Source organism: Emys orbicularis, chromosome 5 (genome assembly GCF_028017835.1).
Source record: "Emys orbicularis isolate rEmyOrb1 chromosome 5, rEmyOrb1.hap1, whole genome shotgun sequence".
Lineage (NCBI taxonomy): Eukaryota > Metazoa > Chordata > Testudines > Emydidae > Emys > Emys orbicularis.
Genome location: NC_088687.1, coordinates 118,916,782 through 118,974,626, shown reverse-complemented (window position 1 = coordinate 118,974,626; position 57,845 = coordinate 118,916,782). Strand labels below are relative to the sequence as shown.

Sequence of the window (57,845 nt, the reverse complement as noted above, 5' to 3'; positions counted from 1 at the left end):
CGCAGCAGGCTGGCCGCGGAGCTGAGCGCTCTCTGGGAGCGCTAACAGGTGCGGCCAAGTGACCCTGCCCGCTGTCCCGCTCCGCCTCCTCACTCTTACACCGCGAGTAGGGGGGTCCCTGCTGCGGGGGCTTGTCTGTCACCCCCGTTTCTTGCCCCCCCCCCGAGTCCCGCTGAGGACCTCGGTCACTCCCAGCAGGTCTCAGGGCTCTCGGCGGGTGGCCGCGATGGTGGAAGATAACGCAGACACCACCTCCAGCTCTGGGGAGAAGAGCCGCGGGGGATGCCCGGACCAGCTGCAGCCTTACCCAAGCAGCCGGCAGCCGGAGGAGTGGGAGATGGAGAAGTCGGCGCAGGGCCCCCCAGGGCAGCCCGGAGGCAGCCGCTTGGTGGGAGGCAGCTACCCGCAGAAAAACGCCGAGATCCTGAGCAGCCAGTACGGCATCAACTTGTTCCTAGCCGGGCTGCTGCTCATGTTCGCCTGGGCTGTGCATGCGGTGGGCATCAGGAAGCAGGATCCGCTCTCCTATCTCATCACCATCATGCTCATCCAGCTGCTCTGGATGCTGTGGTACATCTACAGGAGCTACACCCAGAGGAGGCTGATCCAAGAGAAAGACACCCACGCAGGAGCCCGCTGGTTAAAGTGTAAGTCGCGGGTCCCACTTCCATTTACTGGCAAAGCCAAGGCCGGGCTTTGGTTTCCCCTGCGAGGCTAGCCAAAAAAACCCAGCAACCTCCAGGGGGCTCAGTGCGTCTTAGGGCCAAATCCATGGTCTGTGTACTTGCCCTACCCTTGGCCATATAGTAGTGAAGGTCCCTATACTCAAGCAGAATGGAAATTTCTAGTCGATTAATTCCATGCAACCTGCAACTTGTCAGTCAGGTTACTGTGAAAAGAGAAATTTCACTCCCAGAGGGTTCCTCTGAAATCCCCTAATTTCTACCTTTCCTACCAGAGCCAGAGAGATGCTTGACACCAGTATATTTGAAGTTCCTTTTTGTTATGTTATTCTTCTGTTCTTCATAATGATCATTTTCTTATTTTCTGTACAAAAACAATAAAAACCAACCAACCAAAAAAAATTCCACTACATAGTTATATCTAGATATAGAAATAGATGTAGATATAGATTATATGGATACCAATCATACAGGTGAACATACTAAAGATTGAAACCCCCACCTCCCACTCTACTTATTTAAAACCTAGATACCAGGATGGCAGGCACATTGAAAATAGGATAGTTAGGTTAGATCAGGCAATTATGTAGGTGAGAGTCTATTTGTCTAGAGGAATTTGGGACTTGGGAAGTGCACTCTTTTCAAGCAATGCAATATTATTTATTTTATTGCAGAATGCATCACAGGTGTCAAAGTCTGTCTATACAAATAAGCAATTATTATTTATTACCTGTATTATCTGTAGGAAAGGGATAGGTAAGAGAGTGAGTAAATATTATAATGCCACTGTATAAATCCATGATACATCCATACCTTGAATACTGCATGCAGTTCTGGTTGCCCCATTTCAAAAAAGATACATTAGAATGGGAAGAAGTACAGAGAAGGGCAACAAAATGATTGGGGGTATGGAAAACCTTGAGGAGATATTAAAAAGACTGGGACTGTTCAGCTTGAAAAAGAGATGACTAAGAGGAGGTTATGTCAGAGTTCTATAAAATCATGAATGGTTTGGAGAAAGTGAATAAGGAAGTGTTATTTATCCCTTCACATAACACAATAACCAGGAGTCACCCAATTAAATTAATAGGCAGCAGGTTTAAAACAAACATGAGGAAGTACTTCTTCACAGGGCACACAGTCAACATGTGAAACTCATTGCCAGGGGATGTTATGAAGGCCAAAACTATACTGTGGTCCAAAAAAGAATTAGATAAGTTCATGAAGAATAGGTCATCAAGGGCTATTAGCCAAGATGGTCAGGGTTGCAACCCCATGCTCTGGTTGTACTTAAGCCTTTGACTGCCAGAAGCTGGGGATAGAGCACTCAATAATTGCCCTGTTTTGTTCATTTCATCTGAAGCATCTGGCACCAGCCATTGTTGGAAAAGAGGATACTGGGTTAGATGGACCATTGGTCTGACCCAACATGGCCATTCTTATGTTCTTAAGGTGCCATGAGCATTTATGGTGCTTTTCAGACAGACAAGAAGACAAGGACCCTTCCCCCAAGGAGCTTGCAGTTTAGGATATGAAGTATGTGTACCATTCAGGTAGCACCTGTAGGCAAAAAAGGGAATTTCTGGGAAGTTTTGCAAGGCTTTTGCAGTAACAATTATTTGCACCGTCATGTGCATATGGGATATAGGCCCTCAATGGTTTTATTTAATTGTGTATTGAATAGTGTGACAAAGTCACATTAACTTAAAAGAATGTAGTGTTTCAGGTTGTAGGAAAAAAGCAGGGTCCTTTGCAGTAACCATTGAGCTGTAGTTTGGAATTCCAGCTGGCAAGGCTGTTTTTATCAACAGTCTTTTTTTCTGCCTGTAGCACTGTAAATGGTAGGCTGGAAACACGGGTGAGTTAAATGCAATACAGAGGTTGCATAAACCACTGGGGCCAGAGAAATTTTAAAAAACAATATCTCGTGGCTTTGATGCAAATAGAGAAAATTCTCTGTGCAGCAGCTAGTGACTATCACTTAGATGAAAAACACTAGGAAATCTAAAATGTGATCAATCAAAACAATAAATAGTTGCTATTAAACTTCATTCTCTCTCAGCCGTACTGTTGTGCCTTCTTTAGTCTTATTGTCAGTAGTAACAGTACTTGCAATTTGTATTGTTTTATTAAAACCGAAAGTTATACATCCGTTTTCTGCATAATCACTTTGCTAAAAATTTATACTATTAACATGGCATCACATGAATAGTTACTGCTTATTATTTACTATTTCCCATAATAATATGCCATTCTTAGCCATAACTTGGTAGTTAAACAGTTTTACTTTAGTAGGATAGGTGGGTCAAATTCTTCTTGGGTGTCATTTGAATTATACCAGGGTTGAATTTGGCTTTATTTTGGGCCAAGTTCTGCTACCTTTACTCACATTAAGTAGCACTTTACTCCTTGAGTAGTTCCATTAATTGAGGAATAACATACTACTCAACATGAGTAAGGGTGGCAAAATCTGGCCCTTTATCTTTGTGGCACATTTTTTCACTTGCCCTGGAGGATATAATGAATCATAGAAGCTCAGAAATAAAATATGCAAAAGAACTGTTAGGTCATCTTATCCATTTCCTCCACCAATGCAGGATTGCTCTTTACAGTCTTCCACAATTTCCATTGGATGACTATTTCACAGTCTAATAAATTTCACTGTTGGAAAAAATTTTCTGATATTCAGACTACATTTTCCTATGCTTAGTTATTGCTTGGACAATTCTAGACAATTCCTTTAACCAATGTTAGAAGAAAACATACCTGGATTTATTAACAAATGTCCAATCCTGCATTACTTACTCTGGCAAGACTAACATTACCTTCCTTTTCCAGAGTTAGAACTCCATACTGATCTCTTAAAAAGTATCAATAATTGCGTAATAAAAATGATTAGCTAGTAGAACTGTTTACAAGTTTGAAAAAAAAAATGTTTTGTCATTGATTTATTGACTCCAAGACCAGAAGGGATCACTGTGACCATCTAGTCTGATCTCCTGTATAACACAGGCCATAGAACTTCCCCCAAATAATTCCTAGAGCAGATCTTTTAGAAAAATATCCAATCTTGATTTTAAAACGGTCAGTGATGGAAAATCCATCAGAGCCTTTGGTAAATTGTTATACTGGTTAATCACTCTCACCATTAATTACTGTTACCATTTTCATGATAATTTTCACACGTTTTCCTCATTTTTTTGGCCAGCTCTATTAGCTAGTTTTTTAGAATGTGCCTCTTTGTTCTCATTGCATAAAGAAAATGTGCATGAATTAACTGGTAAGACTAGAAAAAAGACTGGTTAGACTAGAAAATTTTAATATTTATCTAGATTACTTAGTTGGATTTAATTGTCTAGCATTTTGATACCCAATAAATGACATATTTTATGTATTTTCTTTAGTCAGTGAATACCATGGTGAAAAGCTGTAACTATGTTACCACTTATGGCTTGCATTTTACCAGCATAAATGTTGGATGAGAATTACTGAACAAAAACATCTTTTTATATAGTTATGTATCTTTTTATATCCATTTCTAACCAGATCCTTTTGTGACTAGATATTGGCAGTTTGAACCTTAGAGAAGTGTTCTTTCCCAATTTGTATGGTATACAAAGCACATCTCCTGAAGTCTTAATGTAGACAATGTTTCTATTGACTTCAGTGGCTGTTTTGCTTCCTTAGGATTATATGAGCATGCCCCAAGTAATCATTTCCTCAAAGATTTGAAGAAAGATGCATAAATGAAGTCCTTTGCCTGACTTACTCCAGTATGGCATTTTCCTGTCGTGATCCCATGGTTAAAAAAGAGCCATAGGCACTACACAAGAAAACAGTGAAGATCAATCAAATGAGGTGGACATCTTATGAAAAAAAGGGAGAAACAAACAAATTGCTCCCATGAACAAGTTTATTCTATTATTTTCTCCAACATCACAAGTTATACCTAAATTATGGCCAGCCTAGTTAACTTGGACTATGACCCTTAGCCTCAAATTTGAATGTTGGGCATTTTGTATATGTTGTTGGTGTATTGGGCTAAGACATTAGCTGTACTACTTGTTGTTTGAACCAGCCCAAACAAAATATTTTTAATTTATATGAGTCACAGAAGACTTCCTTGAAGTCAATGACACAATTCTCATTGACTTCAATGGGAGCAAGTTTGAACCCATAGCATATTTAGAGAGAACCAAAGGAAGCATGTGTGCAGAAATACTCATTATGACATAAATCATAATTACGCTGTGTGGGGGGAAAGTAAGTGTTTCTCCACTGACCATTTAGTGGTCAGTGAACCACTGACCACTAAACATGTGAAATCTAGAAACATGTGAAATCTAGAACCCTCATTAAAGGAAATCCATGACTATGTGTAATACAAAGTTACATGGAAAGGAGTTACAATAAATATACAACAGCTGATTCATGCAAAAACAAGATATGTGCGTAGTGGAGGGGTCTGATGAGGAATCTACGATATGATTATTTATGCTTTTGTGTGTTTAAGCCTGACTTTCTTTCTTCACCTTAGTAATGCCTTAAACTCAGTTGAACTCTTCTCATAAGTAATGAAAAAAAGCATGCAGAATCAGACCCTAGGACTGTGCATCCCTTTCACCAACTGCATTGCTTCACCATTTCACTCTGTTTTAAATTATAAATATATGTATACACCATTTTTTTCTCACTACCATTTTTTTCTCACTTTAGTACTTAACTAAAGTAAGAAAAAATGGTGTAAACATATATTTATAATATATAAAGATTATATATTAGGGTTTGAGCCTACACCACTGAACTCAATGGAAAATTTCCCACTGGGATCAGGATTAGGGTCTTAAATCATTTCCAATCACACACCAAGTCAGTCTATATATTAGAATTTATTAAACAAGAACCACATATGTTTTTCTCCAATGTAATATAAACTGTTGCTGCAGAAGGATCTTGTTTCCTGTTGATGAGATAATTATATTCAAAACGAAATAAATCCTCAAGACATGTTGAAACCATTAGAAAAAATATCCAAATAGACTGATTTTTAAAATTGCATTTTTTTGGTAGTAGTTTCCTTGGTATTTTTAGAAATTAGTCCTGCAAGTTATTTTAATGGAATTAACAATGCTAATTCCCTTTAGAACAATATTAGGTTTCCTTCTACAAGGAATTAAGTGACTGACTGCTAAAGCAGTCTAGAATCTACCACCTTACAGTACAATTTACTTGTGTACATAATGAAAAATTATACAGTACGTGTAGTTAAACCTAGGGCCCAATCCTGCAAACACTTCCATATGTGAGTAATGTCACTCACATAATAACTAGTCCAACTGAACTCAATGGGAATACTCACTTGAGTAAAATTACTCACACACACAGGTGTTTGCAGCGTGGGCCCTTAGTTTTTGAACTATAAAAGTGAAAAGTTGAGGCCAAATTCTGTGCTGGTGTAAGGTATATCCTTAGGGATTTTGGTCTTTGGTTTCTTTATATAGTGAGTATTTGTAAAATATGAAACTAAAAATACTAATGGAAATGAAATTCTTCAGGTTGCATTCTGTTTCCAAATCTGTTTTTGTATATTGACAAAGAGCTAATGAATTGAATAAACTGTGTTATTTTAAAAATGGCTGTAGCAAAGTGATTAATGTATTTTTTTTCTCCACTGCACCTGATTTGGAGCTTCTTGTATGCAGTGTTGTTGTAGCTGTGTCAGTCCCAGCATATTAGAGAAACAAGGTGGGTAAGGTAATACCTTTTATTGGACCAACTTCTGGTCCAATAAAAGGTACTACCTCACCCACGTTGGAGCTTCTTGTTCATTTGTAATGAACTGGTGAGTACACTGTAAATATGAATAATTCCCAACAGCAACAATTACACTATATTTTTAAATTTTTCATTCAAATAAATAGTTCATCTTCAGTAGGGTATTTAACATGTTATTATAAGAATGAAGGGTCTCCTTGGTTGACTTGTTAACTTTAATTTTAGGGAACAAAATATATATTGCCCCAAAACAATAATTTCAGTGGAACATCTCATGTTAATAAGGTGAGCAGAATTTGGCCCTTTAAGTATAATATAAATACTGAATAAAGTCAACTCTTGTGATATCATTTACCATCTTTATATCACAATTCTCTTTGAGCAATAAGAAACAGGGACAAAGACACAGTGATCTAAGTTCTGAGGGTCCTTAGCCAGTTTTTACCTGGTCTTTATTCAGCTAAAGTTAAGTTAAAGTCAATGGGAGTTTGTCTGAGTAAGGACTTAGGAAAAAACTTGAATAAAGGTCTCAGAGTCTGGCTCAGTAATTTTATCTCCCGTTGTGTCTTGTTGCTTAATTATGCTGGTACAATAAGGTTCAATAGCAACATAGCTGTATCTTATCATATAGCTTTCCAAAATGAGTTCCCATTTAGATCTTTGAAGTGAAAGACATTGGAGTTATACTAAAAAAAACAAAAAAACAAACAAAAAAAAAAACAGTAAAGGAAACATTTAAAAAACCCTTTAAAAACATTATATAAAAATTTAGACAAACGTTTGTTTGTTTATTTATGTATGTATGTATGTTAAAGTAATGGATCTCAAGATGAAGTCTGAAATATGAGTGCATTTGTAAAAAGAAAAGCATACAGTTTTTGGTCTCTGACTTATAGTGGTTCAGTATAACCTTCTGAACAATTGAGATGGCATACCAAGTGATTGTATTACTGCCCAGTGTAGGACTCTTGGGTCAGGAGACTGTAACATTATTGTTCAGCTCTGTGAGCGGTATAGTTTGCTGTGTAGCTATATAGTGCATTAATTCATTTGACTGTATAACTGGCTCTGTGCTACAGTTACTTGAGGCTCTGATTCAGCAAGGTGCTGAGCAGCTTCTACAAGATGCTGAATGCCCTCAACTCCCTGGGAACTGTAAGATTGGTCCCTACATACTGCATGAGCTATTCATGTATTGTGGTTACGCTTAAGTCCTAGATTGTGAAGGAGCTTTCATGAATTACAGAGCTTTATTGCATGGAGTAAACTGATCTTATGACCATTTACTTATTTTACTGATTAGTAGGGATAGCCTTTTCAAAACATGAATTTTCATTTATTAGTACAGATTCTCTGAAGATGGGTTAACTGTATATTAACATTTTCTAATATTTGTTTTGTCTTAGGTGGGATTACATTATTTGCAGTGATTACTTTAATTCTGGACTCTTTTAAAATTGGATACTTTATTGGATTTTCAAACTGTTTATCAGCAACTGAAGGCATTTTTCCTGTCACACATGCAGTGCATACGCTTTTACAGGTAAAAGTAACCAGTTTTAGCTTGTTGTTATGTCTGTTTTTCTCACCAAGCTTAATTTTTGTCTGTTCCTCTTGTTCTGTTTTTCCTAAATTAGTTTCTAAAAACATTAGGAGATAAGTTGTTAAAGGCTAAACTTTTTGTGTATGCATACTCCTTTCTGCATGCAAACTGGGATTTGAGCATGCAGATCAGGCAGTTGAGCAAGAAGTTTACCAATTTGTATCCAAAAATGCCTGTTTGTATCTGAAAATGAACTAGCTCCTTACACCTAGAGATGTATGTTTAAATGTTTCACATGGATAAAAAGGTCTCTTAAAAATTTGATCCCACATTTGGCACGACATACCTTTTTGTAGTTCAAGTTAGGCACATAGTCATCATAATTTTTTTTATATGAAATGAGACAAATACATTTCACTGTTGCTTCTGCACAGGAACTTGCCATACTGGTTCAGTCCATCGATCCATCTAGTCTGGTCTCCTGCGGCTGGCAGTAATGAATAACTGATTCTTCAAAGGAAGGCAAAACCCCTAAATAATGTACTTATTTAGTTATGCAATGCTTGTTCATCTGGGGAAATTCCTTCCTGAAACAAGTAAATGATGGGTTTTCACCCTGAAGCATGTTATTTGATTACGCACATCACTGTGTGCATAGCAGCAAACATAGCCAATAAGGAGTGTACAATTATCCAGTCGTATTCTAAGTCTAGCCATTTGTCATCATGTGGCAATGAATTCCACACTTGATTATATGTTGCATAAAGAAGTGTTTCCTTTTCTATTATTTTAAATTTACAGACAACCCCCTTGTTATTATCATGCAGGTGGCCAGGTGCAGTGTGTGGTTGGGGGAGGCCCAACTAGCTTCCATTCCCTTACACAACCAGCTGTGAAGCAGAATTCCAATTCCATGTGCAATGCAGAGCTGTACAGAGGAAGGGAAAAATAAAAAACATCGATAACTGATGCTAGTGAGGTCACTTAATGCACCTTCAGAAGGTGCATAGATAACATGGCGATGGGCGCAGTATAAGAACTGTGCCAGAAAATTTGGATTTGATTCAAAACTTTCATAAAGTTTGGAAGCCTTTTGATCCAATGTTTTGGTTTAGTCCCTTTTTAAATTTGGCAAATGTTTCACTGAACAGATGGGCAAATGTGGTAGGAATGTGATCTTCTGGTTAGGTGGCTGGAGATCAGAATTCTCAGTTTTGCCAATGAAATGCTGTGTAGACTTAGGCCCACATTTTCAAAAGTGTCCACTAATTTTGAGTTCCTTAAATCAAAGGTGCTGAACATGGACAATTCTAGCTGAAGTCAATGGGGACTGCAGAAAATCAGGCCCTGGATATCTCAAGTTTGGCACCAAAAATTGAGGTGCCCAGAATGAATGGACATTTGAACCTTAATTTACTGTTAATTAATGTGTTTTGGACATCTCAGAACTCCATTTCACTGGGACCATTATCAGACAGAGCAGACATGCAATGTTCTTTTCAAAGGTTCTGTGGAGAAGAAAGAACCATTTTTAGATAAGGGAAGGGCATTAGATCTAATATACTTGGACTTCAGTAAAGCATTTAACTTGATGCCACATGGGAACTTATTAGTGAAATTAGAGAAGATGAGGATCAGTACAAGGTGGTGAATTATAAGGTGGATAAAAGTGCGAAAACAATGGGTTATGCTGAAAGGTGAATTATTGGACTAGAGGTAGGTTACTAGTGGAGTTCCTCAAGGATAAGTCTCGGGACCAATCTAATTCAATAATTTTATTAGTGATTTTGGCACAAAAAGTAGGCATCTGCTAGTGGAATTTGCTGATGATATAAAGTTTTGAGGCATCGTCAATACAGAGGAGGATCGGAATATTATACAGGAAGATCTGGATGACTGACGACTGGAGTAATACAAATGGGATGAAATTCAAAGTACTAAGTGCAAAGTCATGCACTTAGTGTCTGACATTTTTTTGCCATAAGCTAGGGGCTCATCAGTTGGAAGAAACAGAGGAGGATAAAGTCCTGGTTGTGTTGGTCTATCACAAGATGGCTATGAATCATCAACATGATGTGACAGCAAAAAAGACAAATGTGATCCTAGGATATCAGGTGATGCATTTCCAGTCGAGATAGAGAAGTATTAATGCCATTGTACAAGGCACTGGTAAGATCTCCTTTGAAATACCGTGTACAGTTCTGGTCACCCATATTCAAGAAAGATAAATAAGAACTGGAAAAGGTGTAGAAAAGCACTACTATGAATTGCTGTGCTCTGTTCACTCTCTCTGAAGCATCTGGATATGGCCACTGTTGGAAAACAAAATACTGGTCTAGATGGATGATTGGTCTGACTCAGTATGACCATTTTTCTGTTCTTATGATGATGAGGGGAATGGAAGACCTATCTTATGAGAGGAGACTGGAAGATGTTGGTATTTTTAGCCTTGCAAAAAGAAGGCAGAGAGGGGTTATGACTGCTTTCTATAAATACATTGGTGGGTAAACACCAGGGAGGGTGAAGAGCTGTTTAAGCTAAAGGACAATATTGGTGCAAGAACAAATGGGTATGTACTGGTTAGGAACAAATTCAGGCTAGAAATTAGAAGAAGGTTTCTACCCAGCAGAGGAATGAGGTTCTGGAACAGCCTCCCAGTAGGACTTTTGGGGCCAAACAATTTAATTAGATTTAAGCGAGGGCTAGACAAATTTATGAGTGTGACTGTATGACAGGGTTACTTGTGATGGTAGGGGCAAGTCTTGGGACTCACTTCAAGTCTGATGTTCCTAAAATCTCATGCTTCAGGGTTTCAGCCAGCCATCTGCAGGGATCAGGAAGGGATTCTCCTCTTCCCACCTCAAGCCCCTCAATTATTCTGGGTTGTTTTGTTTGTTTTTTATCTCCTTGCTTACCACAGCTGGATATGGGATATTGGATGCAATGGGCCAGAGCTGTGAGGTGGCACTGAGCACTCTCTCACTCAGGTTCTTGGCTGGCTGGCACCAGCTCAGGGAGCTCACATGCTCAGGGTCCCCAACATCACATGATCACCAGCCATTTGTGGGGCCAGGAAGGAATTTTCTTCCAGGTCAGATTGTCAGTGACCTTGGGGGTATTTTGCTTTCCTCTGCAGCATGTGGATGCTGGTCACTTGCCAAGATTATCTGGGTATATCTCACTTAATCATGTCCCTGCCATTGCAGGGGCCTCAGGCACTGGTGCACCTCGGTCTCTCCTGTTCTCTGCCTGTGGCAAATAATAGTCTAGAGTCCTGTGGTCTGTAATACTGTGGTCTAATTTTGGTTGTTGGGTTGAGGGTGTGGGTGTTAGTTGCTTGCGATATGCAGATGGTCAGACTAGATGATCTGGTGTTCCCTTCTGGCCTTAAATTCTGATTCTATGCCTGACCCCTTTTCAAGCACTTCCCCTATTGTCAGACTTCAGTATTCTGGGAACCTAACTGTGATTGATGTCTCCAGATTCCATGCCAGCATCCCTTTGGAATCTGGTATATCATTCCACTATCACCTTGCGTTCCTCATTCATTCCACTAGGTTGCATCAATGGGGAACTAAATCCTGAAGTCTCACTCCATTATCCTTCCACGACCTCAGTATCATCTGATTCTTCTTTCCTCCCCCCCATTCCCACCTCTCAGATCCAGTCTCCAGTGATGTGCTCTGCCTCTTTAATATCCTCCAAAACTGACCTTTCTGCGCTCTCTTGGCTGCTACAACCTTTGTACCTGCTGTGGTTGTCTCTCAGATTGATTACTACCAACCTTCTCTCCTGCTTTCTGTATGTCACTGTCGTCAGATGCTATATCTCAGGGCCTCCTCTTACTACAGTCACTTCTCCTCCCTGCAGGCTATTCACAGAACCTCTCCACCTTGAATCCCTTCATTGACCTGTCTCTTACCTCATCATTCTCAACATTCTCAGCCTCACCAGGCCCTACATAAATCTCACTGCTGCCTACATCTCTGATCTCACTTCTTACTTTCACTTCCTACATTCCTCTCATTCTCCTTTCCATTTCCTTCTTTTGGCGTCTTGCCTTTGCTCATGCAGCCACTTTATTCATGGACCATGACTTGTCCACTTGGAGCCCTCACTGTGCTCTCCTTCATAGCTCTCCTAAAATCTCACATCTTCCAGGAATTCTTCCTACCTTGTTCCCCTCACCAATGATCTCTCATCTGAACTGTTATCTCATAATTTGTTTCATGTGTGTTATTGTTGTCTATTTTAGACTTTAAGTTCCTTGGGGCAGGGGATTCATCTCCCTTGATCATGCTGTAAAGCCCAATGTAAATGTACTGGCCTATACCTTTTAAATTAATAATACTGGTTGCTAATTGACAGGTGCTGCAAGATGAAAGCACTTTATTAATTAGAAACTTTGTTGGCAGCCTCAACCAAGAAACACTGATGTATGGGTTGGGAACCAGTACGAACCTCTTACCCATCAAAATGCTCCTCTCAGAGAAGGATAGACGCACATAGCAGCACTGCTACTGTTGCAGTTGCAATACCTGTCTTGTGGACAGAGAACTTTATATTTCTGTGCTGTCGGTCTGGTACTTTCCTTCGCATTTTTCACCACTACATGAAAAATAAAAGTCTTTCCAGCTACAGAAACTCAAAGTATGGGATATCTTTTGGATGAGACATGTTTAACGAAGTTTCTACTGTAATCTGTTCCACTGTCTTGTGTATATGAGCGATGTTAGGTTTCTGAGTGGCAGGCAAGTTCTGGGTGAATGGCACAGGGGGCCCAGGGTCATTTCAGATCCATTGAGCCTGATGGCAATGGATCTGCACCAATTTACACCAGCAGAGAATCTGGCCATCAGTGTTTTCCTGTATAACCATCTTCCTTGTTAATACTCACAAATATAGTGACATTTACCCAAATGAACTGATTGTATTTTATCTGTATTTCCATTTAGGTGTATTTTCTTTGGTGTCATGCCAAGGATATTATCCAGTCTTTCAAAACACTTGAAAGGTAAAATGAATATGATTTAGCTCTGGAACATTACTTCTAGTTTGTATGTATGTTGTTTTAACATGTATTGCATTATCATATAAAAATGCAAATAGTGAAAATTTTTGGAGTCTGATTCTACTTTTACTTATGTTTGTGTAAATTGGGTGCAATTCCATTTACAGGCGTAAGTGAGAGGGTGAATCATTATTTTTTAATTTATATTTTCAATTTAAACAGTGTTTATACTTTAACAAAAATAGTCAAAGAATATGCATAATTTTTCCACTAATTAAATCATGTGACATGACTGCTACAGCATAGTAACTTTTCATCTTTGGAGTTACACGTACCTTTCTCAGAGTAAGGAAATATCACCTGTATGTCTCATGTTTAATTTATTTAGCTGTCTGAAGGGTTATTGGCATCAGTCACTGTGTGCAGTAGCTTGCATTCAGTGACACATGTTTGACAACATCTTAAATTGTTATGGGGGAATGCCTTCTTTGGACCAGATATGAATGTGCAAATATACTGTGGGACAAATTCTGCTCTGACGTATGCCCATATAGCTCCCATTGAAGTCAGAGGGATTTGTGCACACATCTGACGGCAGACCTTGGCATCTACAGTGTGATTTACATATCCCATTAATCGGAAACACTAAATACACTCAGATGATCTTGAAATAGAGGACTATATTCACTAGCCCGGAACTTGGAAGACCTGGATTCAATTCTCTGTTCTACCATAGACTTCCTGAGTGACTTTGGGCTAGTCATGTAATCTCTCTCTACCTCAGTTCCCCATCTGTACAATGGAATTAATAGCACTTCCCTACCTCACAGGGCTGTTATGAGGATAAATATATTAGAGATTGAGAGTTGCTCAGATACTACGCTAATGGAGACCAGATAAGTGCCTAAGGTAGATAGTGTAAAGTAATAGATTACAAAGACTATACCCATATCTTTATTCACAAAATACATATAGAACAGACAGCACCAATTCAAACTTTCCTACCCAGCTCCCTAAAAGTTGGCCCAATTTCCAGGAATTATGGAGTTATGTTTGCTCAGCATCTCTGTAAATCAGGCTCAGTGTGTCTGAACTCTGGCTTGGAAGGAACAACACCAATAGTGCTGGTAGCTGTCTCCTCTCTGCTTGCAGAAGTGTCAACTGTGCTACAGACAGAGGATGGAGATCACCATCTGATTTCACACTGCAGGCAAACTGAACCAATGATCATGAGACAAATGTTTTTACACCCCATCCCCAAGTTCCTGAGCTGCCCAGTTACCTTACAATTACCTTAAAAAATCCATTCTTCTTTTAGGTTCCAATCCTAAAAAGCTGCTATTAACTTTAGTGGGAGTTTTGCCTGCATAAGGCTTATGTGCACTCAGAAAATATTACAGACACACAGTCAGGTAGGAAGGAAGGATTGAACCTTTAGTGTCAACTCCTGCTTTCCCCACCCCATCCTTTTTGGCTTTCTTCTTCTTTAAGGCTCCAGCGGGGCCTTTGATGTGGGAATACAGAGCAGCATCCTCTATATCTTAGTGATAGCTCTTTTTATTTTTAATTAAATGGATGGAAATGTCAAACTATGTAGTATCTATGAAAATACTTCTTAAAACTATGGCTGCACAGGTGGGCAGCATTCCAGTAGAGAAAATTAAACCATGATTGAAAAAGTAATAAAAAATATAGGCAACACCATTTAGAAAGGGGAAGAAATCAGCAAAAAGACTTATTGTGGCCAGGGATAAAATGTTCAAAAGTGCCTAAGTGACTTAGAAACCTAAGTCTTATGGACTTTCAGTAGGATTTAAGCTCCTAACTCACATAGGTACATTTGAAAATTTTACCTGAGATCTTCATGTGGCATCATTGACTTCAGTGGACCCTCCACCCCTAAATGTCAGATCTCCAGCAAGAATAAAAAAGAATGCCCATTCTACTGTCATCATGCATGGTATTGTACAATGATGAAGTACCACAGATGTAAACCAACAAGTTTATCTGGTGATGCCTGACAAAGGTGGATGGAAAGCGAGCTAGATTATCGGGCTCAACGAGTAATGATCAACAGCTCAATGTCTAGTTGGCAGCTGGTATCAAGCGGAGTGCCCCAGGGGTCGGTCCTGGGGCCGGTTTTGTTCAACAACTTTATTAATGATCTGGACGATGGGATAGATTGCACCCTCAGCAAGTTCGTGGATGCCACTTAGTTGGGGGGAGAGGTAGGTATGCTGGAGGGTAGGGATAGGGTCCAGAGTGACCCAGACAAATTGGAGGATTGGGCCAAAAGAAATCTGATGTGGTTCAACAAGGACAAGTGCAGAGTCCTGCAGTTAGGATGGAAGAATCCCATGCACTGCTACAGGCTGGGGATCGACTGGCTAAGCAGCAGTTCTGCAAAAAAGGACCTGGGGATTGCAGTGGATGAGACGCTGGATATAAGTCAGCAGTGTGCCCTTGTTGTCAAGAAGGTCAACAGCATATTGGGCTGCATTAGTAGGAGCATTGCCAGCAGATCGAGGGAAGTGATTATTCCCCTCTATTCGGCACTGGTGAGGCCACACCTGGAGTATTGAGTCCAAGTTTTGGTCCTCCCACTACAGAAGGGATGTGGACAAATTGGAGAGAGTCCAGTGGAAGGCAGCGAAAATGATTAGGGAGCTGGGGCACATGACTTACGAGGAGAGGCTGAGGGAACTGGGCTTATTTAGTCTGCAGAAGAGAAGAGTGAGGAGAAATTTGATAGCAGCCTTCAACTACCTGAAGGGGGGTTCCAAAGAGGATGGAGCTCGGCTGTTCCCAGTGGTGGCAGATGACAGAACAAGGAGCAATGGTCTCAAGTTGCAGTGGGGGAGGTCCAGGTTGGATATTAGGAAACACTATTTCACTAGGAGGGTGGTGAAGCACTGGAATGGGTTACCTAGGGAGGTGGTGGAATCTCCATCCTTAGAGGTTTTTTAAGGCCCGGCTTGACAAAGCCCTGGCTGGGATGATTTAGTTGGTGTTGGTCCTGCTTTGAGCAGGGGGTTGGGCTAGATGACCTCCCGAGGTCTCTTCCAACCCTAATCTTCTATGATTCTATGAAATGTCATAATGATTCCTGAAACATGACTGCTAAACAAACTACAGGCACTGGCCAAATATTTATAGAAAACAAAATAAGAAAATGACTCAGAAACCTCGCTTATGGGTTCTGTTCTCTTTAGGTTTGTGTATAAATCTCATGAACACCAATGAGAATTATGGAAACATATAGAAAAGAAAATAAGCCAAGTCCTATGACTATATTTACTAAGGCTTTCTGACGTATAGAGTAGAGACAGGTGTGGTCCAGTGACCGAAGTTCAGTAGTCGGAGCCAGGAACTCCTAAATCCAAATCTTGCCAGCAGTGATGACCCCCTCTGTGGCTCTTAGCAAGTCTGTTCCACATATTACTCAGCTACCTTACACAGTCACTGTGGGGAGTGAAATAGAAAGAGTGAGAGACAGTATGAGCTGACCCAATGTGCTGTCTTGAGCTAGGGAGGCAGTGTGGTCCAATAGATACAGCAATGGCCCGGGAGCCAGGAGAGCTGGTTTCTATTCCTGGTTCTGCCACTGACCTGCCGTGTGACCTTAGGCAAGTCACTTTCACTATGTTTTGTCTCCCACCTTTGTTTGTCTTGTCCATTTAAATTGTAAGTTGTTTGAGCCAGGGACTTTCTCTCATTGTGTCTTAATAGAGAGCTAATGAGATCTGATCTTGATTGGGGCTTCCAAGTGCTAATGTTATACAAATAATAAATATCTGACCAGACCTGGCTTTCATTTTTAGACAGGTTCCTGAATCCTGAATTAAAAAGTCATATTTTATGCATCACAACTGTGAAAATCCACACACAATACCACTAACTAACACTGTTAGTTGGATCTGGGGGCAGTTCATACAACTGTGGGAATGCTCTTGAAAACAATTATGATGTACTAGTTCTTTACTTCCATTATTAGCTTCACTGCAGCAGCACAATAGAGCCTTTGTTATATGCTCTGCAGTACCTCTATACAGTGTGACATTAAAACATATTGTTCTGTTTGTTTAATCATGTAAAATACTATTCTTTTAGTTTATTTTCAAAATAAGGCTTGCAGTGTGAGATAGTGAAATAAGATCTATTTATAAGTAGATGGCTTATAGTGTGTTACCTCTGAATCGGGGACTTTGTGCAAAGGCAAGATGAAGAATTGATCAGAGAAGCTGGCCAGAAGAAGGAATGCAAACAGATTTGAAACTTGGTGCAAGAGAAGGAAGTCTGCAGTAAGCAGTGGGAAGTGGAGGGACCAAGACTGGCTCACTCTTAGAAAAAAACCACAGTATTCTACAACAATGGGTCAAAACATCACAGTTTGCAATTACTGTTATGTTTGACCCATTCTCTCACTGCTTACCCCAGACATCTTTCTCTTGTCCCACATTGGATCGCATTCTGAGATTGAGATTTCAAGGCCTCCTAGGGTGTTTAACCACACAATTCCCATTTATTTTAATTGTAACTGTGTGGCTAACTCCCCTATGTGGCTTTGACAACTTCAACCAGGAAATCTTGTTGGATTTGTAGATGGAAATGAATGGAGTGGAATCTGGAGAAGGCAGGGGAATCTCTGTAAGGAAAGGATGACTACAGTGGGTGTGAGGAAGGAGTGCAGAATGCTTTGACATACCTGTGCAGGAGTGGGAGCAGTAGAGCCTATTAACATAAACCTATTCCTGTTTAGATTAGTAAATCGTTGTCATGAATGTGAACTTTCATATAAACCCACCCAGAAAGTCGCTATATAATATATGACTATTTCCAAAGAATGACATATGCTATTCCTGGCAATAATGCCATCATATAAATATAAACAATGCCATTGTACAAGAGATTGTGGCAAATAAGAGCAGCATCCTACTTACAATGCAATTTAATAGATTAAACCACTGCCTTTTTATAACATCCTGAAAGACCCACCTATCTAACCTGTTTCACCATGAATGTAAGGAGACGGTTTAGCATTTGTTTTACTGCCATTGAGGAGTAAAGTAGTGTCAATATTTGTACCCAGTAAAAAGTGATGGATTCCATTTCAGATAGATGGGGTAAAATCCTTTGTACAGATGGTATCAATAACTAATCTATTTTCTAGGTTTGGGGTGATCCATTCCGTGTTTACAAATTTACTCCTGTGGACAAACGGAGTGTTAACAGAATCAAAACACCAACTCAATGAACACAAGGAAAGACTAATCACACTTGGTTTTGGAAACATAACAATAGGTAAGCTAAAGGGTTGGTATGTTTTTGGAAGTTCTGCTATAATGCATGATCATTCTAAATATGGTGTCCCACCAGGTCAACGGTAAGTATCGTACCATACATAATAAGGTCCTGATCACCTGCAATGGTCCATACATAATAATAATGGTCCTGATCACCTGCAACTCCTATTTCCTTCAGTGGGAACTGATGGTTCTCAGCACCTTAGTGAATCAGGGCCAGAGTAACAATAATGTCCACAGACTCTAAAAAAAAGGCACGTTGTAAACATTTATTTTGTTGTATAAAATCCCCAAAGCACCTATCCAGTAAGAAAGCACAGAGAGTAATTGAACAAAGCATGTAGTTAAGAGCTTTTAATTGGTGCCATATTGCTAGTGGTAAGCATCTCTCATAACATGGGCCCAACCCTGCAAAGCCTGTCAGGTGAGGAGTCCCACTGAATTCAATGGAACTGCTCCAGTGGCACCAATGCAGATATTTCTTAAGGAGGGGAAGCAAACTCCAGCCCCTGTCCCACCCCCCCCCGGGACCCTGCTCTGGTCCCCACTCATTCTCTGGTCCTCTTCCTGCAGGGTCTCCCTTGGCTGGGGAGACTCTCCTCTCTTTTACTAACACAGTACATGAGCCAGTGGCACCAGGAGTTGAATTCTCAGCAGACTTCTCTGCACTCCACCGTACAGGAACCGACTTCCGGTGCACCAGGGTGGGGGGAGAGCGGGGGAGGTCAAATTTCAGTGGCATTGCGACCGCACAGCTGAAGCGATGTTCCAGACCACTCTGGCAGCAGCTGTACTTATTTAGTATTGGACCACTGCTTAAAAGTGCTGTGCACCTCCCTCCCTGCTCTGCAGCCTATGGAACTGTAAGCGAGTGCAAAACCCTTGGGGAGGGGGTGGAGCAGCATTCGCCCTCCTCCTCCGCTTACCCAGCCCCCGCCAATTAGCGCTACTGAAATAAAGATTCTGTAGGTCAGGGCTGGTTTGCCTTCTGTATTGTAAGAGTCTCTTCTCATAATGGACAATTTTCTCCACTGATAATATGTCACAGACTTTGACAAATTCTGAACATGATCCTCTGAGGTGCTGAGCACCATCAACTCCCAGTGAAATCAAGGGAAGTTGAGGGTAGTCAGCAGCTTAAATGGGAGATAAATGCACTCTGCAGGTGAGGGTACTTCTCTTCTGCTCCCAAAATTGTTCTGCAGGATTGTTTGGGATCATGCTAATCCTCACTGCAGGTGACGGGGAAGAGAGCCAGAGATATGCAAGGAGTGAATAGGCTTGCAGCTTTGGTGTAAATATTTTTTCCCGAGTGAATCCAATAGCACCTGGATCTTAACAACCCCTTGTTTTAGTTTTTCCAAACCAACCACATTTTTGTCTCTCTCTATTGCAGATTAGCTGAAAATAGTTTGCAATTTTCCATTACTCACAGTAGAGTTCAAGGTAAATTCCAAAACTGGTAAAAAATATACTTAATAATTAGGGTTGCCAACTTTCTATTGGCACAAAACCGAACACCCTAGCCCTGCCCCTTCCTCGAAGCCCCGCCCCTTCACCCGAGGCCTGACCCCCACTCATTACATTCCTCCTCTCTTGGTGGCTTGCTCTCTCCCACCCTCACTCACTTTCACTGGGCTGGGGCTGCGGGGTTGGGGTGAGAGAGGGGTGAGGGCTCTGGCTGGGGGTGCAGGCTCTGAGGTGGGGCTGAGGATGCAGGGTTTGAAGTGCAGGAGGGAGCTCCGGGTTTTGGGGGGGCTCAGGGCTGGGGGTTGGGTCAAGGCTCTGGGCGGGAGCTGGAGATGAGGGGCTTGAGGTGCAGAAGGGGGTTCCAGGTTTGGGGGGGGCTCAGAGCTGTGGAAGGGGATTGGGGTACCGGGTTGGGGCACGGGCTTACCTGCGGCGGCTCCCAGTCAGCGGTGCAGTGGGGATGCTAAGGCTGGCTTCCTGCCTGTCCTGGCAGCGCGGACTGCGCTGCGCCCCGGAAGCAGCCAGCAGCAGGTCTGACTCCTAGGGAGAGGTGCGCAGGCGGCTCTGTGCGCTGCTCTCGCCTGCAGGCACTGCCCTCTCCAGCTTCCAATAGCCGGTGCTGACCGGAGTGCCAGGGTCCCTTTTCAACCGAGTGTTCTGAAAACCGGACACCTGGTCACCCTATTAATAATATAGTTGACATTTTCAAAAACTACCTCTGAAATTGGACCCACAGTTTTATACCTACAATTTACAAGTTTTATCCCGTACAGGTACAAATAGAATCCAGATGCCGCATTACCTGATTGCTGCTGCAGATCCAGTATTTAGATATGTAGTTCAGAGATTTTCTCCAGTTGTACTGCATAGAGCACTGGTGGTCTGTGGAGAACATGCCAGCGTCCAGTAGAGAGCAGGTTATTGGCTTCCCTCCTAGTTTCCATCTGTTAAATTGCATTTAGAGACAGCTAAACTACATTCAAAACATTCAGAACCTCAAAGATATGAACACCAGAGTTCTGGACTTACCAGTCAACCGGACACCCTCTGGAACCGGAAGTAATCAGGCAGCAGCAGAGACGCACACAGACACAAAAAAAGCAAATACGTTACTGCCTTGGGACTTTAGCCCTGGGGCTCAGGGTTTCAGCTGGGGGGTGGGGGTTAAGGCTGCAGCCACAGGGTGGGGGGGGAATCAGGGCTCTGGGCAGGGTGGGGGTCATGGCTTCTGACCCTTGGGATCACCAGGGCTCAGGGCTTTAGATCTGGGGGGGAGCACTGGGGCTTGGGGCTTCAGCCCCATGGCTCCGCTCCTGGTTTCAGTCTGGGGCTTGGGGCTTCAGTCCTGTGGCTCCTTTCCTGGCTTCAGCCCCATGGGGGGGTGCCAGGACTCAGGGCTTTAGCTATAAGGGGAGCGCTGATTTCAGCCCCAGCATTCCCCCCATAGCTAAAGCCCTGACCTCTAGCATGTCCCCTCCACCTCGCTGAAACTGGGAATGGAGCCATGGGGAGCCCCGAGCCCCAGCCCCCCCAGGGCAGAAGCCAGGAACGGAGCCACAGGGCTGAAGCCCCGAACCCTGGCACCCCACCTTCCCCTGCCCATGAGGCTGAAACCAGGAGCAGAGCCACAAGGCTGAAGCCCCAAGCCCCATCGCTACTTCCAGATCTAAAGGCCTGAGCTCTAATGCTCCCGACGGTCAGAAGCCCGGACCGCCCCCTACCCAGAGCTCTGCCCCCCCTTCCCCGCATGGCTGCAGCCCCAATGCCCCCTCCCCCAGTGGCTGAAGTCCGTAAGGTCTTGTTTGGAGTTACGGACATTTCAGAGTTATGGACAACCTCCATTCCCAAGGTGTCCAGGTGTCTGAGGTTCTACTGTATTACTTTTCTATGTGATAAATGGCTGTGGTTGCCACAGAAGAGATGCAATTGCAAATCATAAAACATAGTCCATGCAATTGTGGATGACTGAAGTAGGTGATTGATGAGACAATCTCTATATTAACATGTGTTCCACATCAAGTACTGATTTGAGAACTCTCTGTTTGCACCTCTGTGTAGTTCGCACTAAAAACAAAACCCCCACAGGCACAAATATTTGTGGGTGAAATTTTAGACCCAAGTTAGCACATAAGAACAGCCATACTAGGTCAGACCAATGGTCCCTCTAGCCCAGCATCCTGCCTTCTGACAGTGGCCAGTTCCAGTTGCTTCAGAGAGAGGGAAAGAACAGAACAAGGTAATTTGAATGATTCCTCTCGTCCAGTCCCAGCTTCTGACAGGTTGAGGTTTAGGGAGCATGGGGTTTCGTCTCTGACCATTTTGGCTAATAGCCATTGATAGACCTATCCTCCATGAACTTATTTGATTCTTTTTTTAACCCAGTTATACTTTTGGCCTTCACAACATCTCCTGGCAATGAATTCCACAGGTTGACTGTGTGTTGTGTGAAGAACTGCTTCTTTAGGTTTGTTTTAAACCTGCTGCCTATTAATTTCATTGGGTGACTCCTACTTCTTGTGTATGTGAAGGGGTAAATAACACCTCCCTATTCAATTTCTCCATACCATTCATGATTTTATAAATCAGTATCATATCCTCCCTTAGTTGTCTCTTCTAAGACGAAAAGTACCATGCTTTTTAATCTCTCCATGTATAGAAGCTGTTCCATACCCTTAATCATTTTTGTTGCACTTCTCTACACCTTTTCCAATTCTAATACATCTTTTTTGAGATGGGTCAACCAGAACTGCACACAGTATTCCAGGTGTGGGAATACCATGGATTTAAATAGTGGCATTATGATATTTTCTTTTTAGATATTTTTATTATATATCCCTTTCATAACGGTTCCTAACATTCTGTTAGTTTGACTGCTGCTGCACATTGAATGGATGTTTTCAGAGAACTATCCATGATGACTCCAAAATTTCTTTCTTGAGTGGTAACAGCTAATTTAGACTGCAACATTTTGTATGTATAGTTGGGATTATTTTTTCCAAAGTGCATTATTTTTCAATTATCAGCACTTAATTTCATCTGCCATTTTGTCACCGTCACCCAGTTTAGGAGATCCCTCTGTAACTCTTCACAGTCAGCTATGGACTTAACTATATTGAATAATTTTGTATCATCTGCAAATTTTGCCACCTCACTATTCACCCCTTTTTCCAGGTCATTTATGAACATGTTAAATTTAACATCCTTGTAGGGTACCACAGTAGCATTTAACCTCAAAAAGGGGAACTACACAAAAATGAGGAGGCTAGTTAGATGAAATTAAAAAGAATAGTCACAAGAGTGAAATGCCTGCAAACTGCATGGAAGATTTAAAAAAAACCCACAATAGAGGTTCAAACTAAATGTATATCTCCCCCCCGCCCCTCCAAAAAAAAAAAACGGTAAGAAGACCAAAAATGTCACCATGGCTAAACAACAGAGTAAAAGATGTGGTTAGAAACAGAAAGATATCTTTTAAAAATTTGAAGTAAAATTCTACTGAGGAAAATAGAAAGAAGCATAAATTCTGGCCACTGGATAATTGAGGTCCTAAAGGATCACTCAGGGAAGACAAGGCTATTGCAGAGAAGCGAAATGAATTATTTGCATTGGTCTTCACTGCAGAGGATGTGAGGGAAATTACTACACCTGAGCCTAGGGTGACCAGATGTCCCGATTTTATAGGGACAGTCCCGATTTTTGGGTCTTTTTCTTATATAGACTCCTATTATTACCCCTCACCCCCTGACCTGATTTTTCACACTTGCTGTCTGGTCACCCTACCTGAGCCATTCTTTTTAGGTGACAAATCTAAGGAACTGTCCCAGTTTGAGGTGTCAATAGAGGAAGTTTTAGAACAAATAGATAAATTAAAGAGCAGTAAGTCACTAGGACCAGATGGTATTCATCCAAGAGTTCTGAAGGAACTCAAATATGAAATTGTAGAACTACTAACTGATATGTAACCTATCGCTTATACCAGCCTCTGTACCAGATGATTGGTGGGTAGCTAATGTGTAGCTGATTTTTTTAAAAGGCTACTGAGGTGATCCTGGTAATTACAAGCTGGTAAGCCTAACTTCAGTACTAGGCAAATTGATTGAAACTATAGTAAAGAACAGAATTATCAGATACATAGATGAACATGATATGTTGGGGAAGAGTCAACATGGTTTTGTAAATGAAAATCATGTTTCACCAATCTGTTAGACTTCTTTGAGGGGGGTCAACAAACATGTGAACAAGGGTGATCCAGTGGCTATATAGTGTACTTGGACTTGGTGTCCCAAAACACCTGACTTCTAGAGTCTGGGATTGGGTGACAGGAACTGGATCACTCGATAAAGTGGCCTGTTTTGTTCACTCCCCTTTGAAGCATCTGGCACCGGCCACTGTCAGAAGACAACATACTGGGCAAGTTGAACCAATGGTCTGACCCAGTATGACCATTCTTATGTTCTTATGTTGAACAGCACAGGTACCAGTACAGATCATTGGGGGGATGCTGCTATTTACCTCTCCCCATTGTGAAAACTGTCCATTTATTCCTAAACTTTGTTTCCTATCTTTTAACCAGTTACTGATCCATGAGGGGACTTTTCACTCTTATCCCAGGGCTGGTTTGTTTGTTTAACAGCCTTTGATGAGGGGTCTTGTCAAAGGCTTTCAGAAAGTCTAAGTACACTATAGTTGTGACCTGTTTGAAAATTTGTCCCATATATGTAAATTTATATATTACAGATAAATTCAATGCAAAATAAAAGTGATAATTAGTTTCTCCTTTACTATCCTGACAAGATTGAGCCTGTGTTTTCCCTACAACAGGTGGTAGAAGCCATAATTCACAGTTTGGTAGAGAAATGGGAAGGGAATTGATTTTTAAATATTTTATTTTAAATTAAAATATTGGTAATATTTAAGTGTAAGTATATAAAGACCAATTATCCTATCACTTACACATGTGTAAATCAGGAATAAAGTCAGTGCAGTTACATTGGTGTATAACTGAAAGGGGAACTAGGCCCCTAAACAGTTAGGACTCAATTCTGCATCTGTTCCCGATATGGAACTCCTATTGGCTTCTGTATGAGTTTCATCTGCAGAATGGAAGCAGAATCAAGCCCCTACTCGTTTGGGATCTTAAATATTTTAAATACATTGTTCCCTCAAAACTGTGCTGAACTTTAAGAGATGTCTGTGAATGTTTAACATTCATTTTTTATAAGGATTTTGCCTAGAAATTGTAATAAGGCTATAGTTCAAATTTTGGAGGAGGTGCAAAAGTTGCTCTCAGACTAGTGATTTTAGTGTCCAACACGCAGCTAATTTTTTTTTTTTAGCAGGTGACTAAATGTACGACATGAGCTGTTTGACTGAAATCATTATTCTCCCTGTTGTGGTTGTCTCATTTAAAAGAAAAAACATTTATTTCACAACAAATTCTAATCTCTTTCTCCTTTTTTTTTGTTTTAGATGACCATGCACCCCAATGTAATTGTACAACAACTCTCTGTTCGATATTTTCTCAAGGAATGTATTACCTTTATCCCTTCAACATAGAGTATCATATTTTAGCATCCACAATGCTCTATGTCCTGTGGAAGAATATCGGACGCAAAGTAGAACACCACCAACAACACAAAATACTGTTCAAGTTTCATGGCATAACAGTGGGCACGATTTTTGGACTAATTGTGCTGATTAGCACAATAGCAGTCGTTGTTGTGTACTTAATTCAGATAGGACGTTCGAAAATCAAGAGTGAGTTAGCACTTACTATGTTTTACTTATATGCTATCTCCGTACTGACTCTTATGTGTGCAGCTGGAATTGTCGCCCTTCTAATTTACAGACTAGAAGAAAGATCAATGGATAATTCAAAAAATCCTGCCAGGAAACTTGATGCAGACCTATTAGTTGGCACAGCTTCAGGTTCCTGGCTCCTCTCTTGGGGTTCTATCCTAGCGATTATCTGTGCCCAGTCTCATCCGAAATACACATGGTACAATCTTCCTTATTCCATCCTGGTTATTATTGAGAAATATATTCAGAATCTCTTTATCATTGAGTCCATACATCGCGAACAGGAAAAGGTGAATGATGATATTAAAACTCTTCGAATAGTAACTGTATCCAGTGGGAGCACTCTGTCACTTACCCCATCATACAAAGAAATTTACAGTGGAGCAGCTGATATGGACAATGGAAAGTTTCCATACATGTTTGATGGGAATATCTACATGAGAGAAAGAAGTGGCGGTGATGGTTTTGGTGAAGTCAGGAGTCAAGCTAGCAGTCCAGTCACACACTCAACCTCCGATTTCTCACTGTACAGTCGAAACTCAGTTAACAATAAGAGGAGAATCCTGAAGAACATTGCAGCATTTTTATTCCTGTGTAATCTTTCGGTAAGGTATATTGAATGTAATTCACAAAATTAATACCAAAAAGCTCCCTAAAACCACCAAGACTGAGAAGAATATTAATGTTACTCAGTTTTACTCTTTATAATAAGTGAATTCTAGTGCTTGTGAAAGGAGGTGGATTGACTGCACCATTGGGGAATAATGTCTACTTAGAAGTGGAATAGGCATGGGAGAAGGTATTTAACCTTGCAGACTAAAGTCTGTTTATCCACAGTACAGGAATGGCACAGGCAGTGATCTCTGAAACTCTGCCCTGTCAATGTGCCCCCAAAATGATCTGGAGGATTACTTACAGAGGAGAAAAGAATAATTCGGTCTCCATCCTTAGTCTTTCTGTTGCGACTGCTAACAAGACAGGATGTAATTAGTCACAGTTATAGTGTGGATAGTGGTCCAATAGAAGACTCCCAATCCATTTCATATTGGCCACTTAATAGTTGTCAGTCAATTTATTGTTTTTGTCAGACAGACATGAACATAACATAAGAATGGCCATACTGGGTCAGACCAAAGGTCCATCCAGCCCAGTATCCTGTCTTCTGACAGTGGCCAATGCCAGGTACCCCAGAGGGAATGAACAGAACAGGAAATCATCAAGTGATCCATCCCCTGTTGCCCATTCCCAGGTTCGGCAAACAGAGGCTAGGGACACCATCCCTGCCCATCCTGGCTAATAGCCATTGACGGACCTATCCTTCATAAATTTATCTAGTTCTTTTTTTAACCCTGTTATGGTCTTGGCCTTCACAACATCCTCTGGCAAAGAGAACCACAGGTTGACTATGCATAGTGTGAAGAAATACTTCGTTTTCTTTGTTTTAAACCTGCTGCCTATTAATTTCATTTGGTGACCCCTAGTTCCTGTGTTATGAGGAGTAAATACTACTTCCTTATTTACTTTCTCCACACCAGTCATGATTTTACAGACCTCTATCATATAATAACTAAATAAATTAATGGAGATATCCCATCTCCTAGAACTGGAAGGGACCTTGAAAGGTCATAGAGTCCAGCCCCCTGCCTTCACTAGCAGGACCAAGTACTGATTTTGCCCCAGATCCCTAAGTGGCCCCCTCAAGGATTGAACTCACAACCCTGGGTTTAGCAGGCCCATGCTCAAATCACTGAGCTATCCCTCCCCTTAGTTGTCTCTTTTCCAAGCTGAAAAGCCCCAATCTTATTAATTTGTTCTCATATGGAAGCTGTTCCTAATAATTTTTGTTGCCCTTTTCTGAACTTTTCCCAATTCCAATATATCTTTTTTGAGACCACATCCGCACACAGTATTCAAGATGTGGGCGGACCTTGGATTTATATAGAGGCAATATGATATTTTCTCTCTTATTATCTATCCCTTTCTTAATGATTTCCAACATTTTGTTTGCTTTTTTGACTGCTGCCGCACATTGAGTGGATGTTTTCAGAGAACTATCCAGAGTGACTCCAAGATCTCTTTCTTGAGCAGTAACAGCTAATTTAGACCCCATAATTTTGTATGTATAGTTGGGATTATGTTTTCCAGTGTGCATTACTTTGCATTTATGCTTTACATTTCACCTGCCATTTTGTTGCCCAGTTACTCAGTTTTGTGAGATTCTGTGCTGGGGTGGGACTCGCCACTGCAGCACCCCCAGCGGGATGTCCCAGGGATCAGCTCTGCTAACAGTGTACCCTCTTCTGGTGGAGTCTCACTGCCATCACTTCTGCTCCAAGACCCATGTCCCTCCAAGGACTGTGATGTCCCCTTCAGGTCACAGCCCTCCAGCTGTGCCACACTCTGTGCTCCCCCCTTCTGGGGGGACAATATTGCAGTCCCTCAGTCCAGCCACTTCCTCAGTGGCGAGGGGGGAGTGAGGGGAGGACCCAGGACTGCCCACTACTTCAGGTCCTGACCCAGGGACCCTGTAGAATGGCAGCCACATGCTGCATCTCCTCCAACCTCTCAGTCTACTTCCCTGGACCACTTCCCCGCAGCCCCATCTCCACCCTTATCTCAGGGCCTCAGCATGCCAGTCAGCCAGGAGCTCACTCTCACTCCCCTGATCCTGCCCAGCACTGCTCTGTCTAAGGTGCTAGCATTCTTTCTCCTTGATCTCCAGGGAGCAACTGAAGCTGCTCTGTTCTGCAGCCCTTCTTATATGGGCCAGCCCAGCCCTGATTGGCTGCTCCTCGCAGCCCCTCTCTAATTGGCTGCCTCCTGCACAGCCGCCCTAGGGCTTTATTAACCCCTTATGAGCCAGTGTGGGGCAGATGCCCCATCACAGATCCCTTTGTAGCTCTTCACAGTCTGTTTTGGACTTAACTAGCTTGAGTAGTTTTGTATCATCTGCAAATTTTGCCACCTCACTGTTGAATAGTACTGGGCCCAATACAGACCCCTGAGGGATACGACTATTTATCTCTCTCCATTCTGAAAACTGACCATTTATTCCTACCCTTTGTTTCCTATCTTTTAACCAGTTACTGATCCATGAGAGGAGCTTCCCTCTTATCCCATGACAACTTAGACCCTTTGGTGAGGGACCTTGTAAAAGGCTTTCTGAAAATCTAAGTACACTATATCTACTGGATCCCCCTTGTCCACATGCCTGTTGACCCCCTCAAAGAATTCTATTGGATTGGTGAGGCATGATTTCCCTTTACAAAAACCATGTTGACTCTTCCCCAACAAATTATGTTAATCTATGTGTCTGACAATTCTGTTCTTTACTATAGTTTCAACCAGTTTGCCCGGTACTGAAATCAAACTTACTGGCCTGTAATTGCCAGGATCACTTCTGGAGCACTTTTAAAAAATTGGCGTCACATTAGCAATCCTCCAGTCATTTGGTACAGAAGCTGATTTAAATGACAGGTTACAAACCACAGTTAGTAGTTCTGCAATTTCACATTTGAGTTCCTTTAGAAGTCTTGGGTGAATACCACCTGGTTCTGGTGACATATTACTGTTTAATTTATCCATTTGTTCCAGAACCTCCTCTAATGACATCTCAATCTGGGACAGTTCCTCAGATTTGTCACCTAAAAAGAATGGCTCAGATTTGAGAATCTCCCTCACATCCTGAGCCGTGAAGACTGATGAATTCATTTAGTGTCTCCGTAATGTCCTTGAGTGCTCCTTTAGCATCTTGATTGTCCAGTAGCCCCACTGGTTGTTTAGCAGGCTTCCTGCTTCTTTTGTACTTAATTTTTTTTTTTGCTATTACTTTTTGAATCTTTGGCTAGCTGTTCTTCAATATTTTTTTGGCCTGCCTAATTATATTTTTACCTTCATTTGCCTGAGTTTATGCTCCTTTCTATTTTCCTCACTAGGATTTAACTTCCATTTTTAAAAGGATGCCTTTTTGCCTCTGACTGCTTCTTCTACTTTGTTGTTTAGCCACGGTGGCACTTTTTTGGTTCTCTTACTATGTTTTTTAATTTGGGGTATGCGTTTAAGTTGAGCCTCTATTATGGTGCCTTTAAAAAGTTTCCATGCAGCTTGCAGGGATTTCACTTTTGGCACTGTGCCTTTTAATTTCTGTTTAACTAACTTCCTAATTTTTGTGTAGTACCCCATTCTGAAATTAAATGCTACCATGGTGGGCTGCTGTGGTGTTTTCCTTTTTCCCTGCCACAGGGATGCTAAAATTTAATTATATTATGATCACTATTACTAAGTGGTTCAGCTATATTCACCTCTTGGACCAGATCCTGTGCTCCACTTAGGACTAAATCAAGAATTGCCTCTTCTCTTGTGGGTTCCAGCTGCTCCAAGCAGCAGTCATTTAAGGTGTCAAGAAACTTTATCTCTGTGACCTGAGGTGACATGTACCCAATCAATAGGGGATAGTTGAAATACCCCATTATTATTGAGTTTTTTATTTTTATAGCCTCTCTAATCTCCCTGAGCATTTCACAATCACTATCACCATCCTGGTCAGGAGGTCGGTTGTATATCCCTACTGCTATATTCTTATTATTCAAGTATGGAATTACTATCCATAGAGATTCTATGGTACAATTTGGTTCATTTAAGATTTTTACTTCATTTGATTCTATGCTTTCTTTCACATATAGTGCCATTCCCCCACCAGCATGATTTGTTCTGTCCTTCTGATATATTTTGTACCCTGGTATTACTGTGTCCCATTGATTATCCTCATTTCACCAAGTTTCTGTGATGCCTATTATATCTATATCCTCATTTAATACGAATCACTCTAGTTTACCCATCTTATTATTTAGACTTCTAGCATTTGTATATAAGCACTTAAAAATTGTCACTTTTTAGCTCTCTGCCATTACATGTCAGCCAGGCAGCCCCCTCCCCATTCTGAGAATGATGACATATCCACATCATTATGACTTCACAGTTTCCTTTTTTAGGGTACATCTGCTCTGTAGCTGGAGATGTAATTTCCAGCTTGGGTACATGCATTAACTTTTTGATTGAACTAGTGTGCGGAAAATAGCAGTGTAGTCTTAGTGGTGCTCGCAGCAGCCTGGGCTAGCTGCCTGAGTCTCAGATGAGATTGTACGTGGGTGACTAGCCAGTGCCACTACCCAGTCTGCCAAACAGATTTGCTTTGAGGACACTGACAATACAAAACCCATTAAAGTCCCTTTTTTTTTAAGCTTGGGTATGAGCAGCTGCTGCCGCAATTAATACATTTTTAGGCTAACCCTTGTACGTAGTTATGTAAAATTTTACTGTACATTCAGTAGAACATCAGAGTTATAAACACCTCAGAAATGGAGGTATTTACTTTTTAAAAAAAAAAACCCTCTGTTGCTGCCTGACTGGTTGCTGTCTGTGGTTGCCCAGTCAGTTTGTAACTCTGGTGTTCATAACAAACCCCCTTCCCCACAAACCAGAAACACTATGGGCCTGATTCTGCAACATACTGAACTTCCTCAACTGAAAGCACTCATCACCTTCCATGATAGGACCATATTCTGTGAAATAACTAGCCCCAAATTATAGGTTTAATATGATGGTAAAAATGGGCCCTTCCATGGGATCCTTGTTTATACTAGGGCTCACACTAGTGCTAAGACCAGTTCAGTTGTCCCTGTGATACCACCTGTGGGAATTTTTTTTGTAAAACTTCCCAGTGTAATGTGGCCTAAGGGGTTTATTTATCTGTCATCTCAATAACAAATGTAGGTCTCCTTAAAGTAACCATTAATTATGTTCACACATTGAGGCAAGAATCCCTTGATGAGAAGGGTTCATTTACTTGCTGTGGAATTGTTTTATAAAAGTCACTAAGGCCCCAGTTTTAAAGGTATTTAGGCATTGCTCTGCTCAGCATTGCAAGGCCTAAGGGCAAAATTTGTAAAGTTATTTAGGTATCTGAAGATGAAGATAGGTGCCTGAGGCCAGATTTTTAAAGATATTTAGGTGTTTAAAGATGCAGACAGGTTTTTTCTAGTGGGATTTTCAGAAGCCCCTATGCACCTAACTCTGCCTGGGCACTTTGAAAAATCCCACTAGGCACCTATCTGCATTTTAGACACCTAAACACCTTTAAAATTCTGGCCCTTAGGAGCCCAAGTTGCATTGAAAGTCAGCGGGACTTAGGCTGCTATATGCCTAAATAGCTCTTGAAAATAAGACTTACTTGTCTCATTCACTTAGGCCGCGGCTACACTCGACACTTCAAAGCGCTGCCGCGGGAGCGCTCCCGCAGCAGCGCTTTGAAGTGCGAGTGTGGTCACGCGCCAGCGTTGGGAGAAAGCTGTCCCAGTGCTGCAGGTACTCCACCTCCACGAGGGGATTAGCTTACAGCGCTGGGGCTCTGTTTACACTGGCGCTTTACAGCGCTGTAACTTGCTGCACTCAGGGGGGTGTTTTTTCACACCCCTGAGCGAGAAAGTTGCAGCGCTGTAAAGCACCAGGGTAGCCATAGCCTCAGGCTGTGAATGTTGACTGGAACAACCCCTAAATACCTTTAAAATCTGGCCCTAAAAACTGGAAATTGTACTTTCCAGCAATCTTGCTATGGAATTAAGCAATATACATTATATTGTAAGTGCAACACAGTCTTGCATTACAAGCCACCTTTTAATGTATTATATGGAATAGGAACTCAGGCCAAATCTGTTACCTTTAAGCAAGACAGAGGGCCCGATTCTCTGCTTGCTTACACTGGAATGAACCCGGAGTAACTGCTGAAATCCATGTGAATGGAGAATTGGGCTCAGCGATCTTTGACACCAAATGATATTGGTTCATTTGCAGTATAGAAGGAATGAGTATGTCATACCACAGTCACAATAGGCAAGCATCACTTGATGAAGATGATGATGATGACTGATACCAATGTTGTTTTCTTTCCATGCAGCTTTGGATTCCACCAGCATTTGGTTGCCGCCCAGAGTATGACAATGGACTGGAAGAAATAGTTTTTGGCTTTGAACCTTGGATAATTGTTGTTAACCTTGCAATGCCTTTTTCTATTTTCTATCGTATGCATTCAGCTGCCTCGCTCTTTGAGGTCAATTGCAAAACTTAATCTATAAAGAGTCTCAGTGAACAATTGGTTGAATGCATGGCTGAATAAATGAAAGGGTGAAAGAATGAATACACCAGCAGCTGTTTGATATTAACAGGTTCTACAACTATTTTAATAAACAAAACTATAGTTAATAGAACTTAATATTCAATATAATTCATTCCCCCCCACATTTTATTGTACTTTTTTTTTAAGACAGACTTTTCAATATTATTGTAGAGTAAAGTTAACCAAAATGTGTCTGAATCTTTTGCTGTCTAAAGCATCTGAGGCTCAACATGTGGAAACAAGATATATTTTCTGTGTTATTTGTATTGATGCAGTTCTCCTCTGAATGTTGCCTCTGGATGGGATTTTTCAAAAATTAGGAGCAAAGATCCCATTGCCTTTCCATCAGACCTACGCTCCTAAATTACTTAGGCACCTTTGAAAATCTCACCCTCAATTTTTAGCAAAATGTCTTATAATATAAACTGGAAACATAATCTGTTATTTAGATGGGGAAAATTCTGTTTAATTTTCGGAATGAGAAAAATAATATGTTATCATCTTCCTGAGTACACTGTATGAAAGTACAGACACTGTATAGATTTAGATATGGTACTGTATATAATTCCTTATGAGTTAAACATGATTTTATTCATGAACTCCCATTGTTTTATACTTACTATATGAAATAACTAATGAATAAAGTTAATTTCTTTTAATTGTTCAGGTTGGTTTCCAGATCTTTGAAACTGTTTGAGGGGAAAGCTAATCTTGTAGTTTATGTTCAGCTCCAGGTGACCTGTGTTTAGTCCCAGCACTGCCACAAACTTTCCACGTGACTTCGGAGACGTTTCTTAGTTTCTCTGTACCTCAGTTCTCCAGTTTGTAAAATGAGGATAATAATATCTATTTATCTCACACTGGTGCCGTGAGTCTTAGCTAATAATGCCCGTGAAGCTTGGCAGGATCCTTGGGTGGAAGATCACACAGAAAGACAAAAGTACAATTGTTATTTTTCATGAGCTACTGTAACCATGAATATGTGGTGTCAGGAACATAGGAACTGCTATACTGAACCAGGTTAGTGGTCCAGTGGTTTCTCACAGTGGCCAGTACCCGATGCTTCAGGGGAAGGAGCAAGAAACTTGCCATACACCGTTATGGAATAACCTATCCACAAGGAAAGGGGTAACAGGGATAAATATTGTTTACTCCCACCCTGCCTTTTACTGTTAAGTGTACCAGTTTTTCAAGTTCCTTTATACCACACCAACTGCTGGGGTATAAGTGCTGCTAGGGCTGGACAAAGTTCCTTACAGTGAGAGCTTAGGGAGCTCAATCTGTTTATTTTATGAAAGGGAAGATCCAAAGGTGACTTGATTACAGTGTGTAATTACCATCACAGGGAGAAAATAGCAAGCACTAAAGCACCCTTTAATCTAGCAGAGAAAGGCATAATCAGAAACAATGGCTGGAAGTTGAAGCCAGAGAGATTTCAGTTAGAAATTAGGCACAAACATTTAACAGTGATGGTCATTAACCACTGGAAAAAGCTACCCAGGGAAGGATTACAGTGGTCTGCTTAACTTCAACCGATAAAAACAATGTTGCCTACACACCACTAGATGGTGATCTTACACCAATACAAATAATTGAAGTCCTGACAAAGCAGGCATAGTGCAATAAATAATTGAAGTGATTAGATTTAAGGAGCACCTCATACCCCAATTACTTTGGTTTTATTCTGTGAAATATTAGGTGAGCAGGTGGAGTTCCATGTAGCTTATCTACTGTACTTTATGAGCTGGATTCACGAAAGGTCTTAGGCACTTATCTGCCACTTTAGGTGCCTAAATCCCAGAATCAGCCCCCATTGGAATTCACAAAAACCTCCGCTTAGCTGCCCCAAACCCTGTAGATGCCTAAACTCGCTCAGCACCTAAAGTTGCCTAGGCGCCTATGTTTCTACCTCTGAGAATGTGCGCTGCAGCCCGACACCATGTGTCCGGATGCTCAAAACAATTCCCTAACAGGAGAAGATAGACATTCATCTGTCTGACTCCCCTGTGGGGCCTGCCCTGGTAAGCTGGCTCGGAGCTCACCTACCAGATTGGCCCCTAGAGACAAACTCACATGCCGCTGCCACCAGCCAGTGGCAAAGCTACAATGGGGCAAGTGGTGCAGTCATGCCAGGCATGGGCGGCGGATGGAGCCCCATTCTGGGGAGGCTAGCCCCAGCTTTGCCACTTCCGCCCATGCCCTCCCCAAGGCTGGAACCACAAGACCCCCTGTGCTCCCCCCCTGCACCCAGAGCCAACCCACCCCCCACCTGGAGAGCCCCTCACCACCTGAGGAGCCCGGGGCTGGCCGCAGCCGTGCTGTGCCTCCCCTCCCCGGACTGAACCCATGCAGGTTCCAGGGCGGCTGAGGAGGTGCTACGTGCCTCCTCAGCTGCCCCAGAACCTGTATGGGGCATAATAAAGCAAAAACTTTGCCGCCAAATCCCGCAACTGGGGGTCTGGCCACACCGGGGGAGGCAGAGCATCCCCTGCCCTATTATACCTGCTGCCCCTGGTGTCAGGGCCTACAAGGATATGAGAGCCCAATGAGAGGAAATGGTGCTCTGGCACTTCACCTGGAGCACATGACAGTGGGCCGGACAAGCCAAACCTGTCCGGTGCTACAAACCTGTGAGCCCAGTCACAACGTCACTCATCACTCAAATTTCAACTGCACCACGTGAGTGTGGGGCGAGCAACGGCACAGAGCAGAGCTGCTGGGCAGCCAGGACTGGGGGGAGCTGTCCTTGCTTGGGAGAGGAGTAGAGTGCTACGTATGAGGTGTGCTGATGTGTGGCCAGGAAGGTTCTGGAAGCAGTGGGTGAGGGGCGGGGGATGAGTTGTTGGTGGGTTGTGGGGAGTGTTTGGAGGGCTGCAGAGTGAGGGGGTGGAGGATGTGGGGAGGGCTGTGGGAGGAATGGAGGATGTTATGAGGCAGGGGGGTAGACTGAGTGCTGGGATGTTGGGGGGTAAGGAAAATTTTAGATTTCAGACTTGGGAAGAGGACCCTACCCTATTCTTGCACCAGGGTCCTCTGGGGTCTTGTGCCCCTGCCTCAGAACTTTTAGCTCAGTAGTTAGGGTACTCACCTGTTATTGTGGGAGACCCCCCAGTTCCAGTCCCTGAGGGGGAGAAATGCTTTGAACTGGGAAGCTGCCACCTTTCAGGTGAGTGCCATGGGCTATTCAGCTGTGGAGGGTCTCTCAGTCTCTCCCGTTGAAACTATTCCACTGTGAATAAATAATAACTGGGTCAGTAAGCAAGATTAACCACAAGATTGACTCTACAAAAACAACAAGGAGTTTGGTGGCACCTTAAAGACTAACAGATTTATTTGGGCATAAGCTTTCGTGGGTAAAAACCTCACTTCTTCAGATGTGCATCTGAAGAAGTGAGGTTTTTACCCACGAAAGCTTATGCCCAAATAAATCTGTTAGTCTTTAAGGTGCCACCAGACTCCTTGTTGTTTTTGTAGATACAGACTAACACGGCTACCCCCGGAAGATTGACTCTGTAACTTGCTGGTTAGCGCACTCCGGAGGTGAGAAACTCAAGATCCAGTCCCCCTGCTCCAATGACTTAGCACACATCCTTTCGCTTGGCATCTCCCATGGGCTAATGTAGGTGAGGAGCTGCCTAGCATGCTGGTTTTGTAAGTCCCATTCAGAAGTGCCTCTCACTTCCCATTCATTGCATAGGGAGCATAGGCACCAAACACAGGCATTGTGAATTGCAGTGATTTCTAGATGCCTAAAAGTTACGTGTAGTGATGCTCAGCATCATCATCACATAATTTTCTTTGTGAATCTAGCCCTATATGTTTTTTGCACCTTCCTCAGAAGCATCTGGTGCTGGCCACAGTTGGAGACAGGATACTGGTCTAGATGGGCCACAGGTGTGATTGGGTCTGGCAAGTCCTTTGTTTCTGCAAAATTCTTTTACTTGAACCACCAAAATGTCCATGTTCTTAAAATAAGTTAGCGCATGATCACATTGCTGTAATCTCTGTCTTTCCTTATCCCTTTGTCTGTCCATCACATCTACATTTAAATTGTAGGCTTTTCATGGCAGGGAAACTTTTCTATTTCTTTTCTTTAAACATGTAACATGTTGGATGCTGTAAAAATGATCTACAACAACATGAACATTGTTTCATCTAGCTAGATTTCACACACAGTTACTTAGCCTTTTCTGCTTGCTGACAGTCAACATTGAAATAAGATGACCGGTCCCTCAGTCATAAGTATAATTTTATGGTGCTAAGGTAAAGTTTCTTCAAGAAAAGAAAATTAGGGCAACATTGTGTTATTAATAATGTGCAACTCTCACTTAAGTCAATGGGGAAAACGCTGGTCTCAGTTGCACTGGCGGAATGTAAATGACTTAAATGGGGATATTCTGGTGAAGCAGAGAACAGAATTTGGCCTGAAAGGAGCTGAGAGTCTCTGGTGCCAGGATTTGTTGTATTATTAATTATTTAATACAGATTCAAACTATCCCAAGGATTGGAGATGTGAAGAGCAGAATTGTAATTTGGGCCTTTGTAGAAATAGCAACCAGCCATGAAGTCTGGAACATTCACAGGTTTTAGATTTTATGGCCAGAAGTGACCTTGAGTTATAGAATCACAGACGATTAGGGTTGGAAGAGACCTCAGGAGGTCATCTAGTCCAACCCCCTACTCAAAGCAGGACCAACCCCAACTAAATCATCCCAGCCAGGGCTTTGTCAAGCTGGGTTTTAAAAACCTCTAAGGATGGAGATTCCACCACCTCCCTAGGTAACCCATTCCAGTGCTTCACTACCTTCCTAGTGAAACAGTTTTTCCTAATATCCAACCTAGACTTCCCCCACTGCAACTTGAGACCATTGCTTCTTGTTCTGTCATCTGCCACCACTAATAACAGCTGAGCTCCATCCTCTTTGGAACCCCGCTTCAGGTAGTTGAAGGCTGCTATCAAATCCCCCCTCACTCTTCTCTTCTGCAGACTAAACAAGCCCAGTTCCCTCAGCCTCTCCTCGTAAGTCGTGCCCAAGCCCCCTGATCATTTTCGTTGCCCTCCGCTGGACTCTCTCCAATTTGTCCACATCCTTCTGTAGTGGGGGGCCCAAAACTGGACACAATACTCCAGATGTGGCCTCATACTCCAGATGTGGCCTCACCAGTGCCAAATAGAGGCTACCTCATCCTCCTGGTCTGGTGGTCTATAGCAGACAACCACCACCACATCACCCTTGTTGCTCTCGCCTCTAAACGTAACCCAAAGACTCTCAGACGTTTCACCAGTTTCATACTGGAGCTCTGAGCAATCATACTGCTCTCTTACATACAGTGCAACTCCTCCACCTTTTCTCCTCCGCCTGTCCTTCCTGAACAGTTTATATCCATCCATGACAGTGCTCCAGTCATGTGAGTTACCCCACCAAGTCTCTGTTCATCGAGTCTGACCTCTATCTACATGATCTGCACCTAAATCTGATCTTCCCTTGGTTTTGGCCTCCTCTCTCTTTAATATAATTTTTACAAATGACAATTTAAAAAAATTGGAATAAATAAAATAAAACTGAATAGAAAGGAAATTTTGATACAGCACATGCTCTTTCAAGGGGTTTTCTTGAAGTGAGCCAGATTACTTAGAGCTGCATGTTTGCCAGCACAAGTGAAGATCTTATTTATGCTGTAGAAAACTGCAGCTGGAGTTGTCAACTGTATGATGCTTGGCGTGATAGTCATTGGTCGAATTTTGAAAGCCCTGTAAAGGACATCTGCCCAGTTGGTCAAGGTTTGAGGTCCGGGGAGATTATTTTTGATATTGTGTTAACATTAAAAAGGAGACTCAAAGTCAGGAACCCGTTCCATGACCAAGTATGAGATTTTTTTGGCCAATCCAAACAAAAATTATTTCGTCTGAGAAGAGTCAGTAATTCTGAGAGGTGCATAAACTGTGAAATGTTGCTGTTCAATTTCAATCTGAAAAACTGCCTAAAACTGTGTCAGAGATGGACTCTAGTTGATTAGTAAGAGTCAGTCTGAGGTTCCCAGTTTCATACCCAAATTGTCTGGCTGAGCAATTATTTGTTATTGTTAGTGGTTCCAGTGAAAGGTATGTAATCTTTCAAATGGTACCACAAGAAAGTCTCCTCCTTATGAAGCAAATCTGATCAGAGAGTGATGGGATCTTCTATAGTATTTTAGACAAATTTTAAAAAAAATTGATGAAGAAAAAAGTACCAAAGCGCATGAGCCAAACCCTTAACTGACCACAGTTTTGCCTCATTATTGCTGCTGAATTTACAGGAGCAATGGGGACTATGTACAGACTTCAAATTCAAGTTGTTAAAAAGACTGAATTTTAAAAAAAGATATAGAAAGATAATGTCAGTTCAAAATCAGGGATATAAAAATTCTTTGTAAAGGGAAAAAGTCAGATTTTGAAATCAATCAAGTGCATAACATTACTCACAGGAGCAGCCTGTTGATAGAGTACTCATGTGAGTAAAGATGCACATGTACTTAAGTGTTTGCAGGATCAGGGCTTAAAACAGTGTCTCATCAGTAAGCTCTACAGAAGCTGAAGAGTCCACAATTTTGTGTGTTAAAAGGTGTCTTGCTTCTCCCTAGTCAATACATATTTGCTTTTTGTTATCTAATAAAAGCCAACGTTTAGATAGAAAAATAATGGAGACGTTGCTCCAATTTCTGTTAATTACTCCCTTCAATTTTCTCCATTTCCCTCTTTCTCTATTACTGGCACCCACACCTGTAGTCTCCCTATCACTCAGGCCTACAATCTTCTCACTCTCTCTTGCTCCACACATCCAGGCTGTGCCCAAATCCTGCTGCTTCTTCCACCTCAGCATCCCCATGATCTGTCCCTTTCCTGGCAGCCAGACAGTCAAATCTCTCAATCAGACTCTCATTACAGCCTGCCTTAGCGTGTCGAGTAGCCTCTTTTCTCGCCTCCATAACACACACACATTGCCCCTCTTCAGGTGGTTCAAAAGGAAACCTTGAAACTCATTTTCTTTGCCCATTCATTTGATCATGTCAGCCCCCTGATTGCATCACTCTACTAGCTCCCCCCATGGTTGCATCGAATTAGAGCTCTTTGGAATTACCTTCGAAACTCTGTATAACTCTGTCCCTCCCTACTCATCCTCCCTTGTCAACCATTGTGTTGTCCCCCAACCCTACACTCCATCAATTCTCCTATGCTTCTCTGCCTGTCTCTCTATCCCTCCCCTTCTTTCTGCACCTCCTTTAGGCTGCCACGCCCCCACTAAAGGTTGTTACAAGGGAACAGGCCCTGTGCTACCCTGACTGCAAGGACTGATCCCAACAGGCTCTTATACAGGTTGCAGAAGAGTGGGTGACTCCTTTTTCTTCCCACTTGAAACCCATGTCATGGCAAAGCAGGGTCTAGCCCTACATGAATTCTTGGAGAGAAGGCATTGCCTGACACCTCATGAACTCAATTTTTTTTTAACCAAAATGAGTTAATTTATCAGGATCCTGATCCTGTTCACTGTGCAGACCCCAATCTCTCTTTGCAGTCTCCCAGAACTTCAGGGGCAGTTCTGGATACACAACAAATGGCTGAGCCATTACAAACATTGAATCTATCTCCCCTTGTAAGTATTCTCACACTTCTTATCAAACTGTCTGTACTGGGCTATCTTGATTATCACTTCAAAAGTTTTTTTCTCTTACTTAATTGGCCTCTCAGAGTTGGTAAGACAACTCCCACCTGTTCATGCTCTCTGTATGTGTGTATATATATCTCCTCAATATATGTTCCATTCTATATGCATCCGAAGAAGTGGGCTGTAGCCCACGAAAGCTTATGCTCTAATAAATTTGTTAGTTCCCTAAGGTGCTACAGGTACTCCTGTTCTTCTTATAACAAATGTAAGAAATTTAAGAAAGCCAGTGAAGTTCTCTCCTTGATCTTTGGAGAAATCCCTTAATAGCTAGTTTCTTTATCTTAGGGTATGTCTACACTACGGGATTAATCCGAATTTATATAATTCGAATTTTGGATACAGATTGTATAAAGTCGAATGTATGCGGCCACACTAAGCACATTAATTCGGTGGTGTGCATCCATGTACTGGGGCTAGCGTCGATTTCCGGAGCGTTGCACTGTGGGTAGCTATCCCATAGCTATCCCATAGTTCCCGCAGTCTCCTCCGTCCATTGGAATTCTGGGTTGAGATCCCCATGCCTGATGGGGCCAAAAACATTGTCGCGGGTGGTTCTGGGTACATCCGCTCCCCTCTCCAGGGAAGCAATGGCAGACAACCGTTTCGCGCCTTTTTCCTGGGTGAACAGTGCAGACACCATACCACGGCAAGCATGGAGCCCGCTCAGCTCAAGACAGCAGTCATGAACATTGTAAACACCTCGCGCATTATCGTGCAGTTTATGCTGAAGCAGAACCTGCAAAATCAGGCGGCGAGGAGTAGGCTACGGCAGCGCGGCAGCTTGATGAGGACATGGACATGGAATTCTATCAAACCGGTGCTTTGTAGATCATGGTGTTAATGGGGCAGGTTATAGCCGTGGAACGCCGATTCTGGGCCCGGGAAACAAGCACAGACTGGTGGGACCGCATAGTGTTGCAGGTGTGGGACGATTCCCAGTGGCTGCGAAACTTTTGCATGCGTAAGGGCACTTTCATGGAACTTTGTGACTTGCTTTCCCCTGCACTGAAGCGCCAGAATACCAAGATGAGAGCAGCCCTCACAGTTGAGAAGCGAGTGGCGATAGCCCTGTGGAAGCTTGCAATGCCAGAGAGCTACCAGTCAGTCGGGAATCAATTTGGAGTGGGCAAATCTACTGTGGGGGCTGCTGTGATGCAAGTAGCCAAAGCAATCACTGAGCTGCTGCTATGAAAGGTAGTGACTCTGGGAAATGTGCAGGTCATAGTGGATGGCTTTGCTGCAATGGGATTCCCTAACTGTGGTGGGGCGATAGATGGAACCCATATCCCTATCTTGGCACCGGAGCACCAGGGTACCCAGTAAATAAACCGCAAGGGGTACTTTTCAGTGGTGCTGCAAGCACTTGTGGATCACAAGGGACGTTTCACCAACATCAACGTGGGCTGGCCGGGAAGGGTTCATGACGCTCGCGTCTTCAGGAACACTACTCTGTTTAAACAGCTGCAGCAAGGGACTTACTTCCCGGACCAGAAAATAACTGTTGGGGATGTTGAAATGCCTATAGTTATCCTTGGGGACCCAGCCTACCCCTTAATGCCATGGCTGATGAAGCCATACACAGGCAGCCTGGACAGGAGTCAGGAGCTGTTCAACTACAGGCTGAGCAAGTGCAGAATGGTGGTAGAATGTGCATTTGGCCGTTTAAAAGGTCGCTGGCGCTCGTTACTGACTCGGTCAGACCTCAGCCAAACAAATATTCCCATTGTTATTGCTGCTTGCTGTGTGCTCCACAATCTCTGTGAGAGTAAGGGGGAGACTTTTATGGTGGGGTGGGAGGCTGAGGCAAATCGCCTGGCTGCTGATTATGCGCAGCCAGACACCAGGGCAATTAGAAGATCACACCAGGAAGCGCTGTGCATCAGAGAAGCTTTGAAAACCAGTTTCATGACTGGCCAGGCTATGGTGTGAAAGTTCTGTTTGTTGAAAACCCGCCCCCTTGATTGACTCATTCCCTGTAAGCAAACCACCCACCCCCCTTAAATCACAGCTTGCTTTTAAAGGAAATAAAGTCACTATTGTGTAAAAATCATGTATTCTTTATTAATTGATTATAAACATAGGGAGAGAACCAACAAGGTAACCTGGGTGAGGTTTGGGAGGAGGATAGGAGGGAAGTAAAAGGCCACTGAAAAAAATCAATATAATGACAGACCTTTGGTTGGGCTGTCCACTGGGGTGGAGTGGGAGGGTGCACGGAGCCTCCCCCCCATGTGTTCTTACACGTCTGGGTGAGGAGGCTATGGAACATGGTGAGGGGGGAGGGAGGTTATACAGCGGCTGCAGCGGCAGTCTGTTATCCTGCTGCCGTTCCTGAAGCTCAACCAGACGCCGGAGCATGTCTATTTGATCACGCAGCAGCCCCAGCGTTGCAGCCTGCCACCTCTCATCTCGAGCATCCCTCATGACCTCACGTTCACTGGCATCTTTCCTGTACTTAGATACCGTGTCCTTCCACACATTCAAATGAGCTCTTTCATTGCGGGTGCATTCCATTATTTCCGAGAACATCTCGTCTCGTGTCCTCTTTCTCCGCCGCCTTATCTGAGATAGCCTTCGGGATGGAGGAGGGAGGCTTGAAAAATTTGCAGCTGCTGGAGGGATGAAAAAAAGGAGAGAAGTTTTTTAAATGATACATTTTACAGAACAATGCTTATACTCTTTCATGGTGAACAACACTATTCACATTACATAGCACATGTGATTTCAGTACAAGGTCGCATTTTCCATCTTAATATTGAGTGCCTGTGGCTTTGGTGTTAGAGATCACAGACACAGGTCCGGGCAACAGAATTCAGCTTGCATGCGGCCATGGTAAGCCATTGTCTTTCGGCTTCTGCGCCCTCCTTTCCCACATACCAAGCAAAGCCCGTTGACTGCTGCAGTTTTCCTGTTAACCTTCAGCAGCAGAAAACAAACTAGCCCCCCCCCCCATCCAATTCTCTGGGATGATCGCTTTATCCCTCCCCCCACCGCGTGGCTGGTATCAGGGAAGATCCCTGCAGAAACCAAACTAACCCCCCGCCTCCCCTCCCGCCATGAATTATCTGGGATGATCGCTGTACCCCTCCCCCCACCGTGTGGCTGGTATCAGGGAAGATCCCTGCTAGCCAAAGGCGAAAAGCTCAGCGCCAATTCCCCCGCCACCCCCGCGCTTGGCTAACTGCAGGGAAGGATTTATTTTCAGCCACAGGCAAACAGCCCACTAGGAACGGCCACCTCTGTCCCCTTAATTAAATTCCCGTATTTCAACCAGGTTACCATGAGCGATATCGCTCTCCTGAGGATTACACAGCGAGATAAAGAACGGATGTTGCTTGAATGCCAGCAAACACCGGGACCATACGCTGCCAGGCTTTGTCATGCAATGATACCAGATTACTTGCTACTAGCATGGCGTGATCAAGTGTCCTACCATGGAGGACGGAATAAGGCTGCAATGCCTAGAAACCTTCTGCAAAGGCTTTTGGAGTACCTCCAGGAGAGCTTCATGGAGATGTCCCTGGAGGATTTCCGCTCCATCCTCAGACACGTTAACAGACTTTTCCAGTAGCTGTACTGGCCGCGAATGCATCCCAAGTCCTCAGGGCAAATTAATCATTAAAAAACGCTTGCTTTTAAACCATGTTTTATATTTTAAAAGGTAAACTCACCTGAGGTCCCTTCCATGGGATCATGGTCTTGGGTACTGGCTTGGGAGGGTACTTCAGTCAGGCTGAGAAAAAGATCCTGGCTGTTGGGGAGAACCGAGTGCTGTGTGCTCTCCGCAAGCTCGTCCTCCTCCTCCTCCTCCTCTTCCCCATCCGCAGAATCCTCAGGTGTGGCTGATGAGATTACCCCCACCTCAGAATCCACAGTCAGAGGTGGGGTAGTGGTGGCGGCCCCCCCTAGAATTGCATGAAGCTCAGCGTAGAAGCGGCATGTCTGCAGCTCTGACCTAGAGCGACCGTTTGCCTCCTTTGTTTTCTGATAGGCTTGTCTGAGCTCCTTGACTTTCATGCGGCACTGCTCTGAGTCCCTATTGTGGCCTCTCTCCATCATGCCCTTGGAGATTTTTTCAAAAGTTTTGGCATTTCATCTCTTCGAACGAAGTTCTGCTAGCACTGAATCCTCTCCCCATATAGCAATCAGATCCAGTACCTCCCGTACGGTCCATGCTGGTGCTCTTTTTCGATTATCGGCCTGCATGGTTATCTGTGCTGATGAGCTCTCTGTGGTCACCTGTGCTCTCCTGGGCTGGGCAAACAGGAAATGAAATTCAAATGTTCGCAGGGCTTTTCCTGTCTACCTGGCCAGTGCATGCGAGTTCAGATTGCTGTCCAGAGCGGTCACAATGGTGCACTGTGGGATAGCTCCCGGAGGCCAATACCATCGAATTGCGGCCACACTAACCCTAATTCGAAATGACAATATCGATTTTAGCGCTACTCCGCTCGTCGGGGAGGAGTACAGAAATCGATTTTAAGAGCCTTTTATTTCGAAATAAATGGCTTCGTTGTGTGGACTGGTGCAGGGTTAATTCGATTTAACGCTGCTAAATTCGAATTAAACTCATAGTGTAGACCAGGCCTGTGTCTGTATAGCATGTGTCAAAAGCAAGGGAAGAAGCTGATCACAGAAAGCTGTAGTGTTAAGTGAAAAGGTAAAGAAAGATTTCAGGAGAGGCTATTGCAAAACAAGGGCCCAAGGATAATTGTTATTTTTTAAGCATTCATCAATGAATTAACATGGATGGCAACAAGTATTTCAGCTATATTAATCCCAGAAATGTTCTTCTTTTGCTGGAGCAATACAAGGCATAGTGCCAACTGCTCAGTCTTTTCTTACCACCTCATTGTCAGCACCACGAAGAAACATTTCTAATTGTATTTATTGAGTAATGACTGCAAGTATTTTTCAAACACAGGTGTTACTTAATTAGGGAGGTAGCAGGGAGAGGGGGAGCGATAGCTCAGTGGTTTGAGCATTGGTCTGCTAAACCCAGCAGTGTGAGTTCAATCCTTGAGGGGGCCATTTAGGGATCTGGGGCAAAAATTGGTCCTGCTAGTGAAGGTAGGGGACTGGACTCAATGACCTTTCAAGGTCCCTTCCAGTTCTAGGAGATAAGTATATCTCCATATATTTATATTAAATCTTTGATTTGTATTCATTTCACATGTAAATATTGATTTTGAATTCCTCAAATATTGACCCTTCATCAAGTAATGATGCAATGATCCACCTGGTAACCTCTGATGATGTGGGAAATTTCTGTAATATGTCTATGTGTGCCTCAGTTTCCCTCTGTACTTTGCAATGCTACCCAGTGGGTGCAAAAGAGTTCAACTGTCTTGGGGCAGAGCAGGAGACAAGAGGGATTGTGTCACATAACTATCTGAGGTGGAATTAATGGGTTGTTAAAGGACTGGCTGAAACTGACCCATATCAATGTGGAGGATCCATCAAGTTAATGGGAGCCCCCAAGGACTGAACAATTGACACTTATCCATGGGAATCTCCAGCAGGTGGAACATGTGAACTCAGCATGGGTCAATGATGGGTTAAGAGTTGGCTGTTGGAAGACACTCAGCAGCTCTCACTTCAGACTAAAGACAAAGAGTCAGAGACAGAGAGCGAGCCAAGATGGCTTTGACAGCAGCATGGCTCAAGGGCACCCTGATGATGGCCAGACTGAACTCTATCTTAACCTTTGCCTCTCTCTGCTGACCTAAGGACTTTCAGAATCTCTAGGCCACGAATAAATTGTTACCTTGTTTTGAAAAAGCTGCCTGGTGTCACTTCAGATACTGAGAGTATTGTACCCTAAAGTACATGTCTCTCCCGCATGAGTCTGACTTGGCTGGATTCACTGCAGGGAGCCATGAAGAGAGAGTGAGATTACTCATGCCTGAAGGCTTAGTTTCAGAGTCTTGGAAGCCATGGAACTGCTCCTGTGGGTCCTTGGGCCAGAGAACATTAAAGGGGTCTCTCCCAAGGGACTGGTTACAGGCTAGGACATAGATCAGAGCTTGTGCATCTGTGACTTAAGCCACCCAGTTACAAAACAGTATGGCCACATGAGCACTGCATGGCAGCTGTCCGGGGTCTTAGTATTTTGAAGAATGCCAACACACATGAGGCAGTACAAGGATGGCAGGCTATGTACAATCCTTACCATACTGCCAGTTCCAGTGTTGCCACAGTCATTTGCACACCCAATGGCAGCTATTGTTGACTGGAAAAAATTGCATAGTTCACACCCACAGTTTTCCTACTTTGACTTTGATGTGCATCTCCTTCAGGAACCTGCTCCAAGGAATATTTTGGTACTATTTTGCAAAATAAAAGCTCCTGGTAAAAGTGAACCCAGCTGTGGCACAATTGTTGCAAAATGAAGAGAAACACAGATGACTATAACATCCAGGCAGAAGGAACCCACAGCATTATTATTTGTATTACTGTAGCACCTAGGAGCCCTAGACATGAACTAGGACCCCATTGTGCTAGGCACTGTACAGTATCTGAGTATCTGTTGCTGGGACAGTTTGTCAGTTTGACCGTGTGCTTGATTGCTTGCTTGTTTGTTTGAAAAGTGTGAATTGGGAGTGCTTTGTTGCAGGTGGGCCTTGAGTGCGCCTGACTGGTATATAAGGGAAGTCAGCAGCGAACCAGCTGAGCGGCGAACAGCAGAGGCTAACAGAGGGAGTTTGCCTGGGGAGAGCTCACTGAGGCTTTCATCTGCAGGTTTCTCTGAGTAGTTCCTGCAACAGCTGAGGAAGCTCTTAAGAGGAAGGTGATATGGAAGGTGAGCGATCAGCTGTTGTAACCTGCACAGGTTGTGCCATGTTTGTCTTTCTTCCACAGGACAGAAGCGACTTTGTCTGTACAAAGTGCAAGCTGGTCTCCATATTGGAAGAGAAGGTTCGAGGTCTGGAGAAACGAGTATCGACTCTGCGTTGCATAAGGGAAAATGAAGATTTCCTGGACAGATGACAGGAGATGCTTCTACGGCCACAATGTTCTGAAGATTCAGAGCAGCCGCAGCAGGGACAGAAGGATGGTGAAGAAGTTTGGCAGCATGTGACCTCCAGAAGGAGAAAGAGGAGCGTCCATGTACCAGCAATGGAGATACAGGTGAGCAATCGTTTCCATGTTCTCTCTACAGGTACTAATGCGGAGAGTGGACTAGATCAGTGTTTTTCAACCTTTTTTTGGGCAAAGGCACACTTGTTTCATTAAAAAAATCACGAGGCACACCACCATTAGAAAATGTTAAAAAATTTAACTCTGTGCCTATATTGACTATATATAAAGTAATTCTCTTGAATAGGAATCAAATAAACACAAAGAAAGTATTTTATAATTACTTTATTATGAAATAGTAAGTAAACAGAAATATGAAAAATTATAAAATACTTTATTCAGTGCGCAACCTGGGCCTGTTTGGCTGAACACAAAGCTGATATTCTGGCTGGAATCGAAGAAAGACACACACGTAGCTCTTCGTCAACAGCTCTCAGTCTCTCTCTGTATTTAGTTTTTATAGCAATCATGCTTGAAAAGCTCATCTCACACAGATATGTAGTGGAAAATGGGAGCAATGTCAAAATAGCTTTGTTTGCCAGAAGGGGGAACTCCTTGGCAGTATCCAACCAAAAACTGTCCAAAGGTAGATCAGCAAATCTTAGCTTGAAACCACGATTTTGTCTCAGTTCAGTTAGTTCCTCCTGCTCCTGTAAAGTCATGTCCTTTCCACCAACTGATGCTGAGCTATAAGGGTCCCTAACCCAGTCAAGGCATTCAGTGGAGACTGAAGAGAAATAAAATGACAACTTCTCCTCGAGAGTTTTTAAATGTTTAACTATTATCTCACACAGTGCAGCAGTGTGAACACCTTGCCATTGCTTGGTGAGTGTGAACATTTCAAGATTGCCACTTTCCACGTGTTGATGCCAGAGTTGCACCTTTGAACGGAATCCATTTATTTTATCTGTACTTGTAAGCAGGTTTTCATTTCGGCCTTGCATTCGTGTGTTCAGTTCATTCAGATGATGAAATATATCTGCCAGGTATGCCAGCCTTGCACACCACTCATCACTTGCAAGCAGCTTTGCGTAATCTGACCTCTCATTTGTCAGAAATACTTTAAGTTCCTCCCGCAGTTCATACACACGAACCAAGACCTTGCCACGCGACAACCACCGGACCTCCGTATGAAACAGCAAGGTTTTATGCTTCGCTCCCATCTCCTCACACAAAGCTGCAAATATGCGACTTTTCATGGGTCGTGACTTTACAAAGTTTACCATGCGCACAACATCATCCAACACATGAACTAGGTCTGCTGGTAAAGTCTTGGCTACGAGGGCCTCACGGTGTAAAAAACAATGCGTAACAATCACATCTGGATTTCTTTCCTTCACTCTGCTTACAAAGCCTTTGGTGCGCCCGACCATGGCTGCAGCTCCATCGGTGCAGACACTTGTGCAGTTTTCCCACGTAAGTCCTCCTTGTTCAAGGTATTCTGATGTGACCCGAAAAATTTCTTCTCCTGTTGTTTTTTCTGGCAATGCCTTGCAAAAAAAGAAGTTTTCTCTAATTGCATCACCATCAACAAAACGCACATTGGCCAAGAGTTGAGCATGTCCACTGATATCAGTAGACTCGTCAAGTTGCAATGCAAATTTCTCACTGATACGGATCTTTTCCAAAACCACACTTTCGATGTCTGCAGACATGTCATTAATACGTCTGGAAATTGTGTTGTTTGAGAGAGGGACTTTGGCTATTTCCTTAGCTGCTTCAGGTCCGAGCATCTCCTCTACAATAGCTTTGCAGGCAGGAAGTATTAATGTCTCTGCCACAGTGTGCGACTTTTTTGACTTGGCTATAAGTTCAGCAACTTGATAGCTAGCTTTAAGAGCTCTTTCATTTACCTTTGTGGTTTTTCTCATGAAAGTTGCCTGTTTCTCCGTGTTTTCACGCAGGCGAACAAAATAGTCCGCATTCTTGTTTTGAAGCGAAGGGTGTTTCGTTTGGAGATGGCGTTTAAGTTTGCTTGGGACCATAGCACTGTTAGCTAGCTTTTCACCACACACCACGCACAGTGGAGTTGGTTTGTTTGCATCTCCGGTGAAAGTAAATCCAAATGAAATATAGCTTTCGCTATATTGCCTTGTGCCAGAGAATTTGCTTGAGCTAACCATCTTTGCTTTCTTTTGATCCCCACTCATACTTGGGCTCTCATCTGGCTCCAAATTTTGTTCAGAGTCCAGTTCTTTCCTTTTCAAAAACTTGTCCATCACTGCAGTATCTCACTGTCACTCAGTACTTACTGCGCTTGTCTCCTCCAGATAGCCGCTGTCCGTCACACTCAGCACTCTTCTGCGCATGTCTCCATCCAGATCCATCAGTCAGCGCTCTTCTGCTCATGTTTCCTCCAAATCCAGATCCATTGGCGCTCTTCTGCTCATCGGCGATCTACTGCGATGTCTCCTCCTGTCCTCCTCCTGTTAGTGTAACAGTGACACCGGAGCTATTTATAGTCCTTAACATCAGTGGTGGGATTCAAAAATTTTAGTAACCAGTTCCGACATTCAAGCATGGTTTAATATTTTTTTCCTACGGCACACCAGGCAACATCTCGCGGCACACTAGTGTGCCGCGGAACAGTGGTTGAAAAACACTGGACTAGATGACACATCTGAAGGAAGGGAGCAGAAGGAGACTCCACCAATTGGAAGGCAAAAGATGCACTGTCCTAGGGATGGGGTTCCACGACCACCATTCCCAAGAGGAGGAGGAGGGTGATGGTGGTCAGGGACTCCCTCCTCAGGGGGACTGAGTCATCCATCTGCCGCCCCGACCGGGAAAACCGAGAGGTCTGCTGCTTGCCAGGAGCTAGGATACACGATGTGACGGAGAGACTGCCGAGACTCATCAAGCCCTCGGATCGCTACCCCTTCCTGCTTCTCCACGTGGGAACCAATGATACTGCCAAGAATGACCTTGAGCGGATCACTGCAGACTACGTGGCTCTGGGAAGAAGGATAAAGGAGTTTGAGGCGCAAGTGGTGTTCTCGTCCATCCTCCCTGTGCAAGGAAAAGGCCTGGGTAGAGACCGTCGAATTGTGGAAGTCAACGAATGGCTACGCAGGCGGTGTCGGAGAGAAGGCTTTGGATTCTTCGACCATGGGATGGTGTTCCAAGAAGGAGGAGTGCTAGGCAGAGACGGGCTCCACCTAACGAAGAGAGGGAAGAGCATCTTCGCCAGCAGGCTGGCTAACCTAGTGAGGAGGGCTTTAAACTAGGTTCACCGGGGGAAGGAGACCAAAGCCCTGAGGTAAGTGGGGAAATGGGATCCTGGGAGGAAGCAAGAGCAGGAGAGCGCAAGAGGGGAGGACTCCTGTCTCATACTGAGAAAGAGGGACGATCGATGAGTTATCTTAAGTGCCTATACACAAATGCAAGAAGCCTGGGAAACAAGCAGGGAGAACTGGAAGTCCTGGCATAGTCAGGGAACTACGATGCGATTGGAATAACAGAGACTTGGTGGGATAACTCACATGACTGGAGTACTGTCATGGATGGATATAAACTGTTCAGGAAGGACAGGCAGGGCAGAAAAGGTGGGGGAGTTGCATTGTATGTAAGAGAGGAGTATGACTGCTCAGAGCTCCGGTATGAAACTGCAGAAAAACCTGAGAGTCTCTGGATAAAGTTGAGAAGTGTGAGCAACAAGGGTGATGTCGTGGTCGGAGTCTGCTATAGACCACCAGACCAGGGGGATGAGGTGGACGAGGCGTTCTTCCAGCAACTAACAGAAGTTGCTAGATCGCAGGCCCTGGTTCTCATGGGAGACTTTAATCACCCTGATATCTGCTGGGAGAGCAATACAGCGGTGCACAGACAATCCAGGAAGTTTTTGGAAAGTGTAGGGGACAATTTCCTGGTGCAAGTGCTGGAGGAACCAACTAGGGGCAGAGCTTTTCTTGACCTGCTGCTCACAAACAGGGAAGAATTAGTAGGGGAAGCAAAAGTGGATGGGAACCTGGGAGGCAGTGACCATGAGATGGTCGAGTTCAGGATCCTGACACAAGGAAGAAAGGAGAGCAGCAGAATACGGACCCTGGACTTCAGAAAAGCAGATTTTGACTCCCTCAGGGAACAGATGGGCAGGATCCCCTGGGAGAATAACATGAAGGGCAAAGGGGTCCAGGAGAGCTGGCTGTATTTTAAAGAATCCTTATTGAGGTTGCAGGAACAAACCATCCCGATGTGTAGAAAGAATAGTAAATATGGCAGGCGACCAGCTTGGCTAAACAGTGAAATCCTTGCTGATCTTAAACGCAAAAAAGAAGCTTACAAGAAGTGGAAGATTGGACAAATGACCAGGGAGGAGTATAAAAATATCGCTCAGGCATGCAAGAGTGAAATCAGGAAGGCCAAATCACACTTGGAGTTGCAGCTAGCAAGAGATGTTAAGAGTAACAAGAAGGGTTTCTTCAGGTATGTTAGCAACAAGAAGAAAGTCAAGGAAAGTGTGGGCCCCTTACTGAATGAGGGAGGCAACCTAGTGACAGAGGATGTGGAAAAAGCTAATGTACTCAATGCTTTTTTTGCCTCTGTCTTCACAAACAAGGTCAGCTCCCAGACTGCTGGACTGGGCAGCACAGTATGGGGAGGAGGTGACCAGCCCTCCGTGGAGAAAGAAGTGGTTCGGGACTATTTAGAAAAACTGGATGAGCACAAATCCATGGGGCCAGATGCGCTGCATCCGAGGGTGCTAAAGGAGTTGGCGGATGTGATTGCGGAGCCATTGGCCATCATCTTTGAAAACTCATGGCGATCGGGGGAGGTCCCGGATGACTGGAAAAAGGCTAATGTAGTGCCCATCTTTAAAAAAGGGAAGAAGGAGGATCCGGGGAACTACAGGCCAGTCAGCCTCACCTCAGTCCCTGGAAAAATCATGGAGCAGGTCCTCAAGGAAGCAATTATGAAACACTTAGAGGAGAGGAAAGTGATCAGGAACAGTCAGCATGGATTCACCAAGGGCAAGTCATGCCTGACTAACCTAATTGCCTTCTATGAGGAGATAACTGGCTCTGTGGATGAGGGGAAAGCAGTGGATGTGTTATTCCTTGACTTTAGCAAAGCTTTTGATACGGTCTCCCACAGTATTCTTGCCGCCAAGTTAAAGAAGTATGGGCTGGATGAATGGACTGTAAGGTGGATAGAAAGCTGGCTAGATCGTCGGGATCAACGGGTAGTGATCAATGGCTCCATGTCTAGTTGGCAGCCGGTTTCAGGCGGAGTGCCCCAAGGGTCGGTCCTGGGGCCGGTTTTGTTTAATATCTTTATTAATGATCTGGAGGATGGTGTGGACTGCACTCTCAGCAAGTTTGCAGATGGCACTAAACTGGGAGGCGTGGTAGATACGCTGGAGGGTAGGGATCAGATACAGAGGGACCTAGACAAATTGGAGGATTGGGCCAAAAGAAACTTGATGAGGTTCAACAAGGACAAGTGCAGAGTCCTGCACTTAGGACGGAAGAATCCTATGCACTGCTACAGACTAGGGACCGAATGGCTAGGTAGCAGTTCTGCAGAAAAGGACCTAGGGGTCACAGTGGACGAGAAGCTGGATATGAGTCAACAGTGTGCTCTTGTTGCCAAGAAGGCTAATGGCATTTTGGGCTGTATAAGTAGGGGCATTGCCAGCAGATCGAGGGACGTGATCGTTCCCCTTTATTCGACATTGGTGAGGCCTCATCTGGAGTACTGTGTCCAGTTTTGGGCCCCACACTACAAGAAGGATGTGGAAATATTGAAAAGAGTCCAGCGGAGGGCAACAAAAATGATTAGGGGTCTGGAGCACATGACTTATGAGGAGAGGCTGAGGGAACTGGGATTGTTTAGTCTCCAGAAGAGAAGAATGAGGGGGGATTTGATAGCTGCTTTCAACTACCTGAGGGGGGGTTCCAAAGAGGATGGAGCTCAGCTGTTCTCAATGGTGGCAGATGACAGAACAAGGAGCAATGGTCTCAAGTTGCAGTGGGGGAGGTGAAGCACTGGAATGCTTTACCTAGGGAGGTGGTGGAATCTCCTTCCTTGGAGGTTTTTAAGGCCCGGCTTGACAAAACCCTGGCTGGGATGATTTAGTTGGGAATTGGTCCTGCTTTGAGCAGGGAGTTGGACTAGATGACCTCCTGAGGTCCCTTCTAACCCTGATATTCTATGATTCTATGATTCTATGACAACAGGAAGACTGTCCCTGTCCCAAACAGTTTACAATCTAAGGACATTACAAAATTAAGTCAACCTAACTTACATTGGCATACAGCCGTCACAGTAATTACATCACTTGAGCATGTCTTCACTTTGCTCCTTGTATTGGTGGTGCGCATCCTCACCAGAAGCACTTGCACGGATTGAACTGTCATTGTGAGGCATTATGGGATGGCTTCTGAAAGCCAGCAACAGTTGATGTAAGCAATACAATATCTACACTGACACTGCATTGACCTAACTACTTCAACCTCTTGGGGAGGTGGAGTTATTACTTCAGTGTAGTGGGTGAGTTGTGTCACTGGGAGCAAAATTGTAGTGTAGACACTTACACAGTTAGGTCAACCTTTTTGTTGACCTAACTGTGTAATGTAGTTCAGGGCTAAATATAAGACAAGGTATGGATACAAACGAGTACATGGAAACGACACAATATTAGTCAGCATGATAGACAGTGGTCTCATGCTCTAGGAAGATTTATCAAGTATAATCATTAATAACAAAGATGTCCCTTAGGCTGTTGGGTCCTATATAGAAGAGAGTTGTCACGAGATGAAGGAAAAAGCTTGAGGTGATGCAAAAAATACCAAGGTTGTAAAACAGACAAGATGCTGAAGTCTGTAGGTAGTACAGCATCAATAGAAAATATTAAGACAAAATGGTATATACATTGCTGTGTTGAAGAAGCTTCTCATCCTATTAAACCAGTTCTTGTAAGAAGCCACTATATGAGAAGTTTTCAAAGGCAAATGGTGGTGTAACTATCTGAATGTTACATTGTCTACTGTTGCCTATACACAGGAGTCTGGAAGTGTTTAATAACACACAGCACTTACATATTTGCTGAATGTTATCTGCTACCAATTGTTGGTCCAGATATACCTGACAGCAAGTTGCACAGTGACATAGGAGAGGTCTGCTACAAATGTAGACACAAGTGGAAGCCCACCCCTTCAATGGTCAACATGCATGTGTTTATGCAGGACTAGGACTCAATTGTGCTAGGTGCTGTGCAAACACAACAGAAAGATAGTTCTTACCCCAAAGAGATTACTGTCTAAGTCAGACAACAGATGGATATGACAGGCTACAGCTATGTGTTTACTTCCACCAGCTTTGTCAAACTAAAAAGGCTTTGTGAGAGCAAAGTTAATTAAGAAAGTGCATAGGGTGCCTCCTATCAAGAATTGAAGCTAGAAGCTTATTATAAAACCCTAGCAAACTCTGGATAGAGTGACCTATAAGAAGAAACATACCATCTCTGAAGTCTTTTGCCGTATCAGTGTATGTTCACCCTGGCCTTAAAATGAGATTATGGTTGGTCTAGCTAAGTCATCAAGGCAATAGCCACCTGGTTATTATGGTGGCCATGAAATCTGGAGCTGATTCTAAGGATTCACCATCTACTCAGATGTTGGAGTCACCAAGCACTATCAGCCTTGTTGTTTCCAATGCCACTGCAGTGTGGACACTTCATCAGCTCAGGCAGGGACTTTGCAGTGCTGTGTGGGAATTAGTAGACCAAATCTAAGCCTGATTTAACACCACAGAGGGACTCAAATGCTAGATGAACACCGTGAATTTTGGAAGTCTTGTGGTAGAAGACTCCCTGTACTTCAGAATGGTTGCAAAATGCATAGTCACCTCATCTCTCTGGTGATTCCTCTTTGGTTCATACTGGACCAAATACCCAGCTGGAATCAAACAGGCCAAAAATGGCTAAGCAGGTTTCTGTAACACATACCAGAATGGGGACTGTGACAGTGTGGAATATCTCTGAACAAATTATGACTTCCATTTTGTACACTGTCTTCTATTTTGTGTGTTGACTACCATTTTGTATTCTGTATTGAAAAACCAGTTTGACCTTGGTAAGGTCAGTCTTATGCTGCATTCCAGATAGGTGACCAGCGTAGGAAAAAGACTTGACATCTAGTTGAATGACTATGACTGAGAAGCCATCACGGAGCAATCTAGGGCCATCAATTTTGTCTCTTGACTGCTGTCCCAATCCCATGAAATAATGAAAACTCTGCACAGAAGCCTGACTGGGGAAGGGGCTGGAATATCTTAGCATGGGTACATGGCAAAAGAGAATAGATACTGTATTTAAGGAGGATGGCTTCTCAATGGAGTGGGGTCATCCACTGCCACATGGAAAAGGAACTGGCTGGAGAAAGAAGGCATGGGGCCTCTGCCTGGTCTGAAATGCTGGCAAGACCTCAGAAGGGGTGAGATCAGACTAAGGAAGGGGGCATCGCAGAACTTCTGTTATTTTATAAAGATCTGTAACTCTCTAGTCTTTTTTAAGAGTAAAGTGACAGGTGTTAACCTCGGCTGAGCTTGTTCCTTGCCTTTTGCCATTTTCTCGGAGTGGTTAACCTTTAACCCCAGAGTGACTAGAGACTAGGTGGAGCTCTGAGAGTGTGCGCAAGTGACTATGGGGGCTCAGGAGGTCTAAGGCACTGGTTCCAGAGTGTGCAGGCAGTGGGACAGTGGAGTTGCACATCCCATGGAAGGATTTTAATCAAGTAGTCTGAGCATGGCGTGTGTCTTACAGACCCAGAGCTAGGAACAATGATCAAGGTGGACCCAGTTGTGGTGGACCCAGTTGGCTTAGAAGCAAGAACTGATGTCCATCCAGAGGGGGGACTGGGCCAGTTAATGACATAGCCCTTGTCCTTAATAATACCATGGAGAAGTTAGAACTTTATTAAGCACCTCTCTTGCATTTAAGTGCCCAAATCAGTAACTAAGCATTTAAAATGTTAGGCACCAAGCCTGAAGATTTGACTTGCTATTGCTTAGCTGCAAACAATTTTCTCCAAGGTTGAGTTAACAAGGCAGCAATGTATTTAATTCTGTGAGGGCTATATTTTGGCAGCTAAAAAATATTTTTTTAAAAAATTCCTGAAAAAAGGTAAGTGTGTTGCAGAATGCAGCAGTAATTTTGATGAAACTAAAAAAATCTGATATCCACATTCTGGCTCTGGCTGTTAAGGTGGTAGATTTGGCACAGAGGGTTCAGTGACCAGTTCTGCAGGATGCTGAGTGCCCTTGGTTGTCCTGTCTTTAAGGGGAACTGAGGGAGTCTCAGCACTTCCCAGCTGCTCAGCACATCAGAGGATCAGGCTATATGTGACTTGCCTATGTCACACAGCAATGCCTAGAAGTCGTGACTCTTAGCTCTTTGCTATGCCTACTAGATTGCACTTCCTTGGGTAACAGAGATGCTGCTTGAAAAGAAAGGCATTTTATAGCCAGCTGAAGTACTACCTGCCAAAAATAAGATGAGAGGGAACGAAAGTCCCAGATCATGGCAATTACCACATTTCCACCTGAGTGAGATGGAACTGAATTACCTGTTATTAATTCCCCCCCTCCGGATCCCAGACTCCATATGCCTTTCAGGAATCTGTCTAGGAAACACTGACATTCTATCTCGCTCTCTTAATACCACGTGGCTTAGCTCTTTGTCATTATTTGTGGAACCCTTCCACAAAGCTCCCCTGGGAAAGATAAATTAACTAATGGATTTTTCTGCACTGATTATTCTCTCTCTTCCTTTTCCCAAAGCACATCACACCTCTCCACTTCATGCCAGGCACCCCTACTCTAGGCACCGACAAACCACCCACCTCAGTCCTACACCTCCATACAGACCTCCCACCCAAACACGGAGAAACAATCCGCTCTCGCCCGCTTTCAGCATTGACAAACCACCCCTTCTTAAAGCCCTTGCACGGGGAACCCCTTCACCTCTCTTACCCATCCCCTCACAGTTAAGTCGACCAACACCTCCCACTCCCACCAGCACGCTCCATACACCATACTCCTACAGCTCCATCGCACAGCCCTGGCCCCTACACTCTGACAACCCGCCCTCACTCAAATCCCACTGCACTTCTCCATTACACACCCCTAAAAGGAAACCACTCCAGCCACCGCTTGCGTCTTTCGCCCCTACCGTCCCACCGCTACGGCTACATTACCCAGTTCCCCACCGCCAAACACCCTGTCCCTCCCTTCCAGCCCCTACACACTGCTCACCCCTCCGCCGTAACAGGCGCACCGCACACCCTGACTCCCAGCTTCAGCTGCCC

The 57,845-nt window shown here is 43.4% G+C and overlaps 1 protein-coding gene across 1 annotated transcript; it reads left to right on the top strand.

Moving 5' to 3' along the window:
• The first annotated feature begins 226 nt into the window (after nucleotides 1-226).
• LOC135879639 (proton channel OTOP1-like) lies at nucleotides 227-32,707 on the top strand. Its single transcript, XM_065405696.1, has 6 exons — nucleotides 227-647; nucleotides 7,865-8,001; nucleotides 12,957-13,015; nucleotides 18,183-18,313; nucleotides 25,255-26,189; nucleotides 32,537-32,707. Exons 1-6 carry the CDS (start codon nucleotides 227-229, stop codon nucleotides 32,705-32,707), a joined length of 1,854 nt encoding a protein of 617 aa, XP_065261768.1.
• The last annotated feature ends 25,138 nt before the right edge of the window (nucleotides 32,708-57,845 follow it).

What these genes read in the sequence shown, in the direction of transcription:
- LOC135879639 (XM_065405696.1), top strand. Translation starts at nt 227, where the DNA reads ATGGTGGAAGATAACGCAGACACCACCTCCAGCTCTGGGGAGAAGAGC. An exon ending in TTTTGGAAACATAACAATAG is followed by an intron (nt 18,314 to 25,254) that starts GTAAGCTAAAGG and finishes TTTTTGTTTTAG; the next exon opens with ATGACCATGCACCCCAATGT. An exon ending in TATTCCTGTGTAATCTTTCG is followed by an intron (nt 26,190 to 32,536) that starts GTAAGGTATATT and finishes CTTTCCATGCAG; the next exon opens with CTTTGGATTCCACCAGCATT.